We start from the raw sequence: 51,616 nt of genomic DNA, 5'->3' as shown, positions 1-51,616 counted from the left end.
CTACCCCTATGAAAATTTATGGGGGCTGTTTGGTATAAATTGGTACTCAGAATAATAAGGTTCTATCTCACATTTTTACCAAAACTGGATTATTTATTCTTATTCTGTGACAATTTATTAATATTATGTGAGATGTTATTTGCATTTTTGGAATTATTTTTTTAGAAAACAAAAAAAGTTTATATCATTTTTGCAAATGGAACGGAGTAACTTTGGAGCTCAATATTTCAAAACTGCTCAGTGTGCAGATAGAACTTAATAATTCTAAGGTGGCGAAATTCTAAAGTATTTTACCTGCAAAGTAACTTATGTTGTCAAATAAATGTAAAGGAGTTAAAAGTTTATTTCCTTTTGAAATATGGAGTAGAGGAGTAAATTACCATGAAAGTAGAGAATAAGTAGGCCTACTTAAATTTAGTTCTTGAATTAATATACTTTCTACCCGTGCTTCTTGGTGTACAAAGGAATCAGATTGCAATTGACATGTCCTTGTGATAAAAGTGTTTGATTGTGATGTGCCTTTTTAACTAAACTGCTCCCTCTTGAGCTGAAAGAATACTTCTTATAAATTGCTCTCCATTTAAAGAAATGCCCTATTGGACAAAGTACTGGTATTAATAATTATTATTAATTATTACTCAAACACTCAAACGTTAACAGCCCCAGTAATAAAACCAACATTAGGAGGCGTCATGGCGCCATTTTGCTTAGGCCGCACATATATGTAAACTATGTTACCATCACATAGCATGAAGACATCTCAACGTCAGAGCTTTCAAAAAAGAATGAGGGCAGAGAGACTGTAGCACCAAAATGAAATCCATTTTAAGTCTCTAAGCAGATATGTAAACAAGTCTTTCTGAAAGCTGAAAGGACTGTCAGGATTTTGGGATATGGCACGGAGCTTCACTTGCTGTAAACAATTAGTTTTGGGATAGCTGAGTTTCGATTCTCAAACCTGCCTGAACTGTCACGGGAATATGTTCAGTTTCAATTCTGGGTTCTGCCCACATTTTTCCAGGAAATGGATGACCATAAAAGGCTTTGAACAAGAAAAAAAAGAAAAAAGCAAGGGGCTTTAGGGACATCCTTGACACCCTTCACAGAGCAAACTGAGAAGCTTGGAATAATTGTTTGTTAATTCAGCGGCTGAGGGGGCTGTGTGTAGAAGCTTAATCCGACAAATGAAGACTGGACCAAATCCAAAGTTTTCAGGCATCAAAATCAAATAATTTCATTGTAGGCTGCCAAATGAATTCTCTGCATCTAGAGGAGGGGAAGGCACTCGGCATTTGGTTGCTTGAGAGAATAGGTTATTAAAAAAGAGGATTAAATAATAAAAGCTGTAGATTTAAGAGGAAAGATGACATGCATAAACCTAGTTAAAAAAAATTGTCCCACATCTTTGTAGAAATGTTTATTTGCTTTCTTGCTCGGAGTTAGATGAGAAGATTGATGAGCTACCCCTCCACTGGCAGGGTGGCTGTGCTTCGGGGGTAGAGGGGTCGTCCACTAATCAAAAGGTCAGTGGTTCGATCTCTGGCCCCTGCAGTCTACATGCCAATAGGGGCAGATACTCAGCACCAAATTGCTCCTGATGGCTGTGTGAGTGTGTGTAATTTATTGCTCATGATGAGCAGGTGGCACCTCTCATGGTAGCCTTGTAGCTATGGCAGCAGACTGACTTGTGGTTTTAAGTCCTTTGAGTGGTCCCCATGACTATAAAACCACTACATACTGTACATGCAGTCCATTTACCATTCTTGTGGGTATCACAGACTTTATATCGAGATAGACAATGCATCTCCACCATAGATTTGCAATAGTAAGTAGATACCAGATGCAAAGATGGCACCTATTCATTCCAGTGATATTGCTCGGCTTGCGCAAATGTCAAAATAGTTTCTAGCTTTCAGGTTTACCACCATGGTATGTGGCCCACTGACTATGTGTAGTAGTGTTTCTCATGCTGGGCCCCGCCCACGAGTTCCCGCTTGGCTCATAGACTTTACATTGCCATGATGTCATGGATTTTGAAATTGCTTTTCTAAGCTTCAGAAAAGTTAAACAAATATCAAACCACCATAATAGAGAGAGTGATGGCGAGGATGCTCAACTTGCTTTGCCTGGGGGCCACTTTGGCAAAATGAAAGCAGGCCAGGAGCCAGGAGCAGCAGCCATGCACAAGTTAGGTGTATTCAGGGACATTTCAAGGGTTTGAGGACATTCAGGGCTTACCATGGAGGGAGGAAGGGATCCTTCCCTCGCACTTTTTTAAATCAACAAGCTTTATTTTAATTCTTTATTGTAATCTGGCACCTGATATATATATAAAACTACAAAAAATGCAAGCAAATAGCACGCTTAATTTGGCTCATGGGCCATAAGTGGTGCGTCACAGGTCTATGGTCTGTGTGCTAAACAAAGTTGCAGCCAGGAGGAAATCGGCTTAGTGTGGGCACCCTGTTGTCACGGTGTGTAGTCTGATTTCTTCAGACTTTTGGTAAGTCTGATCTAATGTACAAGGCTCATTGAAGGTGCCTACATTAGTAAGTCTGTCTTTGTTTTCGCTTGGTCAGATTATTAGTGAGAGGATTGTGTTTTCTTGGTTTTTTGGGTTTCAGTTTACTTTGTTCTCCCCTCCTGTGTTCCCTCATATATCCATCTACACACCTGTCCTGCATCAGCCTTGTTAGTCCTTCTCAGCCAGTCAGCTCCCTGCCTGTTGTTCTGCCTCATCACCTCATTCCCCTCACCTGAGCGTCTCTGCTCTTTCTCTCTACCTGCACTTCATCCCCTCATCCATCTGGTTTGTTTTAAAGTCCTGGATTTTGGCTCAGTCTCTGCTGGATCCTTGTTTTGGTTGTGTGAGGTTTAGTTTCTGTTACTTTGGTTGAAAGAATGATTTTTTTGAGTCCCTGTTCTCTCTTGCTTTTGGGTCCACCTGCTCTGACACCTATATATTGTTTGTTTAATCTTTATAAAAACTTTAGTGTGGAAAAAAATGAGGTTGTGGTCAATGGGGTGTTCACAGCATTCAAACCAACCTGCAGGGTTTGAGGTTCTGATGGTATTTGAAATAAAAACAAACATGTAAAGTCCCTCCCAAAGTCAAATAACTAACTTCTCAGTGCTTTAAAAATATTTCAAGTGCTTTTGACCACCCCCTCGCTTTTAATAAATAACCAACAGTCCCGAACCGGCTGCTGGCTATAGTATATGTACCATGCAGATATGAGAGTGTTGTCAGTTTTAACTCTAAGCAACAAAGCTTCCCAAAATGTTGAACTTTTCCCCTATGAACTATTATTTCTAAGGTTTTGATTTCTCTAATATCATGGATTTTGGAAAGTTTACTCTTGGCAATGTAAATAAATCCCCTGGGGGTGTCAAAGAGCTAATGTGCCACTTTGTAGAAGTTCAACGAGTTTTATAGATTTTTTTTCCCACTTTTTAAACATTTTGAATTAAATGGCAGTGGCATTTCATGAGCAGAGAAAAAGACAAAAGCTGGAGGGATATACATTTTAGGTCCTGGAAGTCAAGCAACTCATTTACAGAACTGCATAGAAAAATCATGGCATTATACATCAGTGAGCACAGCTCCATAGGCATTTGTTAAATCTTTCCCAACTGGCAACTACATGGTTAACATCTGGAACATCTGGATCCCACTTATGGTCACATGACCGAGGGGGAAATGGGCTTTCCGGAACTTTGAGTCTGCGTTAACACAGGGGTGGGAGTTCACTTGGTAAAACTGACGGTGAAACATGCAGCAGCTCTTTATATTTGCCCTCAGCCTGTTAACATGGATCCCAGGTAACAACTAAGATCATATACTTCTAAAAATTGTCCAGTATGACTTTTTTTCTGCAGATAATTGATGGAAAAATGAATGATTAATGCCTATGATTCCACCCCTTCACTATGACTGTGCTCTTGGCAAAAACTGCTACACTATACGGTGTTGCTTATGCTTCACTTCTCTTTACCCTTTTATTGCTCTTCTGTATTAATCATTTGTTGAAAGCAAGGCAAAGAAAGGTTGTTAAAGTGATTTTCTGCCAGAGCCAGAAAGGTTTTTTTTTTTTTTTTTAAATCTTCCAAGTACAGTTTGTCCCTTGGCATGAGTGTATGTTTTATGTTTATTTAAGTCTCCAAAGGCCTGTTATATTTGTCCCCCAAAATCTCTATTATAGAGGGATAATCCAATTTTGAAAGTATGGAGAGAGAAGTTTTAAAGTGGTCTTTGGTTACAATTGAAACCAAAAGCTACTTTCCCTGTTTCCTCGATCATAGATTAGAAATGTCTGCTGACTGAAAGTTTAAAACTAAACATTCAATCATCTCCACTTTCCATCAGCCTTCCTCTGCAGGATAACCACCGAGGGAGAGCTATCAGTCATGGAGGGTCAGCCCCTCACAGTCCCATGTCATTACGAGCCTCAGTATGCCAGCTATGTAAAATATTGGTGTCGGGGGAAGATGAAGGAATTCTGCACCAGTTTAGCTCGGACGGATGAGCCCCCTTCAGCCGATTCAGCTAAGAAGAAAGTGAGCATTTTTGATGACCAGGTCCAGCTGGTGTTCACCGTGACCATGAACGACCTGAAGGAGGGGGACTCTGGGTGGTACATGTGTGGCGTGGAGATAGGTGGTGTGTGGCACTCTGATGATGTTGCTTTCACCAATATCAAGGTTATTCATGGTGAGTTATGAGTAATTTATGAACTGATGACTGGTTATTGATCCCCATTGAAAAAATAAATATTGCTTACCACCCATGCCACCACCACGGACACAAAGTGTACAGATGCAGATCAAGAGGCAGAAACACCGCTCTCTCTCTCTCTCTCTCTCATACGCATACACATACGCATACACATACACATACACACACTCAAACTTGGACTGAAACAGTAAAACTTGACAGTGCTGTTCCAGTATTAACCAAGATTCTGTTACTGTAATGCCAATTTCTCAAAAATGTCCTCAGAAACATATTTTGGTGCCTTGCTTGGCTGTAATATGAGAATTTGTGAACAGGAAGTGGGCGGCATACTGCTTCCTGCACAATAAAAAAAAGGGGGGGCAAAAAATCTGAGATCAAACAGTAGAACTAAGCAGCGCTACCCAAATATATATCAGCCAAGATTCTGTTACTAGACTGCACATTTCTTGCCTCTAATGTTGTCAGAAACATATTTTAGTGCCCTGTTTGGCTGTAATATGAGAGTTTGTGAACAAGAAGTGGGTGCTTTACCGTTTCCTGTATTGTGAAAAAACTACAACAAGTGATATCACACAGTAAAACTAAGCAGTGCTGATCAAATACAAACCAAGATTCAGATTCAAGATACAAACCAACCTTTGTATTGCCAATTTCTCAGCCAAAATTTCCTCTGAAACATACTTTAGTGAACTGTCTGTAATATGAGAAATTGTGAACAAGAAGTGGACGCCTTACTGTTTGCTGTATTGCGAAAAAAAAAAAGACTACAAAAACTGAGATCAAATGGTAAAACTAACCAGTGCCTAAAATGTCATTTAAAACATATTTTAATGCACTATTTAGCTGTAATAGCAAGAGTTTGTGAACAGGAAGTAACATGTAGGCCGAAAAAACTGAGATGAAAATGGTAAACTAAGCAGCGCTGATCAAATTAAACCAAGATTCTGTTACTAAGTTGCACATTTCTCTCCCAAACGTTTTTCAGAAACACATTTCATCATACTGTTTAGCTCTAATAAAAGTGTGATTGTTTCCAGCCAGCTGACTTGTCAAATGGACGAGTTCACATTGCAGCGCAGTGCATTCACGTAGTTGTAGGGTTTCTACCTCTTTAGCAAAAGCGAATGCCACTGTCCTTTTTTTCTTAATTCTCTGGTCATGTAGCAACAATTTAAAAGTATTTGCCTCTTTCTACTTTATAGACATCCTAGTTTTATGTAAGGAGCCTTTTTATGTTGCTGAATTACTTCTTTAAGGTTCTTTTCTTTTCCTGTAGGTATGTCAGTGTCGAAAAGCCGACTTACTGGTGAAGAAGGAAGTAGTCTCACAGTTGAATGCCACTACAGTGAGAGATACAGGTATTTTATCGCCCCATTTGTCATAGTACAGTTGTGTCACTTGTATTTACCATCAGACTGCATAGAATCCCCACTTTTAAATCAACATTTCTAAAGCATCAGCTTGTTCCAAATCTTTGATTCAAGCCAGAGTCTGATGGACAGTTAGCCGTCACTGACTCCCCTCTGACTGCTTCCCCACAGAGAGAGTGAGAAGAAGTGGTGTCGGAGTGGAGACTGGAGCTCCTGTCTGCTGATAGATTCAGAGGGGAGCTACGAAGACACTTCAGTGGCCATCAGTGATGACAGAACTAGGACTTTCACTGTAACCTTAAAGAAGCTGCAGATGAGAGATACGGGCTGGTACTGGTGCTCTGCAGGACAGCAGCAGATGGCCGTGCACGTGCTGGTCACACCCCGACCAGCAACCAGTAAGTTTACAGTGTAACCCTAAAATTAAAAATGAACATAACAAATGATCCTTTCTTGTCAATTTCTTTTTGTTTGATTTATAGCTGAAGCTGTCTAGGCAAACTCTTTATTTAAATCAGTAATAATTGATCTTTTTGGCATTTGGGGCCAGCAGAACATTAAGCAAACTGTGTTTCTGGCCTCTTGGTAAATACAAGTCCAGTATTCACTTTCCTTCCCCTGTTTTTGTTGCCATCAACTCCTGAAGACCAAAAAAAAACCCCAACAATTAATCCGCCTATAATAATCTAGCTAACTATTAATAAAGATGAAAAAACATCAACATATCCTTTCATTTTATAGTAATAATTACAACATAAAAGATTTGTATAATATCCTACGAATTAGCACCAGACGAATGACGTTACATTATTAGCATAAAGTTAAGGAGGTAAGTTATTGTGATTCTAATGGGAAAACAAATGCATTGAGGACTAACCTCATGACTCAACATTTGCTGAAATTTAATGCAAAAATTTGATGTTAGAATATTCAGTTCATTTCAGGGGAGCTGCAAAGCTGGGTGATAATTCTTTATCACTAAGTGACAACTTTCACATTATGCATACTCATTTGGATCAAAGGAGCTGTATGTGACATTCAGAGTGCATCTAAAGATTATTCTGACTGCACAAAAAAAATTAACCACTGCGAACATATGGCTTTTTAATGCAATAGGAAGGTGTACAATCAGCATTCACATCCGGGTCAAATGACTGCAGTATGGTCCAGTCAGAATTGACGGAAACACACCACCTGGATGAACATACTAATTTTAGCCCCTTAACCAGCGAGATGCAATGACATGCTGCCACTAATTACTATCTTTCTCTGCCAAGCAGCGCTCAAACATTTATCGTAATTAGTCTGCACCGAGTTTGAAAAATAGACTGAATAACTGAGATACAGTATATAATGTAACTGGCATATAGTTTTCCCAGACCTCTATCCATGCTGCTTTCTACTGTTTACTTGTTGTGCGACCTGTCTGTGCCATCAAGCTGACGCAGAACAAACCTTGCACACACACACGCGCACACACACACACACTTGTCTGCTGCTTAGCCGTGTACATAGCTCTGCTCTACTCGCAATGGGAAAGTAGTCCATAGCCAATTTCGAGCGGATAAACCCATGTTTCTAAAACCTAAATGCACTGTCTAATTTTGGTGGAAAGGGAGTATATGATTTACAGTCTGGGGCAACAGTGCTGGTTCTTTAAACAGTGCTCCAAACAGTAACAGCGCTGACAGAGCTAAAGACAGAGCTAAAGGGGGAACCTGAGGGTAGGTGCATTGATCCTTTCCTGATATCAGTAGTAATGGCCGTATGAGCAAAGTACAGAGAGACAGCAACTGACCACCTAGTAGGATACACTGTAACAGGTACTCACATGCATGTCTGACTGGACCATCTGCCACAACAACAAACAAAGAAGCTCAGATTGCAACACACAGGTAGCATTACTTTATTCTCTGCCCATAATAATAATAATAATAATAATAATAATAATAATAATAATAATAATAATAATAATGAAATATATTTGCTATTTTAATGCTCTGAATGTTGCATACAGAACTTTTGGTAAAAAAATTAATGCAGCTTTGAAAAAATACTTTTTTCTCTGCCTACGCCAATTGTTTTGCGAAGCCAGCCCTAAATCTCACAAGCTCAGTCCTCACTATGAGATTCCAGTTTTGGAAGGATCTGTTAACATCTGTGGAGCCTAGCGAGTGGAAACCAGACAAATCAGTCTACAATGGGGAGTTGTTCAGATAGTGATCTGACTTGCTGATTGAAAATCCTGAATGTTATTGAAAACTATTTAAACCAGGCTTTGTAGGTATGAAAAGAGGCACAAATCTGCAAAAATGTGGCCTTTTCCTCACGTCACTCTGCAGCTGCTGAAATGAAAAGCAGCCAAGTGTAGCTTTAGGAATCAATATGTGTTTGTGACAGATGGCGGGGGGCTCCTGGGTCTCCAGCTGTACAAGGTATTGATTATCACGAGTCACTTATCAAGAATATTGATGTTATGATCTCTGTGGGTGCTGCTACAAACTCTTTTCTTTTGCTTATAATTGTATATCATTTTTCAGCTATAATATCTTTATCTCCAGCCCCAGTGTCTGTGACATCCCCACCTACACGCCTACAGTCTGTTGCATACCTGCCTCCACCCAAACCCATCACTAAGTCCTGGAACAGTCACAGGTAAGAGTGAAGCACTTCTTTATGATTGTGCCTTTAAGTGCTGTTAAATAGAAATTTGTCATCATCTTGGCCGTCATACGAGAACAGATGCAGCACAGGCTGGAGCTGCTCTTGAAGCTGGACTATCTGTTCAGACCAGTGTGTGCTTGTGTCCGTTTTAGTCACATCTTGGAGTCTCTGCTGGTGTGTGCTTCTATAATGCTGCTTGTGGGCTTGGCCATCTTGGTGAGAAAATTGTGGAAACAGCACAGTAAGGCAACTTCTCATTTCTTTGAATATTAAATCTGAGCAAATTCATACAGCTGACCTCCTTATAGGTCTATAAAATGTTACACAAGTATTACATATCAAAATTTGCATTATCATTTGTGGCTTAAAGATCCTCAATATCTGTTTCTAGAGCAGGATCCTTTGCTGAGACAAGTTAAGATGATAAAAGCAAGGCACAATGTAAGTGGCCATTAAAATATCTGTCACTATTCTATTACACACTGTTTGAAGATAAACGGCAATATCAAGGATATGCTTTGGCGATTATTGTACTCATTTTTCTTTCTGTCTCCCACAGGAGTACTCAGGGGATGTAGGTGACCTGCAAAACGCTGCCGTCGTTTTCCTTAATAGGGATTCTGAGGAAGTACATATGTACTGAGCTTTGTCAGCGCAGCGTTTATTGTTACTCTTTGTAACTGAATGTAATTTTTGAGTTGGTTCATTGCACACAACACATGCTTTATTTCCAGTGTTTTTTGTAATTTAAACATCAGCATGTTTAAAGACATTTTGATGTTTTCTACTTGCTGTTTTTGGTATGCAACTGGTATATTCTGGAGAGTTTACAAGACTATACTTTTCCTATAAGCCAGATTTATCAAATATATAATCATGTTGTCCTCTACTTAATTTTTTGTCTGTTACTACCACTAACAACACCAAGGTCTATTATTATGTATTATCATATTTTTTTTTAATTGGAGATTTCAACAAATTGGGTTTTCAGTATAATCATATTTGCTTTCTTTTATTCTCATAAATCCAGTAAATCAACAAATAATTATCTGATGAATAATTTTGACACTAGATTTTTATGCGTGGACAAATATGCCTAATTTTACAGGTCCATTGTTAACATTTTCTATGAAGTTCCGTGGAAAGAACTTGTAATTTGGTAAGAAAATTAGGCGAAGTTGAAATGTTTGTTATTAAGACAAACCTTTATAACAGATTTTTGGCCACATGAGGGCAGCAGAAGCATGAACACAAGTGACCTCTCACCTTTGATATGACAAACTTAATGTGATGTGCAGCGGCACACCATTAGGTTTGCAGTCCCAGATGACCACACACATTGCAATTTATACAATGGTTTGTATGGTATCCTACAAATCTGCATCCCACAGTGTATTGTTCATATGATCACAGCCTTCCGAAATATGTTGGCTATACATAAATTACTTGCACAACATTAAGTGGGACATTTATGAATTTTGGTGCATTAATTTTCATAGGAAAACATACAAACAGTGCAGGCAAACAGTCCTAATATTGGCTATATATATTTTGCAACTACAATAAACCTCCCATAAAGGCACTGTACCAAAACATCTCCTAAGTGGGACCCTGTCCAACAAACATAACAACTATAAACCGTTAAGACACTTAGCTGGCTACCTGTAACTGTCAGCATACAATGTTAGGTGTAACTGTCAGCGTAACAGACAGAGCCAATGAGCCTCTTTTTCCTGGTTCCCCTAGAGTCTAGGAGCGACATTAGCATTCCTTTGTAACCTTTTTATGTCTCTATTGGATGGAGGTCCAATGTTGTAAACTCTCCTTTTAGCTCCATGTTTGGTCCTCACCAGTTAACAAGGGAACTATCTGGCACTTTGCTTCTAAATGGTCCACCATGTTTACTACCAAGTTGCTAATTGCTAATTGTTGCTAATTGTCTGTCAGTTGGAGCAGGTTAAGAAACATGGAATTGTTTTTTATTTATTTTTATTTCATTTTTTTTTAACTGTTAACACCTGCCTGCTGAACATTATGAGAGCAGAGAGTAAGTTGTTGACTGTAAAACCAAAACAATGAGTAAAAAGATGCTATAAAGCTTTTTAGTACTGAGGGAAAGAATAGAGTTTATGTTTTCCAGAGGAATTTCCTTGAAACAACTGCTACTTTTTAATTAAACTCTAGAACATATATTAAGCAACTAACTGAATAAATAAGACAAACATAGTGCAAAGTATTAAAACATTTATTTTTGGTCTCTTTGGATTCATGAACCTGGTATATTGAAAATTCTGGCTGTGGCCCTTTTTAGAAGTCCGCATACCGTATAACACAGTATATATATAGTTTTGTGGTAGAAATGTATTAGACATGAAGGTATGTATGGTTTGTTTTTTTTGCCATGGTTTGGTATTTTGAGAGATGTCTCAGAGTCCTTCACACTTGGCACACAAGGAGGCTCTGGATGTCCGGAGGTAGAGATAAGGTGAGGACCTTGTAGATTTTCCTGACTCCCATGATAAACAGGATATTGCTTTGCCTTCTCCCTGGTGGCATGATTATATGTGTTCCTGTATAGCCTGGTGTGGGACATACTGTATAAAGATTAGCGAATGTAATGTAACTTTAAGTTTTTCTCTGCATCTCTTCGTTGATTCCAGATTTGTATTTTAATAAACTTATATTCAAGTAACTGAGGCTCATCAAGTTTGTTCTCTCACTCACTGAAGTGGAGATTATTTTAATGATGTGGACTGTTAAACACTATCATGCTGCTCAAGAAACAATGTATCCTTCAAGTCTAATAATTCCACTGGTCATGCACACTGACAACCCCCCATTACGGGATTGTTGTCAGCTCCAAATTGCTTTTTGTTGCTTCTAACTATTGCACAGGAAAAAGTACAATATGAATGACTAATAAGTGCTTAGGTGGTATATCTCATCTGCGCAAAAACCCCATGGGACTGACATTTCATTTTCAGTTTGGCTTGCTATTTTAGCAGACGGCAGTGTTTATTTCATAATGAGATAATGAAATGGCCAATTAACACATGGATACATGGTGTGTTCGACAGAAAACTTGCGGGAGCAAATTCAGGCATCGTGAACGTTGTTATGAAACTTACTTATTTTAAGAAAGAAGTGAGCAAATGAAGACAGAAACCATTAGAAGGAGTTCACAAATTAACTCTGAAGGAGAACAGCTCTACATTTCATGCTTGAACTGTCTGTTCTCATACTGAACCTCAAACGACGTGTTGGAATTGTAAATTGAACGAGCTAATGAGACGGCCAAAAGTGCTGTGGAACCAACTCCCAGCTCTTAGTAATAACGTTGTCTTCCCACCACATGAGGAAAGGTCATTTTGCTGTTTGTGATACAGAAAAATGGAAAAGTAAAATGACATTCAGTGCTCCTTTGTGCGTCATATAGGCTTCAAATGCTTGCACCTCTGTCCAACTCTCTGGACTAATTTCTCGCTCTCATCACATAGGGTCAGTGCTGCTGCAGGAAATGTGGAGTGCAGCTTTTTGATGTTGAGTCACAAGAAACTGAATTATTTTAATCCACTGTTTCGAGCACTGTAAATAGCCATTTGGCATCCAGTTACCTCATGTTGATTAATTCAACTGAGTCATCTGTATACATTTATTTATATCACCATACTGGGCAAACCTATAATCTCTCTACCTATTTCACAGAGCTTATGTTGCAAACATTATTTGGATCACAAGACATCTGCTGTCTGTTCTTAATGTCTGGACAGAAATTAAAGAGAAATGCTTCGTGTTATCTGACAGAACTCAAGGCTATTTCAGATGCCATGCTATAACACTGCTTTGTTATCGCCTCTGCTCATAGCTTTATTTTGCCTTATTTTAATATCTTTACATTTTTATGGCATTATGTCACTGGCTTGTCCATCCATTGTCCACTCAGAAATGATTACATTTAAAATATCACAGCAGTTGTGCAATTTTTTGCTCTTCCATTCTAATTAAACACTTGGTCATGTACAGCGGGATTTGCTTTTTTTAATGAAATTACACATAGGCCTGTGTGGTCAAGTTTTTCTTAAATCTTTTTTCATTTTTTCATTTTATCGTGTGGAATGCTGCATAATACAGTGCTGCTCCTTTCTACTATGTTTTTATTCTCTATCTTTTATTCTCTTACATGATGTTTTATTCTGTACAATTTTAGTCTATTTTGCTCTATTCTATAATGTTCTTGTCTACTCCTTTTCTGTTTCTATCTAGTGTTCTATTCTATCTACTCTCTGTTGTCCACTCTAGTCTAGTTGAGTTTCACCACTGTGTCCATGTCACAGGGACTAAGTCATTAATCTAAATGCGTTTAAAGTGGAATCAGTTCTGCCACTAGATGGAGGTCAGCCTTGTGTGAAATATGTTCTTTCTGTTATATATATAGCTGAAGACTGTGTGTGTGTGTGTGTGTGTGTGTGTGTGTGTGTGTGTGTGTGTGTGTGTGTGTGTGTGTGTGTGTGTGTGTGTGTGTATTAATGCACAAAAAATGTTCCCTTTTTCCTTATAAAAAAAAAAAAAGTGAAGAAAAGCTGGAGGCTGTTGCTTGTCGCAGCGGAGCTCAACACAGAAAAAAACAGGATTTAAACCTCTTAACATTCATGCATTTTCCATTCAATATGAAAAACATTTCAGTTCTTGCACATGCATTAGAAATTACATTTCTGTTACAGCTCCCTTGAGTCTTGCCATTTGAGGGCGTCAACAATCAATACAATTGTACTCCCCTTGTGCTCAGCTGCTGCAGATAATAAGGCATTACTGCGAAACATGGAGGGCCAGCACAAAGGATAATGGACTTTTGTATGTTCTGTAAAATCTGTATAAAGGCCAGGCGTTGCACAGGCATGCATTGTCCTCATTAAATATTGCACTGTTCACCCAGACCCAAGTGGACAGAGGGATTTACTAGGATAAAAATATCTTAATATTCATGAGTTACCTGAAAGCTTGAGATACTGAGCGTATACTGCTGTTCAGGGGATGATGGTTGCTGTCCATAAACCAGTGTAAAACATCAGAAATAATATTGTTCACGGGCTGTTTTTTTCAGCAAAAATATTAATTTCTTTTTCGAATGTTGTTAAACATGCTTTCATTATTTTGTACTCTGCCTTCAATACTCACAGGTCCATCATAGTGTACATGGAGAAAGAGGAATAATTTCCCCCGTGTTTCTATAGTAACAGAAGATTAGAAACAAAAACAAAATGAAATGTTATCTAGTTGCCAGATCCTGTTCAGATCCACCGTGACTTACCAGAGTGCCTCTCAGCGGCTGAGAGAGCATGACGAGGCTGAAAATGAAGGGCACAGGCTGGTCCCCTGTGTGCTCCTCTGTGTACATTACTGTTAAAGGTACATGTCCAAACCAGAGCTCACTTCACACCTACTGCAGAAATACCTCCTGTACTCCCAACAGTTATCATTTCATTTTCACTTTAAACATGAGAGCGGTTATCACAGTCGGACTTGAACAACAGCAATAAATGAGTTAATTTCAAAACATTTTTATTTCAGCCAGGTTTTTATGTGGATGCTCAGTGTGAGGCCAACATGTTTTGTTTACTTGATTTTATCCAGTTTCAACAGGATCAAATGTAAAGCCTTTCATTCTGTAAAGAAAATATTTATATGAAATACTCTTTTATTTCAGCTCAGACAGACCCTTGAGACAGTGATAAGCTCTGAAAAAAATATGTTCATTTTCAATAGCTAGAGAACAATGATAGAATAAAACCAAAGGTGAAGTGCAACCTCATGAAAGCTCTTGCCTGTCTTATTAGATAATGTCTACTTTTATTCCTTCATGATCACTTAGAGGGATTAATTTTCTAAAGTGTTTTCTCCTGCTTTGTACCTTCTGGCTCTGTTCCTATGTTAAGGGGGGGAAGCTTTGGATTCTAGGGGGACTGTAAATAGTTTAATTGATGCTTTGAATTAAAAGTTAATAAACAAACACACATGAGAGATTTTCCTTTTTCTTAGCAGACATTGGTGAGACAGTATGGTTGTTTTGCCGAGCAAACAGAGAGAGATTAGCAGTCAAAGAGGACCTAGGACTGATCCCTGAGGATCATCATAACGCGCCTTGCAACTTCTTATACGTTATCAGAATATAATATAAACTATTAGAGAGGTAATGAATAAGAGATAATATACGATCTTCTATTAAAATACTAATTAGATTTTCTTCACAGCTCAGAGGATGCATTACAATTAGAATGCTATATTATTTCAAATGCTGCTTCCTGCATATAGGAACACGGACATTTATTGCCAGATTGATTTGAGATATATCAATGTTATTCTCAGAACTCTGATTGCCTATATGACATTTTTTTTGGGGGGGGGGCATTTTCAATCAATTTTTAGAAATATATCAGCTAAACTGACCATTTGGAAGCATTTCAAAACAAAAATCTTAGATCAGGGGTTGTCAAAGTTTTGATAACTGAGCACCATTTTAGGGAGCCAGCACATGATTGAGCATTGCATGAGAAACACACTTTTTTATTTTATAACATTATATGATGAATTTCTTTCTAACAACATACAACACTATGGCTGATGACACGCCATAGAATGAGTTATAATGGCACTTTTTGACATTTTTATATCATACTAACACTTTATAAGACATACCAATTGCAGTAATATAATTATATTTCAGTTTTCCAGTTTTTAACACATTTGAAAGTGATAAAAATAGAGGGACAGCACACTGACACTGATTACCTATTGCACTTACCCACAGTAGTATGGCAACATCACTTGGACAAACCACATGTAGAACTACAATACACCATAATACTGGAACTCACTGTATATTATAACTATTGCTTAGGTTGTGATGCAGACTGAGGTCAGACAGAAAAACATCATTATATTGTCGATTAAAGAGTAGTTCTTACATTATTGATCCATATAACATCACTATTACAATTAATTATATTATAGTCTATCTCTCTCTCTCTCTCTCTCTCTCTCTCTCTCTCTCTCTCTCTCTCTATATATATATATATATATATATATATATATATATATATATATATATATATATATATATAGTACAGGCCAAAAGTTTGGACACACCTTCTCTCATTCAATGTGTTTTCTTTATTTTCATGACTATTTACATTGTAGATTCTCACTGCATCAGGCATCAAAACTATGAGTGTAAATATATATATATATATATACACACATATATACACACACACACACACACACACACACACACACACACACACATACATATACATACATACATACATATATACATATATACATATACACACACACACACACACACACACACACACACACACACACACACACACACACACACACACACAGTCTTCAGCTATATATATAACAGAAAGAACATATTTCACACAAGGCTGACCTCCATCTAGTGGCAGAACTGATTCCACTTTAAACGCATTTAGATTAATGACTTAGTCCCTGTGACATGGACACAGTGGTGAAACTCAACTAGACTAGAGTGGACAACAGAGAGTAGATAGAATAGAACACTAGATAGAAACAGAAAAGGAGTAGACAAGAACATATATATATATATATATATACAGTTTAAGGAAAAATAATGTATAATAGAAAAATGTATATTCCAAACTTTTGAGCCACAGCAGCTTTTGAGGCGCTTTGTTTATATCTATTAATATCTATTAATAATATCTATATATAATATCTATTATTAACTTTCTTTAACCAAAAAATATATATATATTATAACCAAGGCTACAGTATTTTCCTTACAGTAATGCAAAATAAAAGGTACAATAACAGAAATTACATAACATCTTTGTTGATTCATAGCCCAGTGCCCACATCCACACCCACACTGCAAACCTTTAAGAGTGATCTTTGGCGTCACTGAGGTAATATAACCACTCGGGTATTGAAAGAAACATTTGAAGTGACGAGTGAGAATCACAGCATTAAGGATTTTATACCTGTTCAGTCTTCCTCGTTACATAAACATTTATAAGTGTCACTGACATCTGATTACAAACAAAGAGTAACATAGTAGCACATTCCCTCATGAACTGTCTGATTGCATTACAATGTGTAATAAATGCAATCATTATGATATACTATAGACATTCATTGTATATTTTTCTTAAATTTAATTGAGCTGGATTCCTTTAATAGTTGCAGAATAGCAGCAAACTGTCTTGGAAAAAGCCAGAGGAAACGAGACTGTTTTGACCATTTACTGAAGGGGCTGCATCAGGGCTCAGCTCCTTCAACAATGAGGATTGTGATTTTAAATGTCATTGCCAGCATGAAGCAGCATTCCTGCAAAGTGGTCCAAGTGGGTCAAGAAGCATTGTGTTCTCATCATCTGCAGAAAATGCACAGTGATAACAAAGGGCACTGTGCGTAGGCTGAAGCCCCATTGTGCATATGACACTAACTATCTCTCTTTTCCCAAAAAGAAGAAACAGACTGACATATTCAACAACTGTATTACATAATTTGGCACTTATTTCCTTTCACATCAGTAAATCTGAACAGCAGTGAATAGTTTCTGAAATGTTTGGCCCTGGTCCTCATTTTAGCAGACATACAGTACACAAAATGGAACTCTAACTTTGCAGCTGAGCTGCTGTCTTTTGCAATGGTGAACTAATTTTATAGGTGAAAAATTAAACACTGGAACACATCTGTGTTCCATTTTAACACGCAGAAAAATGCCAGATCTATTCAGGTTATATCTATTTGCTTGACTGAGCAGTGCCCTTGAATAACATATAACATATCAATTATGTGTTGAACATAAACAGAACTTTAAAAATATTGCCAGATTGCTGTTATTTCTCTCGACCTTTGACTTTGACAAGTTTGATGTGAGTCCTAACAGCGCGCTGACTGATAATGTTGGATTTCATAATCCTATCAAATTTATATGAATCCCTGATATTGGTTATTTGCATATAAAAACCTTTCTGCTCCAGAGACAAGATGCACTTGCTGAGGACTGTGCACTGCTGATGGATGCTGCATCTACAAAGTGCTGTCAAACTATTCTGCATTGTGGTATAAATATTAGATTATAATGAAAACAGTTCATTATTCACAAAAAAACCCATTTTTTTCTATTTTGCAAACTAACCTTAAAAGTCGTCAAAAGTTAATTTTAAAAATATCTCATTCATCGCTGAATATGGGAAAGTTAACTTGTACTTTTACCATGAACTGTAGTTGTCACAAAATCAAAGAAAATATAAGTGGAGTCCTTTGCGGGTAATTACCCTTGGCTATACTATATGTCTAACAATTTACAACCCCTGCTTGAAAGAAGATGCTGAAGAAAACAGAAGCACACAATGGGATCAATATCTATTTCATGCTTCTATAGAATCATTGGCGCTGTACAGTACAACACCTCATTTTTGACCTGCTCTGTGTGTATGAGTTGACATTAAAGTGACTTTGGTCATTTAGAGGCTGATGATGGCCATGAGTTTTATGTTACAATCAAGAAAAAAACAGAGTAATTTTATCGTAAGTGCAGCTCCCCCTCAGCAGGGGCCTAATGCTTTCTGGGACAGAGCACTTTCTCTACAGCTCTTGTTTCACTTTCTCATTACAGTGTAGCACACTTGGAAATGTTTTGTAGCATTATATAACAACAAACAGCAACTTGTCACTAAAGCCAACCAGCTGTGTTGTCTGTTGGTCTCAAAAATGCAGATATGATACATGTCAAATGTACAAGTGTAATGTTCAGGGGTTTGTAAAAACAGAAAGGCATCTGTAGTTGTTTCTTAAGTAGCAATGATGTGTGGAAGATGAAAAAACCTCCGTGGACACTGACTTGGTTGCATAATAATCAATTTATTACAACAAAGTTCAGCATCCACCAGGCACCATGGTCTGCCTGGGAGAGGATTCAGGACCAATGCAAATCTCTCTATCTTACAGCTCATGCAAGTCTCTTATATAGGTACAGGCATCAATACATTTGTCCTTAAAGCCAGTAAAGCCAGTAAAGACCCCACAAATATGTCCTTTTGTGAAAGGAGCCTCATTCCATGTTACTTTTAGCCTGGTGCCAGTATTCTGCACACTTGGCTCCCAGGCCTAACCATCCCTAGACCTTTGACCTTGAGGCCTCCTTGCCTAACCGAAATAAGAACCTTAAGAAACGGAGCATAATACACCACACAACATTTTCTTCTGCCATTTGGTCTGCATCACTTTATAAAGTTGATAAGGTGAATGTTTTAACAGAAATAGACCAATTTTAGAATTCATTTGGAGTCATTTTTCTCGACAACATAAAATCCACTCATCTCCTTTTAACTTTGTTTTGGTCTCCACCCACATCAGGTAGCTGCTAAATTCTCTGTCTTGTGTGTGTGGTTCTGGGAAGATTTTGTGCAGCTAGTTTTTAGAGCTTTTGGGGTAAAAACAGCTTACTTCTGCTGCTGGAAACAAAGGTCGTGGTCGAAAAGGTCAAATAATCTCCTTTCCTAACCACTTTTCCTTAAACTTCAGAGAAAAAGTCAGGAGGTCAAGGAAAGATGTGAAGGAGAATTCATAAGGACTTAGGCAAAGACAGTCGCGGTGTTTAGAGAATCTGACTGAACTTCTCCTTGGCTTTGTTATGATGCGACAGCAGATGTTATTGACGTGGGTCTGCTGTGATGAAACCACAATATTCACATAATGGACTACAAAAAGCACATCCTCACTGGATTGGTTTGTGTGCAGCAAAAAGGTTTTTTACGTAAGTGTTACGTAATGTGGCTCTTAAAATGTGTGCCATAAACACTGAGTATTACCATTATGATCATGACAATAATAATTATTATTAATAATATTGTTATTGTTGTCATTATTATCTTAATCCAGCCTACCTCGATCTGTGCGTACTCGCCATGTTGTTTAATGCACGTTATATAGGCTAAATGAGGACAACCTGGTGAAAAATATTACATAATTACCAAGGTGAGAATCAAAAATAAAGAGTAATATAGGCTGCCAGTCACACAAGTAAAATGTAACGTTGTCACACGAGTTGGTTGCTGACACTCACCCTCCTTTTCCCTTCATAATTGTCATCATGAATCCTTATATGATTTCATGAAAATAACCCAATAAATATGAAAATATGTACGACGTGTTAGATCCACGACTGCACATCTGATAATTTTTACATTTCAAACGTGAAAAATTGGAAACATCAGTTGTCTTAAAACATTCCCTCTTGTTCTGGTTAATGTGCTGAATCTAATCTTATAGGCTATAGATGTTTATTGGCACTATATTTTTGCTAGAGGCTTTATTAGAGAGAACAGTCAATAGTAAATATTAAAAACACATAAAATTAATTAAAATACAATAACAAAATGAGAATATAAGATATATATAGATATATATATATATATATATATATAAAACAGATAATATATTATAACAGATATGTTTTTTGATAAACATAGGCCTTTAGCCTAAATTCACGACAGAGATGTGATTATGAGCTTGTGTACAGCTTAAGAAGCAGCACACAGCTTAGTAAACAGCTCCATATTGACGTGATCGTGTTTTAAAGTTATTCAGCTCATACAGACTGTGGATCTGTGGTGTATTCGATGCGACGCGTCACTTTAAAAGTTCTCACCGCAAAGAACTGTGGGGCGGATTCTCTCCTTTCCTTTGGTAAAGGATGGTCCAGTGTATCCTATGCTAAAAGAGATTATAAAGGAAGCCTTGACGCATCTTTCCTTAATATTAGGAGAATTCAAACAGCTCTTTTTGTGGAAGCCGCTCAGGTACTTCCGGTTCATCTCACTCAGTTAGGAACCTTCCTAAGCAAAAAGAGGCATTCGACCGCAGCCTGAGAACTTTATTAAAATAGGAAAGTTACAGGCTGTCACAGTCTGCTGTGTCCTGATTCCTTCTGGCTTTTGGGAATACTGGTTTAAGTGTCTGTTTAACACTTTGAAACCTGGATCAACATCATTTTTCTTGTGCTCTGTTCAGACTCCTGTCACCTGTCAGTATTGGCAAATTGATTTAATTTCTTTTGAAAACATAGGGATAAAAGGCATTGAGGGACTTAGAAAGAAATATCATGAAAACGGCAAGATATTAGTTAGAATAGAATTTTCTGAATCGGTATGACATCTGGGTATTTATGGCATTTATCGCTTTTGTTCACATACTGCATACTGCATTTTGACCAAATCAGGACATACTGCCAGTGTAGTAGGTGGTTTCGGACACAGTCTGTGTTTTCCCCTCTTGTGTTCCTTCATTTGTCCAGTTACACACCTGCCCTGCATAAGCCTCGTTAATCCTTCCCTACGCCTCAGTTTCTCTCAGCCAATCAGCTCTCTGCCTGTTCTTCTTTTTCTCCAGCTGCACTTCATCCCCTCATCAGTCAGGTTTGTATTTAAGTCCTGGTTGATTTGATAGTGTAATGTTCTATTGCTTTTTACTTTAAATTAAAAAAAAAAATCTTTTGAGTTCCCGTTGCCAACTGTCTTTTGAGTTTAGGTCCACCTGCTTACCTGTTAGCATTGTCGCTACCAGCAACAGATATAGTACTACAAACAGTCATTTGATCACTGAGAAGAAATATTATTATACTGAAACTTTAACCATTTGAAACCTGGGAAAACAGTATTGTTTTCTTTCAAAAGCATGGGAAGAAGGCATTGAGCAACAAAACAAAAATGAATGATTTGCAAGAAATTAGTAAAAAAGTACATTACCTGAAAATTTGTATTTCAAAAAGAGAGAGAGAGAGAGAGAAACTAAAAAGCACAGACAATACCTGGATGAAGGGATTACAAATAAACCAATTATGTGACAATGTTAAATGTGTAATTTAAATTGTTATATAGTTTAACCTAGCTTTGACCTTTTAAAGCAGTCTGTCAAATCCAACAGCGTTTTAAATCCTTGAAAACTTTATGTCCAAAGTCACTGCATTTGTTCTGATTTAGGTACATAGCTGCCAACAAGTAGAGTGGGTGTTAAAGAGTTAAGGCTTTATGACATTTGCTATTTATATTCAAGGGCTTTGTTGTTTTTGTTCTGTCAAAACTCCTGTTTGTTATTTTAATGCTAATGCCTTGAGGATTACATGGTGCACTGCAGAAGAGACAATTCTCTTCCTGCTCTTATGAAACCTTTTCAAATCCCATTAGAATTAGACACTCAAAAAAATACATATTATCCATCAACATGCTGTTAAATCTCTTACCATTTTTATGATTTTCTACCTAACAATAGCAGTATAATTGGTACATGACTAAGTGTTCCCATTTTGGGATTAAAGCAGTTGACTTCTTGTTAACCTCTCTTAATGTAAGGATTATGTGCATGTCAATGGCCCATTTGCTGCTGTGGTCAGCATTAGAGTTGGTGGGCAGAGGGATAACTGCTCAGTGTTCAGTGGCTCGATACTTAGCAGCTATCAGACGGGCTGTCAAGGTCTGCAGTCCCGTTCACATTTCACTGTGTGACATTCGCCTGCTGAGGGATGAGGGGAAGGAAGCAGCCACCGTGACGGAGAGGGATGAAGGACACACCCTGGTGCTAGAATATCAGTTACATCAGTGTCACAAAGACAAATTCAAATTTTACCTCGACTTTATTTACAGTCTTTACCTCCATATGCAATACTTTACATATATTGTATTACAGTCATTCCTAAATCTGATGTCCAGCTCAGCCCTGTCAGATCACCTCAAGTACATAATTTACCAGCACCACCAATCATGATCCAAATGTGTTTATTTGAATTGATTTAAAATTAGATGTTATTTAATACTAGAGTAAGGTCGATTTCTGGTTTTGCTGGTCTGATGTGTGAGCTCAGAGCGGTTTGATTTATGCAAACAGGCTGAACTGGCATTTGGCATTATGTCGCATTCTAGCAATTTTAAAAGTAGCCTAAGCCACAGTGCCAAACCCAACTCAAATTGCATTAGTAATAAGCAATATGACATCATGATCAATATAATATGTTTGTATACTTACTGATGGAGCAAGTAGTGCTTTTAGTTGTATGTAATTTACTGCCGAGCCAGGACATTACAAACATAGGAAGAAAGCAGGTAGGCTACTTCCATCTTTTAAGTGTTTCTCCTGACTGTTCTCGAGTGCACAGCTGATAGCTGTGCGGTTTGTTTACATGAAGAAACAGAAGGTCATATTAAATGGTTTCAGTGTGGACAGAGTGCTCTGGTGTTACATGATGCAAAGTGATAGATATTCGCTTTCTGCTGGGACACTGAGCCGTTATGTTCCACTTAGCATTGACTGCTGAATTATGAAAAACACCTGGTAAAATTTGGTAAATGGGTTCGGTGATCGGCTTAATATGAAACCAGTTTGAAAATGTTCACACCAGCCCAACCCGTTTTAATGCCAATAAAAGTGTTACGGGGGGTGTTTAGAGGCTCAAGTGCGAGACAACAAGACACAGCAACAAGCGGAGTTTTACGAGTGTTTATTACAGAATAGACTTTACAAAACCAAAATCACACACGACCTGCACAAGGTAATACCTAGCTAGGAGGGTGGAAATGAAAACGAAAACTGAATTGTCGAATAAGTTCGACCAGAACACGAATAACAAAATTACAAGCTTAATACTGACTGATGAAAAACTGAATGAAGCTCAGACACGACAGCGTGTATGAATTAAGAGCCTCAACACGGACAGAATGGTCAAAGACCAGAAACACAATTTACCTACCACCATTCATTGCACACAGAATTACAACCTGAAGGGCTACATGCCAAAAACACACTACAGAATTACAAAATCACTCTCAGACTGACTGAAAGGCTACACGCCAAAAACACACCAAATAAATGCTAGCAACGAAGCTAACCTCTTTAACAAACACTTATCTGAGTACCAGCGGAGAATAGGGAACAAAGGTAGGGGTTGGGCAGGTGGGAAACTGGTGGTGACGAGGATAGGGATCCGGCTGATCGACGTGGCGGAAAGCAACAGTGGAAGCTGATCCAAGGGATGTCCTCGGATCCAGGGAGAGCTGGTGGAAGCTGTGGTGGTGAACCTGGGGAGCCTCTTTGCTTGGCTGGAGTTTTGGCTGCTACGGCGTGTCGAGGTATGGTGGAGAAGTGCTCAGACCTGGGGTGTGATTACATTATTCTTTGGGGGCTACAAGTACACACCCCAATATTCATAAAGTATCGACAGTATCAGTGGGCAGCAGTCTCTATTCACTTATTGTTACAGCTATCCATCATGTAACAGCATTCAGTGGTTTACCAAATGACAGAGAGGGAGGCAGAAGGTGTGGAGGACGCTGGAAAAAGGGCAGGCACAGGTGACTTAGAGGTGGTGAGTGTGAATAGTGTGACTTTCGGAAACTGTGATAGAATACAGCAGAGTACAAGTCTATCATTACTCTTTTTGGCCACCTTATATCGATCAATAGACACACAGTCACTGACAAGATCATATTTGCTCTAGATGATTCAAGGAGAGGAGAAGGGTGAAGACAGGGCGGCCCAGGTGACTTGAGGAGATGAGCGAGGGTAGAACACAATCAAGTATTAGACTGTTTTCTCGGCGAAATATTGTCTACATCTACAGTTAAAAGACCAAACAGTATGGGCATTTGTTCTGATCTCAAAATCTCTCAGATTATTTAAGATTTGTTTTGTTTTTTACACCCCATCCCCCTCAAAAATAAAAAGTTAATGACATGGTTAGTGGTTAGGCAGCCTCTGTTGTTTTCGTTGAAATTACTGTCTAGTAATAGTCTGTCAACCTTTCAAGGATCCACCACACCTCCCGCCCTGTGTACACTGGGATATGAATGAATGAATGAATGAATGAATGAATGAATGAATGAATGAATGAATGAGCCTTTCTTCTACAGAAGTCGTGCAAACATCTATCGCTATTTACACAGCTGTGCAAATGAGATTGGATCATATGTAATTTAAATTATGGCATAGGACGAGTTGTCTGATTGTGGTTGTTCAAAATGCGTGTTAATGCAATATTTCTACACCCAAAACAAAGAGTGAAAATTCATCTGGTTAGTTACATTATAACACACGGTCCCATGTTCTTATGATATGGGCTAATTATGTGAAATTTTAAAGGTTCTGTATACAAAATTTGATCAGATATCTGCTCTTTACATTTTGCAATACTCCTCCTGTGATGTCAACAAATGCACTTGGGGTGATGGCGCCCCACCTGGTTATTTTTAGACAACAACCAACCAACGCCAGGATGTCACAAACGCACATGCTGGCATAGCTGGTTAGGTGTAGGCGTGGAAGAAGTAGGTTTTAACATCGCGTTCAACAGGAAGCGAAAATCTGACTCCCGCATTTGTTTTGGTTTGTACTCCTTACATTACATTGTCACAGACAGCGTTTTAACCTGAGGCCCTCCCTGCCATGTTTCATGTGCACACAACAGGCTCTATCTGGCCGAGTTCTAAAGAGAAACCGCCCTTGCGCATATCAAGCAGATGCAGCAGGTACAAACCAGCCAATCACCAACATATTATAACCTCACCTGAAGCTGTGCAGCAGTGTTCCATGCATAAAATAAAGGTGCCTTTTGGCGTTGCACTCTTACGTCTAAAGCTTTAACAAAGCAGCACTATTTTATGGGTTTGGAAAGACAAGGGGCTGGGTAGACCAGTTCCGCCACATATGCATGCTAGTGCATGTATGTATTTCAGTGGCTAGCTCATCGCCACCACTTTGCACTGCACATACGGCGGTTGCTGCTGATATTGGTAGAGCATCATTGAAAAATGTAACGCCCACCCTCCTTTCTTAATTTTGCATAGAGCCCCTGTATTTATTACAAACTATGCGTTATCAATAAAATATGCATCATATGACATACCTGGTTTTAATTAACGTTGATAAATCAGATTCCAGACCAACAAAATGAAAATCAGCTGGTTTAGTGATCATGAAGCATATAAATAATGTAATGTGCATACCTCCTGGCAACTGGGACTACAGAAAGAACCCCTTGGGATAGTACTAACATAGAATGTATAAATAATGGAAGTAGCTACTTGTGGATTGTCTGTTTTGAAAACCTTGAGATCAGCATTTTAGCCACCACCATCTTGGATTTTTGGACTCAGAGGTGACCATATTTGGAGGGGAGGGTGGAGCTGTGGAGGAGTGTTGGGTGGATCAAGCGGCTCTTAATTACTCTGAACTTTAAGCCTTCAGTTATGTAAAACTTCACCTTCTGTACAGTTGTCATGAGGGGGGAAATTAGCTATAGACACCAAAACTGTTTTTTTGTACCAGGCCGTAATGTTTATTTTGCTGAAAAGTTGGGCATTTTAACATGGAGGTCTGTGGGAATTGACTGGCCTCCAGAGCCAGCCTCAGGTGGTCATTCATGGAGCCACTGTTTTTGGTACTTCTTCATTGGCCTCATCACTGTTGAATTATGCCGATGTTGAAAATCTCTGATAACTGTGAAATGCAGAATAACATCTACTCATAATTAGTATCTCATTATTATCATATTAATCATAATATGTGTAAAAGACATAAGTAGCCATGAAATATTGAGACTGTTGGGACTATAAATAAACCAAATTGGTGTGTTGCATTGAATGAATGTATTAATAGATGTTTTTTCACTTTCTGCCAAACACTCCTTTCCACATGTGACCAATTACTGTGATGTTGGTGTTGTGAAGGACTCGGGTCCATTTGAGGAAAAAAATTGAAGAAATTCCCCTGCAAATATCAAGCACTCAAGTGCAGCGTGATTCATTGACATTTTTCTTTCTTTCTGTTTTTTTCTCAACATGACTCTGGCAGCCCTGCAGGCTTTCTATGGGGGCAAAAAGAGAACCGTATCTTAGATTTTCATATCTGTTGTTGAAAATCGGTTTGACAGGCCTATTGTTAGTTAAAAAAAAAAAAAGTTTTGACCTGAATTGATTTTCTAGCCTTCAATCATGTAACCCTTGACGAGAAATCACATGCTGTTCATTCATGCTCTGGATAAAAACCTACCATTCAAGCAAGACTATACATTAGTCAGGGACTGTAATCAAGCAGTGCCTAATATTGATGTAGGACCGGAATCAACAAACAATACGGTTGATTGCTGTTTCTACTCTACATTTGCTACACTTTCTGTGCAGGTGCACACAGGTTTTGAATCCTTTAGTTGCCCACTCTGATATATCTTTTATTATAATGAAACTGTGATTTGACTGACCCTCATGGTGCCTAACATTATTCATACATAACTCAACACAGCATCAAAGCTGATCATTGCAAAACAAAACTATGATGATGACATGTTAGTGACACCGGACATCAGGCAGAAATTTGTACAAACCCTATATGTTGGGAAAAGCCACTGTTAGAGGCCAGGTAGAAATACATCAATAATTCATTTCCACATATCTCATATTTGACCTCATACGAAAATTCATTCCCTCGTGTTGAACTGAGTTGGGAGTGAGATGAGAACAGATACTTGAAAGAAGGTGGATGGGTAAGAAAAAAGAAAAAAAAAGAACAGCATCAGTATGAGAACCATGAGGTCTCACTCTTCCCCGCTGCATCCCCACTCCACTCGTTTGATTGATGGATGGGATCACAGGTAACCTTCGCCATGAAAAAGGAAAGCAAATTCCAGTAGTAAAGATTGCATCCATTGTCTATGTTGTGTGGGTGCATTCCTTTTGTTTACGTGTTACTGAATTTGTGCTCTTTAATGAAAAGGAATTTGAACTCTTGACTGTCCTTGACTCTCCTTGAACGATTATAATATCCAAAACCCAAACTGCAACCACCCCACAAGCATATAAAACACATTCTGATTTTAAGGATGGCTCTAAAACGTGCTTTCCAGAATCTTGAATAATAAATTTTTATCCATAGACGCCCTTCTGCATCACAAATGGGTGAATAATCCACTTAAATATCCCACATACAGTGACCTATGTGCCATTACAGAGAGCTAGTGCTTTTTGGAAAAGGTAAGGCTTCTTAGTGGGGTGCTCTCATACGCCGCAATGCATTAAATCCTTGATTCCCAAACTACTGCTATCATTAGAATTATTTCTGCATAATTTTCTGGCTGTTAAATCAATTATAGAAGACTCTAATCAACAGCACATGCCTGCAGGTACACTGGTGGGGATCTTTGAAAATAATGCGGAGTGATTAGAGGAGGTGCGCGCTGTACAAAAATGAAACAACAGTTTAGTACACACAGCGTGTATTCTGGGATAGAGGGGTTGTACAGAAAATTGCAGACACACCTCAAAATGCCAATCAAGCTGTTGGTCTCGACAAAAAAACTGGACATGTTGAGCTTTTGCCATTTGTGTCCATGACAACCATTGTAAGTGAGGCTTTGTTGGACATGTAATGACACAGCCTGAAAACTGTATCACAGTAGGCACAAAGGAAACCCATTTGCTTCATGGGACAACTGCAAAGAGCATTTCACATTGCATTGTGTAAGAAAGGCCGCATAATACATCTTCAGCAGTGATAAGGAGCTGTTTGGACGGGCTCCGTCGGATCCGTTTTTTTTGTGTGTATGTTGTTTTCTGTGTTTGGGAAATGTTCTACTTTTGTCCCTGATATTAGCTCAGCTGTCTGCTGTGAGGCTACTGTTGTTAAATCTGCACATACAGTGTCATCTGTAATCCACTGTCGAGTTTTTATAGAAATGTCAGAGAAAAACCTCTCTGTGTGATTGGTCCATCCAGCTAAAGAGAAGAAGCTACAAAGAACATATAGAAGACATAATTTATTCCACAGGCAATTCCACAGAGCATTTGTTCTGTCAGTGCTGTTGCTATTAGGTTGTGTGTATGTTTTAATGTTTGAATAAAATGTCTGATGGGCAAAGACAATTTTTCCACCTTTATGGATAAGTTGTTATATAGTATTGTGTTCAAATCTGACTTGCCACTGTTACCATGTATTCTCATCCTAACTTGTCAAATACTGCCACTTTGTCTTTTGTATTTTGACCAATTTCCTTCTCTTTTGTTCTCCGCACAGATTGCTTTCTTGCCGCTCAAACGTGATTGGTCAGTACAACTTGGAGTGCGATAAACCAAAACACTTTCAATACCAGAATCTTGAACTATTGCCTACAGAATGTGCATTGCAGGAATCTGTGTGTGGAGATCACACGATTACCTATCAATATTCAAAGCAATATTTTCTGTCTTTCTGAAAGGTGAAAGGATCAATACTACTTTCATTTCTGAGTGTATTAAGAATGCATTTTCGAGTGAGTAAAAAGCTGAACCAGGCAGTGACAAGCTTAGATTGACATAAAGAGTGAAAGCAGGAGAATAATGCTAGCTTGGTTTTCAAAAACACTAATTCTTTATTAATTAACTTTTTGTTAAAATGAAAGTGTAAAATCAGCAACTTGTGGTCACTTGTGGAGGGAATTTAAGGTACGTCCTCACTATGTTTCTCTAACCACGGTAGCTTAACTTGCCTAAACCTAACCCTACATCAATTTACGTAGTCTACATAACTTTACATGATGTACTTAACTTTACCAGAAAAAACAACATTTGTGGGGCGCTAATTTTAAAGACCATACAAATGATGGATGTATGAGCATATGTTATTTGTGTACATATTAAACAAACGAGATATAGTATGATAATAAATCTGCTTTAGAGATGTTTGTAGGTGTATTTTTTAACCTTAACACGTTAACAAGTCTTTTACTCCATGCCACATACTTCCAGTGACTATGACAGGCAGCACTATTAATAAAATAAAATGTTTTGATGGTGAACATGACCTTCAGTTGTTTTTTCATGAAAAAAAACATGGCATTTAAAACAGTTACACCTATACACAATAAAGCAGCAGTCCTTTGACAAGAATATTGACATGTTTTTGAGGATCAGTATGGCTCTAGGTCCTGATATGAAGCACAGACCTTCCATTTCAAAACACTTTTCCAATAGCAGTTTTCATACTACAGTGCTTAGCCACAGAGGAAAAGAATTAAGAGTTTATGAACCATGGACCTCTCACGGACTGACCTCTAAAAAGTGACTGAATGCCACAGTCTATAAAAGCACAGCTTTCACACTCACCTGCTACATGTAATGGGTTGAAGGGAAGAATAAAAAGACAGTGAAATCCAATAAGCTTTTAACAGTACAGTATTAGCAGAACAGCTGTGATAGGGCGACCCGTTGATCTTGTAAGGAAAAGAAGCATTGGATCTTTCAAAATACATTTTATTATGTAGAAATATTCACATTGTAATGGTTGGTACAGACTGATGTTAATGTCATTAATTCCACAAATGACTAAATTCCAGACAATAGAAATGTTAATTTCTTGTTCTAGTTTTGCAACCAAAACAGTTGCAACAAAAACAGGACATGTTAACATCAAGAAATACACTGCAATGGTAAAAATGTAAAAACAAAAACAAAAAGACTGCTGCATTCATAATGAACCTCTTCAAACAAATCCACCTACCTACACCCACTCACACATATGGGTAATGACAATGTAGTTTCAGTATGAGGATCGGTTTAGGTCTAATTCTAACAGGATCTGCAACAGGGTCCACAGAACGACTGTACTTCACAGTGGTAATTAGCTTTATTATATTTTCACAAAACACTGACATAACACACCAAAAGAAAACAAGAAGTACAAAATATGACTCACTGTTTGAATCCACATTGTTAGTTGCCATTGTGTGCTGTAGCCTCTTTTGTCAGGATTTAGATGAACTGTCAAAGCAAATCATTTCAGATAAAGTTAGCCACTCATGATTATCCTTAAAGGGTTTTTTTTTTTTCAAGACAGAAAGGTATGGTCATTTTCCTAAATATCACCGTTCATCACTCTGACCCATCTTAATGTCGTGCAATCAATCAGACGAGGATCTCTGAGAGGCTGATAATGATCCAAAGCAACCAATTATTGATGCTCTCCCCTCTTTGAAGACCACATAATGATGTGATGCTTAAAACTATTGCACCAAGCTGATTTCCTTTAATGTCTTTCACTAAGTCCAACAACATATTGTTTAATGTTAGAACACAGTTAAAACCCCTTAGCAGTGGATCTCGTAAGCAACCTGTGATCCGAAGAGGAGACTCTGACTGAGGAAGAGTTCCTCTGGATCTGTTGTTAGGGGTCCCTCTCCTCCATCTGCTGGGTTTCTGTGAAGCCCCAATCCTCCCGATCTGGTCAAAGTCTGCACCATTTCATGGTCCAGGAGAGCCTCCTTCATACCCTTCTGCTGGACAAACCCAGTCATCATTGGATACCTGGATGAAGTGGAGCCCAGGACAGGCTTGGTTCTGTTTAGTACGTACATCTCGTGGCCATGGTCGTCACGGTACTCCTCCAGTTGCGCAAAGGTGGTGGGTCCGTCGGAGTAGTCGTTCACATAGAGGATGCTTTCTTCCTTGCTGGTACAGTAGGATCCGCCTTCTTCTTTGCGGTACTGCTGGTGACGAGTGTAGATCATAATCAAGAGGAGGACGGCAGTGAGTGCTAGCAAGGAGATGCCAATGGCGATGGCGGTCTGTGTAGCAGGGCCAAGAGCATAAAAGTCCATGCTGTCTTGTTCATAGAGCAGCTCCTGGCTAACATCCAGAACCTCTGGCTGATAGAAGGAGTTAGATGAAGAGGAAACAAAGGAGTGCATGTTCAAACGAGGCCAGAGCTGGGATGAATACGAAGACGAGGACATGTTGACAGCCAGATGAAAGGTAACTCTGGCTACACCACCAGGGTTCCAGGCTTCACACTCGTAGCGCCCGGCATGCGCTACAGTGACATTGCTGAGGAACAGCATGCCGCTGCCCATGTCTGGATCAAAGCTGTCCCTCTCACCGCCCTCCTCTGTCCCTCGCACAAGTCCCTGGATTCCTCCAACACCTCCAACCTTGATCCCTCCACTACTGGAGGGCAAGGCTGTCACCACTCCTCCAGCGCCAGGCCTGAAGAGCTCACCATTTGGTCCCAACTCTTGAACCAGACCTCGAGGGGATAACTGGGCCTTGCCATGGGAGGCTTTTTTCCAGGTCACCTGAGGCTGAGGGTATCCGGAAGCCTGGCACGAGACTCGGAGGCTCTCCCCGAGTCGCACAGTCAGATGGCTGGGCTCGAGCTGCACCACAGGGGGGATGCAGACCAGGCTGTTGGGAGCCACCTCCACCAGGCTGAGGTGGGAGAGGCGAGGCGGCTCAGAGCACATCAGTCGACGCTGTTCGGCAGAGCTCAACAGACGCTGTCCATCTTCGCTTATCCAGGTTCTCAGCCATCCCAGAGCACAATCACAGCGCCAAGGATTCTCTGGAGAGGCAGACAAGGGTGGCAGAGGTAAACCATGTGTATGGTTTTGTCAACTACTGTTTCCAAGGATGAGAATGAACCTTGAACCCAAAGGTGTAGTGCTATGTTCTTTAAATACAAGAGTGCACCTATAATAAGTGCCCATGTGTGCAAGCACTAAGTTGAGGCTCATTTTGAAGCATTCATCATATTGAGAATATTACATGGCAGTGAGCTAAACATTTCAACAATGATAGTAAGCAAGCTGGCATTAGTAGAAGCCAACCTAAGCTAGACTGACTAGTTTTATTGTTTTTAAAGTAATGTTACATCATCATGAACTTTTACCCTTTTCATCTTTATAAGTTAACAGCTAGTTATCTGTAGAGGAAGAAAAAACTATTTAATTTAGAATGACCCTCAAAGGTTTGTGGACTGCCGTTTTGAAGCATTTAGATCGGCATTTCAGCTGTCTCTAACTTGTTTTGTTTTTGAGCCAGAAGTGCAAATGAAATTTATTCTGTTTTGGAGCCAGCCTCAAGTGGGTGTTCAGTGAACTGCAGTTTTTGGCTTCTTTGACTTCTTATTTGTTTTGTTTTTCAGCCTCCGAGGTTGCACCTTGCATGTTACTCATTCCACAAGTTGCTGTTATGAATCAGTCAATGCATCGTAAATTTCAATATCACAGCTTTGACCATTCCATTTGTTTTTATTGGCTCCTTTGCATGACATATGCTTTAGTGATGACTGAATCTTAGACTGCTTAAAAAAGTGTAAATGTATTTCAGCGGGATTATGCTAACTGAGAATATGTTTTTTTCCCACTTGGAGGAAAAAAGTGGGGGGCCGAAGACAAATTTCCACCCTGGTGGACAATAAGGATATATTCTATTCTATACTGGTGCACTCCAGCAGCACTGCACCCATGAGCCAAAATTCGGGAATAAGTCCCTGAAATGAGAAGATCATGTGATAGGATTGAAGTGTTAGAGCTGCTTCTGAATTGGCCTTGAGGTGATATTGTTATAAACAATTGTATTTTGCTTCAGATAATTTAAATTTTGTTTGAGTTCTTTTGGCACCCATTGCAGGACTAATTGCCCTGGCTAGGCAGTCCAATTTCAGACAGTGTTCCTTCAATTTATTCTTTCAAATTGTGTCTTTGAGGGATTTTTTTCTCATTAAAGGTTTACGGTTGGATGGAAGCCTTTGATATGTAAAACATGTTTAAGGACACTTAATTTTCATTGACAGGAGCCTGCAGGTTGTGGCTACGGCAGCGCATTCTCGAGCAGTGTCAGTTCATGTGGAATATATGGAAGCACTTTCCAGGGCACGTTGAATTTAATTCAGTCTTGGAGGGTTTTGTCATATTACTGTGGGACATAATGTGCTGTACTCTGTCCTCGCTTTGCCTACCTGTGACACGGAGCACCTGCAGGCTCACGAGCGGTTTGAGGGACGAGGCTCCCAGGGTACGGAGGTGATTTCTGCTGAGATCCAGCAGCGCCAGAGATGACAAGCCAGACAGGGCTTGCTCTGCCAGCAGCTCTATGCTGTTTTCTTGCAGGTGGAGTTCCTGCAGACGCTGCAGATGAAAAAGACATAAAGCAGAGGAAAGAAAATGTTAAGGGAGGGCAAAACGAAATGTCAAATGTAAAGACAGGATGACTCAATCCCACCTGACTCAGTCTGTACTGTATAACTGTGTGCAAGGGATTAGTCTGACATGTTGTCATGAATTGGATTTACAGTTGCAGGCGCCATTATATATAATCCATAAAAAGGCATTCCATATTGGGATAGCTTAAATGCTAAGCTTTTTTCACTTAACCAAAAAAGGGATTAGCTTTAAGGTTTTTAAAAACAAAATGAGCATTAAACATTTCTGTCCAAAATCCATTTGTGCATTTATTCCTTCATCCTAACTCTCCAACCTGCAGTCCCCTGAAGGTGTGGTCTTGCACTCGAGTGATCTGGTTCCCAGCAAGGTACAGGATCCGGAGGTGCTCCAGACCCCGGAACATGTCCTGGGTGACCAGGTGGATGAGGTTGCCATTGAGTGCGAGCTCCAGCAGCTGCCCCTGGCTCAGAAAGGCGCCAGGCTCCAGGGCTGAGATGCTGTTATTCTGAAGGTAGAGGTAATGCAGGCTGCCAAGACGAGTTAGATCCTGAAGACGGATCTGCACTATAGCGTTGTCCTGGAGGAAGATGGTCTGCAGGGGAGACAGGGTAAATGAAATTAGGCGAGTGATCACAACCTTATTACATTAGAGACACGGAGGAGGAGATGTGATGTTTGAATCGATGTTTTGTTTTGTACAAGAAAGTGAGCGTGGCCTGTTGCTCTGCTGTGCTCGCTGAGTAGAAAAATGTATTAACCATGAGGAGAGATTGCATTAACAACGGGGCCACCGCTAGAGCTATCTGCACTTGCCGCACTGTGCAGAGCTTTGGATATATGTTAATGTAGGCAATACAAACAGTGTAGAATGAGCTCGTTGAGGATCGGGATGTGGATTGTTCGGCGTGTTTCCTATTTTGTGGTTCAGTTCTCACCAAACGCTGCAGAAATCACAGACAGTTGTTTGTCAGCAATCAGAAACTGTTTGAGTGATTGGAGCGAGATTGTGTGGCCTACCCACAATGCACAGCTGTGTGTTTGATTGCTAATGTGCATTTGTCGGTTTTCAAAGCGGCAAACACGGGGCCGTGAGGTGAAGTATGATGGACGAGATAGACCTGCTGATTGAGGTTAATGGAACAATTTATGCGGACATGCTTTGTATTAATATTCATGAGCTGCAGCAACGTTGGGGGGCCTGAACCCGAGAGGAAAAGACGGTGTAGTGTTAAACATGTTCTCAACAGATGATCAGAGGGCGTGCGAGAGTCACTTTCTGAGCAAGAATGAATAATTACACAGCCAACAGCACAGCCCCTCCCTCAGGCTTACATCAAAGGGGGTCACAGCGAATTGATTAACCACAATCATTTCAGGGTAATAAGGATGGATCAGAGAGGGAGTCAACTGACACAAAACCACTGGTGCAGGCAGGGGCAGAGAAGGGGGTCAGGCTGCAATGCACCGGCAGCTAGTGCTATGTCGATCGTCCGACTGACCTCGGTAACAGAGGAGACGCCCTGTGGGATTTCTTTGACCCCCAGAGATCCGCACTCTACCGTGAGGCTGTAGCAGCGACAGCCGGAGGGGCATCCCACAGACAGTCGAGGGACGAGGGCCCCTATGATGAGGACAAGCCTGGAGAACCGCAAGAGCACCATGGCGGTTTTTTAGACCTTCAGAGGCAAAACCTGGAGAGAGAAAGCAATCAGTTATATCAACAAACTGTTTTCCTCCGCGGTAATGTGTTTCCCCCACAAAGGAAAGATTGACAGTGGCTGCAGATTTGTTGCATATGCAGATGGCTGTGAAATGGCAGGGGAAACATAAGAGTATCTCCTTATCCACGTCTGTTTTCCTTTCAACTGTGTCTATTCAGTGGAATTGCAGCAGCTTCTATTATGGGCTTCAATTAATTAAAGATGTGATAAAAGATGTGCAGGTTGCCTCAAGGACCTCTCTCTTGTCTTTTTAATGCATGCGCAAACACACTCCCTCTATTTCTGTCTCTCTCTTTGTCATACGAAGACACACACACACGTAAATGTGCAGCAAAGATGCTCTGCTCTGACCCCTATAATCTCAGAAAGCATATTTACTTTCTCAAAGCAAACCTCAAGTGGCAAGCAGCTCTAATCATCTGATCAAAAACATCAGCGTCGGCTGCTCGCTTGCACCTTACAGCAATATCTTTCTTTGATATAAACCCATCACCGAGCAACTCATCCGTACACTTTTTTTTATTTCTATACAGGCTGGGAGGGATTTATTGTTCCGCTCTGCAGTTCACGTTTGGACATCCAATATCATGCAACCCCAGCAGCGTTCACAATCGGCAGAAGATCGCATGAAGATACAGAAAGGCCTGGAGATAAAATACATGTTAAAATGTCACACTGATCCCCGTCACTCTGCTCTGGTGACAGCAGGTAGATTTATTGTACTTTGTCGCCCTGTTCCACAGAATCTTCATCCAGTGGAGAAGTGCACACATCTCATTGATCCAAGCTAAAATCTCACATTGTTATAAAACATTCATGTGCACCCGGGCCGTGTTTCCATATCCCATTAAGCCTGTCTGACTTGTGAAATCTCCAGTTTGCTTAAGACTGCAGAATCGCCCAGACAGATAATTGATAGCATTTACATCTCGCTCTCGGAGATCATCTAGTTTATTAATTACTAGAATGCACACAGATCTCATTACTGATGAGTGATGAAAGGGTCCTGTGCCTGAAATACACTGTGACTGATAAATATTCAGTTTGCACGCTGTTTGAACTGTCAGATTGATATCAAGCGCGTCTCATTTGTACTGTTATAATCCAGACCAGTAATTTACCGCCTAAGTGCAAAAGCACTAGGATCACTTTTTCGCCGGCTGAGAAGTCATTCTCATCGCAGCCACTCTGCATTATTAAGCCAATGAGCAATGAGCTGGATTTTAATATTGCATGTTTGATTTAGAGCGCATTTACGAGGATAGCCAACTAGATTAATGCAATGTGACCTACATAAGCTGTTCAATCGTCTTCTCTCTGCAAAAAACACAGAGACACTTATTAACAAAAAGCAAGCCATTTCCTCTCTAGAGCTCTCCAAACAAGCGTGGAGCAAAAATTATGTACTTCTATTGTCAGGGAGAGAAAGCACAAAAATTGAATTTTGAATAAGGCCTTGGTCTGTCATTGAGCTTTTTGTTACTTCTCACGATGAGATGACTTTTAAATAGCTTTGACTTGTTTGAAAAGTGTCAGACAGGAGGCAGAGAGGAAGACACTCGCCCGCCCTTGGCTAAGAATACACATGGAACAGGATGCTTATATTGTTGTAGAATATGAGGCCAACATCAATGCAAATGACACCCTGCCTGGTAGAGAAAATAGCTTGTGCATTTCGCCGCTCATTTCAGTTTTACTCCGTCTTTAAAAAGCCGGAGCAGCAATAGCATTCAGTGTTAGTGCGAGCCTGATGAGATGTAGAGACGAGAATCACCTATGGAGCTATTGGGGTCTGCAAACAGAAACAAAAATAAAACATTCAGGGAGAGGTTTCTTTAAATAATGCTGCTGACTTGTCTTACAGTACACGCTCCCACTATTCCAGATTTTGCCCTCACCACGCTCATCTTTTGTCATGCTGATGTGGGATTTCAGTGGTAAGAGGTCAATTTGTTCATTTCAGTCTCAGTAATCCTCTGCGGAACATGCGTAATCTGCACAATCAGATGCTTGTTAGCTAAGCCGCTCTCAGCACTGTTGACGTTTTCATAGAGGGGGGCTGCTTTGTTCGCCGTTAAAAAACGAGGTCAGCAATACATCTCTATCGACTGGGTTGGAAATGTGTAAATAGGATGATTAGAGCATAATGTTGTGTACATGGATTTAAAAGGGAGAACAGCTGGAGAGAACCTGCCAGGGCAGATGTCAGTCAACAAATGCCAAAAAAGAAATCCATTAAACTGCATGTCACACAAAGCCTGTTCAGCATTCAGTATCTCGCTCTGAGCATGCATCGACACACTGAGGCTCTGCAAACATGATTGTGCACTGGAGTTCGCAGCAACTTGGAAGTTTGTTTGTTTCTGAAATTAGAATTGTGTCTTTATTCTTAACATAGCGCTTTGTTTTCACGCTCCAGACAAATCACCTTCTGCTGAACAATCAGCAGTGTGGCTGGACGAACATTAAAGGGATAGTTCTGATTTTTTTAAGTGGCTTTGTATTGATTACTTGTCTGTAGTAAGTCTATTACCTAATAATAATAATAATACACTTTATTTGCGTAGCCGCTTTTACACAAGAAATGCATTCCAATGTGCTTTACAAGAAAGACATTATATGACCAAGTGCTTCACATCAAGACATGGAAGACATAAAGACATAGTAAGACATGCATGTAAAAATAAAATTGGAATAATATCATATACTACACTATATGGCAGTCAGCATGGTCCCAGTTTGGAGAAGCAAGCTGGAGTACTGCCAAGGAAGCTAATTAATGTACTGCTGTGGATGGGAGTCAGCAACAAAAAAGTATTTTGGCCACCTACAAAAAAGTCCCACCTAAAAAAATCAATATCAGTTTACGTGGATGCTATATTGAGGGTATTTTCACTATTTTACCGTAATCTCAGGCAGCCCATTATGACAGGGAAGCCATTAATGGCTTCATTCCACCATCTATGCTCTTTATCAAAGCCACCAGACTCCATTAAGAAAAACTGGAATTTTAGCTCCCTGAACACAGGAGCTGTTGGTTAACTGTTGCCCCTATCAGTTAGTTCTGCTGTTGTGTGACTCTGGTGAATCCAAAATAACCCCTTTAAATGCAACACAATAACACAAGCAACATAACCCGTTGAGGCAAAGGTAGAGCCAGCCAGCTCATTCCAAACTCATCTGCATTACATGTGCACAGTTAGTGTCACTTGAGAACGCAATCAGACGGAATCTGCTGCATGCACGTGATACGCAGCAGGACAGCTTCAGGTTAAAACACTACCAGTAACTGCATTATATAAGGCGCACAGGGGCACCTATTTGGTGGGTGAGAGGGGTGGTGGATGGGTCCTGCAAACAACAGACTTTCATGCCAAAGTACAGTGTTGCTTCTTCCCCTAATCCTCACTGTCTGTGCCCTTGTTGCCTAATTCTAATCATCCTACCCATCCGTGCCAGCATGTGCATGCGGTACATTCTGGTATGTGCTCGTGTTGTCTAAACATAATCCCACCATGTGCATTTGTTGATGTCATGGAAGCAGCATCCCAGAATGTAAACAGCAGACACAGAGGGATACCTAAAATGTAATATGTAGATGCAGAAATCCACTGTAGAGCAGGTGACAAGTTGGGAGGAGAATGTGTTGGTAGAGCAGCAGCTCCTGTGTTCAGTGAACTAAAATCACTGCCTTTTTTACTGCCTGGCTTTAGAGAAAGCGATATAAATGCGTCATTTTCCTGTCAGAAACCACTTTCTGACATCTAGGTAAAGCTGTGAAAATACTCTCCGTACACTTTGACTGATATTGATTTTTTTTTAAGTGGTAATTTTTTTAGGTGGCTAAAATATGTTTTATGGTCAGCCCGATGCACAGCAATAGATTGTTTAGCTACCTGTTCTGAACACCATCTGCTGTGTGTAATACACTGACTATGAATAAGCACCTCATACAACCCCTCTTCATAATATCTGAACTATCCCTTTAATGCTACTTTATGCTTCCACTCAACTGCATTTAAGAGTGGAATTGTGACCCTTTTTTTTCCACTGCATTTCGTTAATGGCTACCTGTCACATTAACATTTTACATATAAAACACTTGGAGCCTGCTTCACTACATTGGAGGCATGCTGACTGACATCTGCTGTATGTAATATACTGTCCATGCATAAGTTCCCCATACAACACCACTTCAAAAAATCTGAACTATCCCTTTAACAGAGTAGAAAATTCACAGCATTGCACTGTTATGTTTTTTTTTTTTCCAAAAAGGGTGGGTGTTGATGTGTCAGAGGTGCAGCAGACAGTCAGGAGTGCTGGAGGCAGAAGCAAAGTTCACATCCCTGCGCTGCCACCGGTGCAGGTTGGCCTCATCCGTTGTTATGGTAACTCTTGTGATGAGAGAAGGTCTGCTCGCAGGGCCTGAAGGCCAGGCACAGTTCCTGCGAGCCGGTGTTAGGCAAACAACTCAACAGAAATAGAAGCTGTCATTTCCCGAGGAAAATTGCTCACAGGAACTTGAGCTATGTGATGACCCCGAGCTAAATCGTAAATTCTCTTTTAGCCCAACTCTCTCTTTCTCTCGCTTGAACTTTCTTCCTCTACCTTTTTTCCTTCATGGTTTCTCTGAAAGCCTCCATGATTTCCCTTCCCCCACCTTCCTTCGTCTCTGACCTCTTTCTTTTCTCATCTCTCGTCCTTCTGCGCTGACTGACAGGTGCTAAATCATTTGTCTCAGAGCATCCTTTTGTCCACAAATAGACTGAGGCCAAGGCACGGGGAGAACACTGTGGCACTAACCCAAGAGTAACACACTGACTTTGAGCGATAGTCTCACACAAAAACACACAAACACACAAGCTCATAAACATGCAGAGCATGCCTACAAAGTAACACTTGTACACTAGCCACCAACATTCAGGGACACACACTCTGACTGGCAGACATAGTTATGTACTCGCACAACCGGCAGCAGCCATCATCATTTACAGACACAGACAGATACAAACACACACACACACACACACATTTTGGTGTCAGTGGTAAAGGAAGCTCTGCTCAGTTAATAAGCCTGCATTGATTTCTTTATTTTGCTGCTACTACTCTGTCCAGCTGGGCTCCGCAGACATTGATTTTCACCATGAAAGCAGATGTTGTGTGTGTGTGTGTGTGTGTGTGTGTGTGTGTGTGTGCGTGTGTGTGTGTGTGTGTGTGTTTGTCTTGGGGTTGCATTTGTGAATATCTGCGTTAAGGAGAAACAAAGTAAATGAGTGAATGTTTATCGCTGAAATGCTTGTGTGTTTTGTGGCACACTGTCAGGCTACCACAAGCAGAATCATCCTCTGAGCAGCATCGGCGGCACTCGCGTCTTCTCCCAGCGGAGCATTTAGTCTAAAAACTCCTCACTCCATCTCCCTGTACTTAAAGAAACTAGATAGATCTTTGCTTTATAAGAGTTCACATGATAAACTGCAGTGACAGGTTAGTCCAAGATGTCGAGACTGTTGTTGGGAGTTAAGCGGGCCAGCAGAAAAGCTCAAAGGTTATTGATAAAAATTGCACAGAGGCTCAAAGCAACCCAGAAAGCCAGATTTTGTCTGAAGCAAAAGGATGCTTTATAGGCTGCAGCTCTAGTCACACTATTTGCTCGATGCACAGTGAAAAGCAATGTTTCAGACTAATGAATATATCGCTGTAATCGTATAAGAATGAACATATTTTTGCGTTGAATTTCCTCGCGGTTTGATTTGATTTGCAACCGATAATTGAGAAGTAAAAGCACAATGGCAACTGTATGACTGCATAATCAATATCCATTTTCCACACAAGATTTACTTTTATGCACTCACTGTCCAGGAAGGGTGATTGTAATGTCACATCATCATCGCTCAAAGCTTAAAGAGAGATCGTAAACCTCTTCTAGGCCTGTGACTTTCTCTTTTTGTTATTCTGGGCTTTCTTCTCCTCTGAAATCCACTGCTTTATCTGCATGACTAAACAGAGGAAATGCTGCAAACGCTGTGTAAAAAAAATGTATGACTTCAAAACAACTAAAATATTATGCACAGATGTATTGATTTTCGAGGAGGAATATGTTTGTAGAGATGAAAAGGATATAATGCAAAATAGGGCACCCCTTGTGAAAGACAACACAATTTATGCAGCCAGACTTTTCACTATATGCCTCAATACAATGATTAACAAAGAAGCACATGCACAAACACATGGTGAAAGTCTCTTTTACAGCCATCTACACAATCATCACTTTCATAGTTTGAGGCTATCATAGATTGTTTATAATTTAGAAGAGATTACTTTTAAATAAGAAACCCATTATAAATTCTTTATGAACTGTAACTAATGGCTTTATTAATGGTTAATACATAATTTACTTGAGCTTTATAGATCAGTTTCAAGCTGTTATTAAGCACAGCTTTTGGGTTATGAAAAATCCCTTTGACTGGACAGCAGGAAGTTTATCCTCTGGAAAAAGTGCTGCAAAAGACCAAAATCCATTTATTAGCATCTTATTAATCTTGTATTAATGACTTGTTAATTATATGAATGCATCAGTAAGAAATCAAAGGGATAAATAAACACAGTCCAAAAGGAGTTTTTGCAACCTGGCAATCCAGAAGTTGTCTTTATTAAAGACTGTGCCACCTCTTGATCCACAGCACCTCCCTGCCCCTGACACACACACAAAGTATTCATTTGGTGAGAGATTATTGACAGGGGGCTCAGTTGGTGATGAAAGCAGGGTCCTGCTACCAGGATTAGTCAATAGCATAATTCAATTGCAAAAGCCAGGTTTCAGCCTTTAGAGCACAGTCACTATGCATGTTTATACATAATATGTGGAATTTTAATACTTCGCTCTCAGATGTCAAGAGTTGGACCTGAATCAATCAACAACACTACTTAATACCCATGTATATTGATATTTTCAACTGAAAAAGAGTGCTTGATTTACATTTTAATGAATTGCCAGTAAATTAAGCAGGATTAGTAAAACATTAACCATTCTTAAAGCCATGAGTTGGAATTTATAAAACCTTTCAAACGAGAGCCGCAAAAAAACAATAACAAACAAACACAAAAAGTCGAAGGTCAGCTGTTTGTCAATGTTGTGCTGTCAACCCGGAGCCTCCATTGACATAGTCTCTTAACCCCCCCAAAGACACTTGTTATGCGTTACTATAACACACATCTTGTACTATTATCCTTGCACATTGCAGATTTGCTTTACTGTGAACTTTTGCACATCACCTGCTAAATATTTCTGCACATCCTTTACAAAACTGCACAGCTCTCTTACTCTGAAACATCTACATTCTTCGTATGTCTTATGTTTTGGTACTTTGCATTTACAGTACATTGCGGGTACTTTGCCTTACTTTTTATTTCTCTTGATACGTTTACTGTTTGTTTAATGCATGCATCAACAACCAAAGCAATTTTTTGTGAGCAAAAACCAACTTGGCAATAAATCCTTCAATTCAATGAGTATATGTCACCCTACTCGCTGTGGTGTATCCCACACCGTTGGCCCTCATCAGTCCTAGTCGGCTTTTTTTTAATCTTATCTTGCAATGCCAATTCAACATGCTGAATCGGCATCGCAACCTGTCGGTGCACAACATACGTTAGGAAAGTAGATAAACATCAAGAGGGAGTGAGATGGAAACATTCTTGTCATATAAGGTATGTTTCCTGATGGTTTGTGTCATTATTCATTGGCGCATGGTATGCTTTGTTCTTTCAACACTGACTTGTGGACCTTGTCCACCTTATGGGCTAGAATTGATTCACTGTATGGAAGGTGGTATCAGTGACAGCTCCAGATTGTGCGCAAGGCATTTAACAGTGGACTGCTTCAGCAACTACATTGAGCATATAATGAGCTTCATCTCTCTTTCCCTGACGGATACTGCTAACCTGACTGTGTTTGTTTTGACACAATGATCAAATCATATTTCTCTCAAAATATATGCAGTCTTCCTGTGCTGTCTCACTTCAATACTTAAGCTACACACTTTTTAAATGCCATTTTTTCTGGACTTTAAAGTCATCTTGTTTTTCTACTAGAAAAGCAGTACAAGTAAATGCAACATCAAGGTCTGTGTTTGTGTGTCTTTGTCAGTCATTGTATTCAGGCAACCTGAATACACGACGCCGACAGCTGCAGCAAATTATGTCACCCTTTCAGTGTTTCCAGCTCTTCACATTTCAAATGAATCTGTGTCAACGCCACCTGTCTGACACTTAACTCCTGTTCATTCTTCTGATTTCTCGTGCCCCCTCCTTTTCAAATGTCAGTTTTCTGTAGTCTCTCTCTGTCTCTCTCACACATGCACACTGTCCATTCTAATTGTAGAGGTTGGTTGATGCAATCGATCAGAGCTATTTCACTCACAGTAGCTTCATCTGAGGGGCTGTAGAATTTATGAGGATAATGTCGGAGCAGAATGCATGGTTTGATTTTTATATTTCTGTTGCTCCAATTTTCATCAATCTTTTTGCACATATTTTATATTGTATATCAGTGATAGTCAACTGCTATGGGCCAGATCTGGCTCACGAAAGCATGCCAGGGCAGGTGGCCCCCTAGGCATTTTCTAATTCACAATAAAAATAAAGTGATTCACACTGGAAGTTGTTTTTGTAGTTTGAGTATATATGAGGTGCCAGAGTGCATGAAATGGCATTAAAAAAGAGTTTGTTGTTAAAAATGGTGCCAGTGGAGGATCACCCACCTCCCCCGACAGAGGTCCTAGCTAAGCCCATAATGTCCTAAAATCCTAGAAATATCCTAAATCCTAGCAATGTCCTAAAATCCCAGAAAAGTCCTGAAATGTCCAAAAAATCAGAGAAATTTCCTAAAATCCTGGAAACATTCTAAAATCCTTGAAACTTCTAAAATCCTAGAAAGATTCTAAAATCCTTGAAACACCCTAAAATCCGAGAGATGTCCTGAAATCCTTGACAAATCTTAAAATCCTAGACATGTCCTAAAATGAAGAAGTGTATGGGGCTGTGGCGACTGGCCCCTGGCCTGCTGTCTTTTTGCAAAAGTGGCCCCCAAGCAAAGCAAGTAGAGTAACCCTGCTGTGTATTTATGCCAGTGACTGGGTGACGGTGCCGTAATGAAGGAAGCAAAAGTCAAATCACATTTAGCTGTCACTCAGTAGTTTTGGTTACACATTGTAATGGATGGATGAGATTCGACAGGTTGGGAGATGGATGGCAGCCAGTCACATCTTCCAGAAACAGAGTGACCCCTTCCATTTTAATAGCACCCCCTATTGTGATAAAAAAAAAAGTGTTCACATGAATGAATTTGTTGTTTTCTTTTAAGCTGTTGCAATATTGTGTTTCCCCTCGCTGTTCCACATGGCTGAATCTAAATTATAAATATGACTCCCTTTTATGGCAGTTCAGTAGAAAGTGCAGGTATTACTCAAGCAGCAATAAAAGTGTGTGGGACAGTTTGTGTGGTGTGTTCAAGAATGAAATGCTTTGCAATGCTTCAATAACGATTGCTTATCATCCCACTATATTGCATTTCAGTAATACTGGGTGTGCAGTGGTGTCTGCAGCGGGAGTCATTGAATCCTCATAAATTATGTTTCTTTGTTGCCATGGAAGTGACAGCGTCTGCTCACTGTGAGTGATGGATGTCCGATGTATGTCAAATAACAATCTGGCTTGTAGCCTATATTGTGGCTATCTGAAAAGTCTGTCAGGAAATAATGAAACCGTAAAAGTAATCATGTTTTTTTCCTCATGCATTTCTTATTTCAGCTGATCTTTGCCATCTCACCGTATTGCTCTCAGAATTGGTTCGTGCTATAGAATTATAGCCAAGAGAGATTTCAGTCATCATTGTCTGGCAGACAGTAGCCAATGAAAAATTAAACATCTCTGCAGGCATAAGGAGTCAACTTGTCCGCACGGATCAGACACCCCACCCTCCGAGTTAAACAAACGAGGTCCTATCTAGGGGCCCACTGTTTGGCTCCACACTTCTTCATGTGCGGAATAGCAATTAACCAGAGGGACGTGCATTAAAAGTCAGACATAAAGGGAGAAACTGAAGTCAGAATTAGAAAACATGACGGTCTTCCCAGTGTGACCTAATCACACTCTATTCCTCCTGGCATCTCCCATAGTGTCAATGTAATATTCCTGCCAGATTCCTAGAGGGTGTGTGCTTTGCTGTGCTCAGCAGTGATCTTATTATGCTTCATTTTTCCCCATCACAACAGTATCACTTTAATATTCCCGTGTGATTTGAATACACAGTGGCTCTGCGGTGAAAATTGCTATAGTTTGTCTGTAAATTGTATTCTGAGATTAAAACTGCTGCTTTAGTGCTTTAGTACTGCGGCATGATGGGCAAAAACTGTGGACAACCTTATAATGGATAAGTGCTGTGACACATTGGTTATGACTTTTTTTTAAAGCTTTTGATTTGTGTTTATAAGAGAAGCAGCAAGACCAATTAACAACAACACATCAGCATGGTTAGTTAGTTCTTATTATGGGATAGTAGATTGAGACTGAGTTCATTAGATACACCTCGCCAAAAAAACAATGCAGACTAGAACAACAGCCCTGCAAAGAATCCAACATTCAAGACTGTTAGGGACTGTACTTTATTTATCAGAGTCGTGGAGTGGCTGAAGTGTAACTTTTGTTTTTTCTTATATCATGACCCTCCCCACAGCTACAAATATTTTTCCTTGAGCTTTTCTGAGTGACTGGAAGAAAATAGAAAATGCATGACCCTTCCTCCACCATAAATAAACATTTCACAGTTTCTGGCTGTAAGAAATTGAGTGATTTTTTTTTGTGTGATTTATTTTGTCTTTTAAACCTTCTTGCAAGTTTGGGAGTTTGAGGGTATTTAAACTAAATACAAAATACAACATTTTAATGTCTCATCTCCTGCCCTAAGCTAAATCAAAAAATCGTAACTCCCTCCCCAGGGTTTAAAATATATTTGAAGTGCCTCCACATTTTACCCCCCCATAAATATCCAACACTCCCTTATAATGTTCCGTTTTTGTTCATTTAGACCAACTTGATGCTGCAGTTTGTGGTGCTGTTGAATCATATACTACAGGTTTATAAAAATGTACTCTACTTTATTAAGGCCATGTTTACAGTCTAATGCAATCCAATACAGCTATTCGGCAACAAAAGTCTACTTTTATGATACCTACAATGCTCCATTAAAGTCTCAAAGCTGTTAATCTAATTATATGTTTAACACACTGAGGTCTCTATTATTGATGGTGTTGTACTGGACTGTATTTTACTCATATATTATATTAATATATGCAGTCAAGTACAATATAAATGTATGATCTTAGTAATAATCATATAATCCAATTTACATATATACAGTAATGACATTAAAAATTGCACATTATGGTAATGATAGATGTTATGGCAGAGCTGTTGTATTGGATTGCATGTACTAGACTGTTAATTATGAGCATGGCATAATAACATTAAGTAGATATGCTTCTGTCTGCAGCAGTGAGCCTTAATTTCGGAGTCTGTAGTTTCTTCTGCTTTTTCTATTGTTTTGCTTTATACTGAGAGTTACGCACCCCATTCATATCAGTAGTGTGACCAATACTGGCCACTGACCTATATCAAATATTTATTTACCATTAACATGAAATAATGAGGGCATGATTGATCCGGTGTTATCAGGTCTACCTAAGTGCCAATGTAATGCTGTGCTGTTGAATTTCATTTTAAGTTATCTCAGTATAATATAATCCTGGATATAAAACACATCTGAATTCAGAGATTTTGTTCCACTCCCGCGCTAAAATCTCCCAAAGAGCAAATACAAAAACAGCCTTCAGGTGCTCTTATTTGATCAAATTGGAGTCCATCATACTAAATGATACTCCTGACAAACAACATTTGAGAAGCTCTACTATCCCATGCGCGCGCGGTCCCCTTTTCCCCAACACACAACTGCGACCTACCGTCTCCCTGCGTGCGTGCACTTGATCTTGGCAGCTCCACTTGCTCGAGCGGCAAGAAAGAAAAAAAATAAAAGAATTTAAAAAAAAAAAAGATGAATCCCACTTAAAATCACTGCAGAAAAATCAGCCCCAGCATTGTTTTGCCTCCCTCCTCTCCGCTTTCTTTCGACTCGCTCCTGACTGGGCAGCGGTTTAGAGTCCACACAGGCTGAGCTCCTCGTCCATTGTAATTGGATGCTGAGAGGAAACTGCTCGCTTCTGCCAACGCCGGACGTCAGCGCTGATGGTGGTCGATTTAGACTCTTATCTCCCTCCTCTGATATTGTTATGCGGCTTTGATTCGTTTTCCCTTTTTTCCCCTCAACGCGGATGTTATCTCCCAGTAGTGACCCACTCCTCTAATTATCCCTGCTTGACTTGACTCCCTCCCCCTTTCTCTTCCTCTCTCTCTCTCTGTCTCTGTGTCTCTGCGTGCAGGAGTGAGAGAGAAAAAAGAGGGATAGAGAGAGAGAGAGAGAGGGGGGGGGGGGTTATTCTCCATTCACTTTCAAAACATAATTTGGGTGGTCTCGCCCCCGCCTTGTACCGATTGTTGTAACTTTGGGTGTAATTTCCGCCGCTGATAAACAGAAACGGCACATTCACAGAGCGGCAGAGTGATTTCAGCACCACGGACAGCGGCCTTGTCTTTTATTATGAAAGGTTACGGCCGTTTAGATTTGATCCTCCACGCGCTGCCACCGACACACGGACGCTCGTGCTTAGATTTCCTGCATTGGCAATGGCAGCAGGCACAAGTGAGTGGAGGAAAAAAAAGAAAGGACTGAGTTGAAAAAGTGCCATTCTGTCTGGGCAGGCAAGGGCAAGTGTATTCAGGCTGAACCGCGGCTCTTCGATATCCTGCAAAAGCATATTGCTCAGTCAGAGCGGGCGGCTGAGTTCATTACTGGCTGTGAGGGAGGGGAGGAACATGAGCTGAAGTTACAATCTGTTTTTGGAGCACTTTTAGCGGCTCTGCTAGTGATTGTTCAGCATGTGTAACATCGAAATGTTCCCTTGAATGGAGTTTTTAGGTCATCAAGGCTCAATTCCCTATGCCAACCAAGGGTTTAGGAACCCTTAGGGATCCTTGAGGGAGTTCCAGGTCCAGGGGGTCCCCAGAAGCATGGGGAAAAATGAGAAATAGTTTATTTCCACCATTTAATCCACTATAGAAGTGAGTCCAATGTGAGTTAAGAGTCAGTATTCTGAACATATGGCTTGTCGTGGTTATCTCCCCAACTGTATGACTTCTGGTCAAGTGGAAACCTCAGAGGCTGAAAAAGGAAGCCAATGCACAGAGCCAAAAACTGCAGTTCATTGAATAGCTACTTGAGGCTGGCTCCAAAAGTGAGTAAATCCCCATAGACCTCCTTCTTAAAATGCCCAACTTTAAAGCATAAACAAACATGTTTACAGCCTGGTACAAAAGAAAGGAAATGGTTTTTGGTCTCTATAGTTAACTTAAAAATTCATAACCACTGTACAGTGGTGATTTTTTTGATCACTCATCTGTGCCTGCTTCATTAAGACCCAAATTGACCCACATTTAAGGGCAGGCTGGGCTGATGGGCAGTCTTTAAGGCATCACCACAGTCTTTGAGTCAGATCCATCCCTCGTTTCTCCACAGCTCCAACCTCTTGTCGAAATATGTTTACCTCTGACTCCAAAAAGCCAAGATGGCGATGACCAAAAAGCCAAATTTGAGACTTCAAAATGGCAGTCCCTAAACCAGTGAGTGATGTCACAGTATAATCTTTGTTTCTGGTCTTAATCATATCTAACAACCCAAATCTTTTTCTGATGGAGATCCCTGAACCAAATTTTTATCTAATGGTGCTCCCTGACCTAATGTGTATCAATTCAGGGGCCCTCAACACAAAAATTATCGAGAACCATCTGGAGCATAGCCTGATGTGCAACACCCAGAAAAGCTCTAAGTACAATCAACAATCAGCCTTTACTCACCCCATAGTCCTATCAGATGAACTCAGGTAGCTACCCACCCATCTTGTTCAAAAAATGATTACATGAAGCAATGTTTCTGAAAAACTGTACAAATGCTTTGGCTGGTTGGGTCAAGTTTGTTTTATAACTACCATTTAGATTAGTAAAAGCTAGACCTTTGAAATCAGGGAATAATCATTGTTTCTGTCCAAAACTTCTGTGAACATTTTAGCAACGTCACTAAATCAGCTATCTGTAAAAATAAGGAATATTGCAGCAGTAATGATCTTTTTCATTCAGCAATGCACAAACTCTCATTCATGCTTTTGTATCCAGCCATATGGATTGCTGTAACTCGTTAATTAATTATTTGCCAGACTGCCCCAGAAATCAATCAACCACCTTCAACTTGAGCAAAATACTGCAGCTGGCGCTCTCGCAAGAATTCTAAAATATGAGCACATTTTACCTATTCTTGCCTCACTGCACTGATTACCCATGGTTATAAGAATTGATTTTAAGTTGTATTTCTTGTTTTTAAATAACTGAGTGGCCTTGCCCCTTCTTACATCATCGACCTTCTCACCCCTTACATCCCTGCTCGTATTCTCAGATCTGCAGCTGTTGATCTCAGTCCCCAGGGCTCAAGAGAGGGGGAAGTAGGGCTTTTGCTGTGAGGGCTCCACAACTGTGGAATGACCTTTCATTGGGAATTAGACAAGCTACCTCAGTTTTAAAAAATCCTTTTTACTAATTGCTTTAAATTAATAGTTTTCTTAAATGCTATTATAAATTTATTTATACATAAAACATTTTTTTCATTGTATATGATCTGTTTATTTTTCTAGACTGAATTTAAGTTTTTCTAATTTATAAGTGTCCTGTGTCATTTCTTTTTTTTAAGTGAAGCACTTTCTAAACCAGTTTTGAAAAGTGTTATTGAAGTAGTTTAGCTGATACTACTGCCACTGCTACTAGCCTACTACTGCTACCACAAATAATATCAATAATAATAATAATTATAATTATTATTAGTAGAAGCAGTCGTAGTATTTCAACCATTTATCCATCCATGATATTAAGCCAACTATTAAAATGTATTAATACTTCTAACAACCTATTTCATATTATCATATTTCGTTTATCATTGCAGTGCAGATTCATTTTGCTATGTGAACCATTTAAACATTAGCTCTTTGCTAAATAACTAGCTTTGAATAAAGCAGACTAATGCTTGCTTAAAGACAGCTACATTAACTTATAAACAGTTTTCAGCAGTGTAGTGTGTGTTCTTTTAGTTGGTTTTCATGCTTTCAGCAGTTTACCCATTAGCCTACCTTTAGCTATCTATTATAACAATGTATCCCTGACTTTTAGCTATTTACTCTAAATATTTATTAGTTACTTTGGCTATTTCACCCATTTATCCATTGATTTTTGCAATGTAAAAGTCAGACTAATGCATAAACACCTAAAACCGGAAGCTGAAAGATAAACAATTCTCAACAGTCAGAGCAGGCTACCTGTCTTTTATCTAGCTACGAGCGCTTTTTCCCCCATTAGCCTACTCATAACTATCTACTCTAACCATTTATACATTATCTAAGCCACCATTTTCAAGAATTTATCCATTATTTTGAGTCAAGTTGACAGTTTTACATATTCATTTATTATTGTAGCTGTTTTATTTAACAGCTCACTAATTGCTTTTTTAGGTATTTTTTTAGGCTATGCATTAGCCAAGCCTACTGGTGTTCAGAATGCTCCGCTCGATTGTTAACTAATACTATATCAACCAAGATGTGAGGCCACAGATATCTTTTCTAATCAAACAGTAATTTCTTTTCCTTTTTTTTTCTCAAATGAGTTGAGCAATTCTATTGCAATCTCACTACATGTCTCCCAGCAACTGTTGAAGTACCCCCTCAGGTACAAGAAGCCAAATCCTGGTTGGGAATCAAAGTCGCACGCGCCTCTGTGCGTGCGTGCCCCCTCTGATGATGACTTGATCACACACTAATCACACTCCACAGTAGTTAAAACCGCGCTGACCCACATTTAGCATCACTTGATTAACGCCTGCACACGGGTGCACGCGCGCTGAGGCATAGCTGCGTGT

General features: G+C 39.6%; 2 protein-coding genes across 3 annotated transcripts; one reads left to right on the top strand and one right to left on the bottom strand.

The window, feature by feature from the left end:
- The first annotated feature begins 3,692 nt into the window (after positions 1–3,692).
- pigr (polymeric immunoglobulin receptor) lies at positions 3,693–11,461 on the top strand. 2 transcript variants are annotated; one of them, XM_042497661.2, is made up of 8 exons: positions 3,693–3,822; positions 4,367–4,711; positions 6,012–6,093; positions 6,277–6,503; positions 8,667–8,760; positions 8,922–9,010; positions 9,161–9,210; positions 9,329–11,461. In XM_042497661.2, exons 1-8 carry the CDS (start codon positions 3,774–3,776, stop codon positions 9,410–9,412), a joined length of 1,020 nt encoding a protein of 339 aa, XP_042353595.1. In that variant the 5' UTR covers positions 3,693–3,773; the 3' UTR covers positions 9,413–11,461. The 2 variants fall into 2 exon arrangements, with proteins under 2 accessions (XP_042353595.1, XP_042353594.1); XM_042497660.2 differs by having other exon boundaries at positions 8,646–8,760.
- Positions 11,462–30,073: 18,612 nt separating this feature from the next.
- On the bottom strand, positions 30,074–47,931 carry lrrc24 (leucine rich repeat containing 24). Its single transcript, XM_042498309.2, has 5 exons — positions 47,511–47,931; positions 35,275–35,466; positions 34,089–34,367; positions 33,571–33,739; positions 30,074–32,172 (listed from the first exon to the last, which is right to left on the bottom strand). Exons 2-5 carry the CDS (start codon positions 35,434–35,436, stop codon positions 30,923–30,925), a joined length of 1,860 nt encoding a protein of 619 aa, XP_042354243.2. The 5' UTR covers positions 35,437–35,466; positions 47,511–47,931; the 3' UTR covers positions 30,074–30,922.
- Between the last annotated feature and the right edge of the window lie 3,685 nt (positions 47,932–51,616).

This window comes from Plectropomus leopardus, chromosome 12, assembly GCF_026936395.1.
Source record: "Plectropomus leopardus strain MGB_pleo_1.0 chromosome 12, ASM2693639v1, whole genome shotgun sequence".
Classification (NCBI taxonomy): Eukaryota; Metazoa; Chordata; class Actinopteri; order Perciformes; family Serranidae; genus Plectropomus; species Plectropomus leopardus.
The sequence above is the reverse complement of the archived record's forward strand: the minus strand, read 5'-3'. Positions and strand labels throughout refer to the sequence as shown.

Excerpts from the sequence above, each read along its gene's own strand:
- pigr (XM_042497660.2), top strand. The coding sequence starts at position 3,774 with ATGCAGCAGCTCTTTATATTTGCCCTCAGCCTGTTAACATGGATCCCA. Across the intron at positions 3,823-4,366 it reads CCTGTTAACATGGATCCCAG|CCTTCCTCTGCAGGATAACC; the intron begins GTAACAACTAAG and ends ACTTTCCATCAG. Across the intron at positions 6,504-8,645 it reads CACACCCCGACCAGCAACCA|CTATAATATCTTTATCTCCA; the intron begins GTAAGTTTACAG and ends ATCATTTTTCAG.
- lrrc24 (XM_042498309.2), bottom strand. The coding sequence starts at position 35,436 with ATGGTGCTCTTGCGGTTCTCCAGGCTTGTCCTCATCATAGGGGCCCTC. Across the intron at positions 34,368-35,274 it reads GCGTCTCCTCTGTTACCGAG|ACCATCTTCCTCCAGGACAA; the intron begins GTCAGTCGGACG and ends TCTCCCCTGCAG. Across the intron at positions 32,173-33,570 it reads GCAGGTGCTCCGTGTCACAG|AGAATCCTTGGCGCTGTGAT; the intron begins GTAGGCAAAGCG and ends CTGCCTCTCCAG.